Below are 67,557 nucleotides of genomic sequence, written 5' to 3' on the forward strand. Positions count from 1 at the left end.
AGAAGATATTTTTTTAACTTATCTAAGTGAGAAAAGCTTCTGCAACATTTGGGTTCATTTGTTTCTCATTGAAATTTCACAATCTCCCAAGTGATTGAGCCTATAGCATTTGTGCATACTCTTACATCTGATATGATTTTAATATATTTAGTTTTATTAGCCTATTAAGAGGCAATACATTGGTTGTCATCTTGTTGTAACAATGTTTATATATTTGAAGATAATCAAAGGTTTGGTTATACCTTGCAAGTCCAAATGTTCAGATTTAACTCACACCACCAGGAGGCTCAACCGATCAGGACTTGTTGGCACCCGTAAGTACAATTATATAAGATCTAGTTGGTAATGACAAATCCAACCATTGTAAAGCTTTATTGGTACTTATATGTCTAGTTGAATTAATGAAATTCTTAAGAAGTTGCTTAAGAAGAGGTTATTGGCCTAATTGAATTAATGACATTGTGATGTTATAGTACAATTGCTCATTAGTGCCTTCTTATAGTTTTTTTTTTTCTAATTTCTAAGTTGGTAAATGCATATTCCCAATGAAATACGTAGCTATAATTTTTTAATTTTTAAAACTCTATTGACATTTGTGCTCTATAACATATGTCTTTAGCTGAAATTTTTTAGTGCTCTTGTGCAATGTTGCATAAAAATATCTATAGACATTCTTTATCTTTACACAAAACCCTAATTATTGGACTTACACTTTTTAAAAGTAATGCCCCTTATACTCTTTATTTCATGATTTATAACTGAATGTTACACTATTTGTTGTTCATAAACACGATGTCTAACATAAAATGAGAAACTTCATTTGTAAGATCATAAATAGAAACCCTTTGCTTATCCATTCTATTATGCCTAGATTCATTGTTTAAACCACTGGTTGTGTACTAATTTCTTTCATCATCCAATTCAAACTCATGGAACCCAAAATCCTAATTGTCTGTTTTTTAACCAATTTACTTATTGACTCATTTTATCTCTCTTGAGTAACAACATCATTATTTACCCATTTAATAGCATCACCCCATTCGTTCACAATCTTCTCAATAAGAATGTCATTCATCCTTAGGCAATTTATTATTTTACCCGATAAGAGAGTTTTTATTTCTTGCTTCTATCTCCATAGTCCTTCTCACATTATCAATCATATTCTCAACACCTTTATCAATGGTCTTACCTTATGCAATACATCCAAACTCTTCATCCAAATCATCATCTATAATCCTTAATATTATCTTATAACTTAACTCAATGCCATTACTATTAATATCATCATTCCCAAACACTTCATTATCTTTACCGTTGATTTTAAATCCATTGTGTGCCCTATTGGTCATCCTCTCTCACATTTTTACCAATATGCCTCTTTGATTATAAAATGGGTTTGACACATTATGCTCCATATACATGTTAAGTGACCCACTATTAGATACATTACTCAAAAATATTCTCAACTTCCCTCAATGCATCAAGTACCCAAATTATATACTTTTTCATATATTATATTGACTTTTTTTTTAAATATCCATCTTTTAACATGATTAACAGTGTTCAATACAATATTTTATTTGCATCTATTTTATCAATGAGTTTTACTCTCCCTCTAACATATACCAAGTTTAGACAATTCTTAAATTTTTCACCTATAGATCATTTAAATTCCATATCTACATCCACATCTACAAACATGTTATGGGTCCCTATATTTAAGAAAAAAAAATACATTTAGTCAAATAACTAAATAAATTAAATTTAAATAATTTATAACATAATTTACTTAAAAATATTAAACATTAAAAGTACAAAAAAAAACATTGCATGATTTTTCTAAAACAATTAAAAATGTAATGTAATGTAAAAAAAATAACATGGTATAATACATCGGGTATTAGTAATTAGTAAAACCAGTTGAAAACATTTAAACAATAGCAACATTTTATCAAAATAATTATTGTGTATCTCGACAAAGATAAAGTGGTAAATGGTTTGAATATATTACCCGTGAGAATAACATAATAGATTCGTTGCTCATTTCTACCAAAGGTTCAATAACACTTGTGCTCAAAGAAAAGATTGATATCTCCCCTTCTAACTAATAGTGAGGTATGAAGGTGATCGAAATCTTGAAAAAAATCTCTATCTATTCCAGTCAAAGAAGAAAAATATGATATTTATGATTATTCCACAATGGTCAAGGTCAAAGAATATAACCGAAATCTTAAAAGTGTCTTTTTTCTTTTGATTTTTGGGGCTTAGTTAAGTGTATCAAATGCCTAACAGATAGAAATTTATATGGGATCTATCCATTAATGGGCTTTGTTTACATGGCATGTTAAATCATCATTTATAAAATTTTTAATCATTCTTTAATGAAACCATCAATGTCTCTAACACCATGCATTTTTGCCTAAAAATGGTTTTTTCTAATATAGTTTAGAAGGAAAATGACCATTTTAATTCCTTAGGGTTTAAAGTGGTTTTTTCGGAAATTTCAAGTATTATTAGAGCAAAAAATCTAGACTCCATTATAGCGGCATCTATAATTATTTATGTAAACAATGATTCAAAACTTGATTTTTGATAATATAACTTTTATAAAATGATAATAAAATAGTAAAGAATTTATATGTTAACAAATCAAGTGTTTTAAACTTAAATTATCTCATATATTATATATAAATTTACCCTTTTAGACAAAGAATAAAAAGTGAATAATTTATTAATCGGTAAAAAATCACATAACCAAAACCAAAATAATTGGTTTGATTTCGTCAATTAGGTAGAATTGACCCTTTGACATCCATAGTCCTTTACTTGATTAGTTGCTATAGCATTTACTTGAATAGCATACATAGTAACATTAAGGGGGGAATTATTAATATGGATAGTTATAAAATATAGTGTAAATCGACATTGCTCCAACTAGGAATTTTGTGGCATTAAAACATTTCTATTTCAAAAAGTATGATTCTTTGGCTTAAATTTCTTAATGATATGGATGTGAAATTCAAATTTTAAACCTTCATATAATGGCATGGCCCAATTGCCTACATAACATACCAAGAATTAATAAAGTTTAAATTAAATGTGAATATACTTTTTCTTGCAATCTTTATGTATGCAGTAAAATTTTGTTTATGAAAATGAATGTGTAATTAGACTTTTCGAAGCACCTGTTACCGCACATAAGTTGTTTTATATGTACCCCAGTAATATTGTAAGTATCGCAATAGCCTCCTTTGTTATAAATTGGTAAAGATAAGTATCATTGTTATTTGTCTCAAATTTCATCATGTAAGAAAAGGAAAAATATTCGTTTGATTTGGTTATTCCAATCAATAATTCAGACAAAGTTACATTGTCATGAAGGTGGAGAGAAATCCAAAAAGATGATGAAAAAGAACTCAAAAAGCTAGTAGTTGATTTGGAAAAGTACATTAAACTGATTAAACATTTGTTAGTGTGTGCAAAGTATTATTATATATTATTTGTTTAAGGATTGAAAATTATGTGTACGCACCAAATTAAATTATATTTGCAATTGAGTTCCTTGTATCATTTGCATTTAACAATTAGCATATATGTGGAAAGTGTAAACATCTTGTTTTGATGAACTTAACTTAAATTCTCATTTTGTGTTTAATGTATTTAACAATTTTTATTGCATATAACAAAGTTCTCAAATCATGTGCAAAATGATTTAAATCACACAAAACTATATTTCAATGAGGAAAAAATGATCTTCAAACTCACATGATTACAACAAAATATATAAAAGCCCTCATGGTAAAAGAGTTAAAAAATGGTTTAATTGAGATAGCATTATACCTTCATGGTGTAATAGGGATTTATTTATTTTTGTAATTCCTATTTCTAATATAAATGATTATTTAATGAAAAAGCTAGTGTAGGGTGGCTGTGGTTATTTAACTATGCATAAGTGATCTAGGCATGTCAAATGCTTTTATAGTTTTTTTTTATTAGTCTAAGAAATGGCTTATATTATTCCAAACAATAAAGTTTCAAGATTTTTTTTAATATTTTTGAGATAAATGATTAATATTTATCATGTCCAATCTAGTTACTGGTATATTCCACATCCACTCATATGGTAAATGCAAAGATACATTTATTTAGATAGTCTTAACCACCATTTATCTATACTTAAAATGCTCATACAATAAGGTATAATCCAATGTATTTATGCGACTAAGAAATATTTTCTAGCAATTACCACATAATAGATCTTATTAACAACATCACTTTTCTAAAAAAAGTTTAAGCATAATATTTAATTTTCACATTCAAGTAAGCATCTCTTGATTTGTAATTAAAAAAAATGATAATAGTACATAATATTGATACTTGACTAGTGTTACGCTTCATGCCTTAAGATTTGAAGCTTATTCCTCCTTTTAACAAGGGCTTAAACCTCAAACAAAATGTGTAAGGCTTAAAGCTTTGAGGCCAAATTTGTACGCCTTGTCTCAAAGCATATGCCTTACATCTCAATGATTACCATTTTAAAACAATATGTGTACTTTTTAATTTTGTTTTGTTTAACAAAGTTAAGGACTAGATCCAAGAATCCATGAACTCTACTTTAACCATAATGAATGTTATTGGAATATACTATCATTCTCATATAAGGCAACTACGTTGAGTATTTGTTCAAAAATTGACTTCCTTAAATGGCATCCACCAAGTCTTATGAGAGGGTGACAAACATATTTTAATTCATCATTACAACCAAATAAATGATCTTTTAAATTGGTTAAGCATCATTCATCAAGTTCGATCTTAATTGCATTTTGAATATTTGTTTTTATAATAATAATAATTACACAGTAGTCATGTAGCTTACTATATTGCACGATATGCCCTTGACATGGAAACATCCAGACTAAGTTTATTCGTTGTCTTATTTTGCATTGTGCATGTTTTCAAATTATGATCATTACAGAACTTATTTTTATGAATACTTTTTTGTTAACCACTTTAAAGTGAATTTATCACTTTTATACTCACGTGCACAATCATATTTTGTTACCAAAAGGTTTAATCTAAAAAGTTTCCTTGCCTTGCATTTCACACTGAGTTGCCTTGTGTCTCACTGTGCAACACACTTGTTTCTAATTAATATTATCATAAAACTTGTTTTTATATATAGTTATTTGCTAATCACTAAGAAGTGGCTTTGTTTTTTATAAATGCATGCCCAATTATGTTTGTTGTCAAAAGAGTTAATGTAAAAAGTTTTCTTACCTTGCATCTACGATGCATGTATATACCAATTACAATTTTTTTATTTGCACTTAGTTGTCACTTTAGTACATTCGTTCTTAATGTATTTAAAATAAAAATTTATTAAGGATTGCATAATTGAGCAATGCCTCTTTAAAATGTGATGGGTTTGTACAAATAGGTGGATTTGGATTAAGTTGCAAATAAATTCAATAACCAAAGTCATTGAAGTACAAAAGTTCAAATGATAAACAATTGAAAACATATACCCTTAGCATTTGGTGTGGTTATGTGAATCATTGTTATTTAAAAATATAGTAAATTTTTCTTACCACTTCTTCGATAATAATGTAAAATAATGGTGAGGCAATAAACAATAGAAAATATATACCCTTAGCATTTTGTGTGGTTTTGTGAACAATTTTTTTTTTACGAAAACAACGTTTGTCTTACCACTTCTTCAACAACAATGTAAAATAATGGTAAGACAACCACTTTTCAAGGACTAATAGTTTCTTCCTAAGTAAATTGCAGTGAGACAGAGAATAGTATTTTACTATGGCTTACAACCGCTTTTCTAGGTGATTGATAGTTTTTCTTAAGTGAGATGTTGGAAAAATAATTCTAGTAAGAGAAGCCAAACATCAATAAGGGTTTAGGAGCACAAGTTCCTCTTTGGTTAGGTTTTACGAACAAAGGGAAAAAAAGACAACAAATGATTTATGTTGCCAAATTTGATCATTTTGAAAATATATTATCTCGCCCACTTATTTCTCTAATGGGATTTTTTTGTAAAATTGCATCCTCTATTAGTATACTTAATGGAGAGGGGATCTTTGTTGAAATCTAAAAGTTTAGGAGGTGCTTGTCACAAATGAAAGTTTAGGAGATAGATGTCACCACCACCAAAATATAATGAGCAATTTATATTCTACCCTAAAGATTAATTAGTGTTTTAGGCCTAGTATGCAGTTTGGCTCATGATCACCCCGACATTTAACCCTTTAAATGCCACCTAATTCCCTTAGGTTGTTTTTGGTTTGAAGGAAAATCTTCAAACCTTAAAATGGCTTAGCTCATATGTGTTATTTACAAAATTGCCACCGTTATTCTTATATGAATTCTATTATTTTGTATATATTCTTTTTGTCCTTTTGGCGACGTTTGGTTGTGATGAAGCACAATCTACTCACCTCCTCGTGTTTGATGATGTGGCTTGGACTGGGTTCCAACCCGACAATGCTAAGCTGCAATGTCGAGTTTCGAGTTGTGGATGCAAGTTGAGAGGAGTTATAAGGGAAGAAGAGTTAGAGTGTCTGGATAGGTTTTACCCAATAATACACTCCGATGCTTTAGTCAATAAGTAGGTCTAAGTGAGAATATATGAAAGAGTGTAAGATCTTATGTTCACATACCTTTTGAAGAGACCCTGGGGTCTTTTTATAGCTATTTGGGGTTCGGGCGTCATCAAGCAACGTCTTTGAGTCTACTGTGGAGCTGTTTCTACAGTTTGGGGGGTGCTGGGCTATTTGTTGCTATACTCGCGTGGCGGTTACAGGTTGCCCGCGGGTCTTGTGGTGTACGGTTTAGCGAGCTATTCCTACAATTGCAGTTAACGATGTTTGTGTGGGCGCTTTGTGCGAAACGATTTCGAGGTGAGCTGTTGTTGTCGGTGGGCTGAGCTCGCTTCAGCTTGACCAAAATGTTTACTTTCCAAGTTTTCTCTACATATGAATCGCTACCCCAAACCCTTATGATTTTTTTTTAACTGGTTTATTTTCCAAAATTTCCTTTCATATCAATTGTTCAAGGTTTAAGTTGCAACTTTAAATTCTTTTTTTGCTATCTTCATAAAGTTTGTATTATTTTTCAATAGAAACCAGCCTCGCTAGTAATTGTGTAGGCAGTTTAGACATTTTCATGTCTCTTTTTAGAGAGTTATAATAAAGGGGGTCTACCTGCAATTGTGTCACAAAGTTTAGGGGAGGTGATTGCAATTACCAAACTTCAAGGGAGGTTTTAGTAACAATCCAAAACTTCAAGGGGGGTTTTAGGAACTTACCCAAATATTAGTTGTGAAAGAGTAACTTGGATGGTGATTGGTATGATGGTGTTACATGTGTTTTGGAGCCTTTTTTCCACTACGTAGACGCCACATAGACATTTTCACCAAAATCTTATTTGGTTGGTTTATCAAGTACAACTATTTTGTACCGATTTTTTCATGGTTAATATGAAAGTGACCTTTAGAGAAAAGACTATTTCATTTGGACATATTCCTACTTAAGGTATGTTTATGCGGTTGTTGTCTATAATTCAAAACAACAAACAATTTAACATTGTAATTTGTCCTAAAGTATTTTTTACATTTTTCAATGTATGAATCCTCCACAACACTACAATATCAAACATCCTCTTTATATAGTTATTTGGATGGTGCAAAAATAATGTACCATAACTTCCAAAATAAATTACAAGTAAAAAAGAGTATCCACCATGCTTTTATCAATGATTCTTTACAACATGAATGCTTTTGTTTTCACTTATTTAAGAGTTTCCATGCAAATAAAAATGGAAACACCTTATTGATCCATGTTTTTTGCTTTGAGAAGCAAAATAAGTTAGTTTTTTTTTTTTTTTTTTCAATGAGTAATTCTTGTTTCTAAAACCATCAAAATGATACATTTTAAAACAAAAGTGGATTTTTAAGTTGTAAGCCCAATGATGAGGACAACAATGGTTCAACTCCAAAGATCTAAATGAAGATGGTGATTTGTAGAGGTTGGAGAGAGAGAGAGAGAGATGGGTGGAAAGAGAAAGAAAACCTAGGTCCATTCTTCTCCATAATGGGTTAAAATGAGTATTATGTAAATGGGGTCCCGTATGGGTATGGGGCCATATTTATAGTTTTGAACCTCCTCCTACAATATTCTTATACTTTTCTCCTTACCCATTTTTGTCTTTTCGTTTAATTAATGCATGTACTCTTTATTACCATTATAAAATATTCTTGAATATAATAATTTTAGAAAGGCCCAACTCTTGAATTGTCTATAAATAATTAGTAGATAATTGACCTAACTCAGATTTGTGCTAGGTTGGCCAGGCTAAAATACTTATATAAATTTCACCATCTTATAGATATACAAATATCATAGTTAAAAATGAAAATTGTTTAAAATAGTTGTAAGAGCAACATTATTCTTATAAGGTATAGTCTTGGCTAGTTTCACACAAGATGTTGAAATGGGAGAGTGGAAAACTTAAAAAGATTTGATCATAAGTGAAGTCATTTAAAAGAACCTAAGTTTAGCTTAAACTGGTAACAAAATGAGAGAAAGTAAACTAAGATGGTTTGATTGCTTGCAAAAAAAGTCCATTTACAATACCTTTAAGGAAAATGTTGTATTCGATATCATTGCTCCTTCTATCTAAAACATTTTAGGTTGATCAATACAAATTGGCATGCAACTATTATTTGAGTTTGTTTCTAATTGAATTAGGCATACCTTAAAAATAAGTGTGTGGGACTAATCAATGACATCTATAGTTGAAATGCCAAATTGACATTGCTTGGTTTTTTTTTTTTTAAAGTCGGGGGGATGGGTGAAGTTTGATCATTTTAGCTGAATTGACTCTCAAATGCAATGTGACAATACTTACCTTACCATTTTGTTATCATCAATCCAAAACATTTCAGTAACATTGGTACCAAAAACAACCAAACTGATTTGCAATGAGTTGTAATATTTACAAGAGCTAGGGACAAACCAAAAATGACATTAGTTGAAATAGAAAGAAATGATTTTAGACACTCACAATTTAAAAGCTAACATGACACTGAGTTGGCACCAATTTATTTGATGTGGTGTAAAAGCACAATGGTGCAAATGAGTTGAGTCCAAATATTAGTTTAATTTTATTGGGAGTTCTACATATTAAACCCAAGGCAAAACGAAGTAAAACCCAAATTACAAAATAAACCAAAATTTCATACATTGCATTGGTGTAAATAAAATTGGAGTGTAAACCAATAGAATCTAGAGAATTAATGCAACCTAATACAAATAAAAATCAAATGTAAATATATTTATTTTCCTGCAAAATCTATGATGCATGAACTACACCATAAAGCCATAATGTGAACCAGCCATAAGACAAAATATCACAATTGACATCAATGCTATTATAAAGATGATACTTACCTTGATTTTGGTGTAAGTTATAAAAGTTAAATGCCATTACATAATGCCAACTTGTATGTTTAACAAGTTTTTATTAAAATTTTGATGGTAAATATACCTTAAGACATGTGAAACAATTAAAAGTAAGTAGATTGTGTGACTTTTCTGATGTGATTCCTTAAAACCTTGATTTACTTGTGCCAAGTTATAGTTGATTCTTAGACTCCATTTGGAAGGAGCACAAATACAAATATATACAATATAAATACATAGAAAATAATACAAAATATAAGATTTTGCACTCTATATATTTGTATTTGTACCTTTCCAAACTAGCCTTAATAACCTTAGATTAAGACTGTGGAGTAAATTTTATTTGAGTGAAGGGCAATTACGTCTTACGATTTAAATGACTGTTACAGGGGAATACTAGAATTCGACCAAGAAACAAATACATGTATATAAATAAATTAATTAATAAATTAAAAATCTGAAATCAACGAGAGAAAGAGAGAGATGAGAGAACATGTAAACTGATGCACGGTTAAGGCTGACAAGAATTTAGTATCATCCATCGCACGGCGTCGAAACTCGCAAGGAAAGAGACAGGTTACAGTTATCTCTCAGTCATCTCTCTCAATTCTCCACTCTGAATTCTCGCTCAGCCCTCCTTCCCTCTCGATTTCCATCTGTGTTCATTGGGATTGGCTTCCCTCTTTAATTATGGTACATTCCGGCACACGCCTCCTCCTTCGCCCTAGAAATTTTCAATCCTATTATTCTTCTCGTTCAATGTTGTTGTCTGCAAATTCGATTCCAATGCCCTAGACATTCGAGACGGTTCCCTACGCTTCCATGGAGGAGGAGAAAGTCAGTGGCGGGAACTCGTCGAGGGTTTCTTCTTCTTTCCCGCCGGCGGCCGGCGGGGCCTCTTCGTCTTCACATGCTTCGAAGAATGGACGCTGGTTTACCGTAGAGCTTAGACCCGGGGAGACTACTATAGTGTCTTGGAAGAAACTCATCAAGGAAGCTAACAAGGCTAATCAACCTCCTCTCGCTTCCGAGGCTCCTTCCGGTGCCCACCCCGCCCTCGAGTCTCGTATTGCTCCGGTAAGGGTTCTATTTTGATAGTTCTCATTATTTTGGTTTATGACAGCAATGAAAAGTTGAAGCAAGTTCATTTTTTGAAGCTCTGTGTTGGAATTGTCGTCTATTTTATTTTGACTGAGCTGTGTCTGTAATTGCAATATAGCAACTTTCGTGGTCCAGTGGAACAAATTTGGTACTTTTGTTGGTGCTCTTTAGTGGCTTGCCGACTGTGGTTGATTGGACTGTTAGTTTTAGAGAGTTTTTCTTTGGTTTTTACCGGAATGGACGTATTCCTGGTGAAAATCACCGGTGCTATATGGAGTACAAAATTATTTTCATACATGAAGCTAAATCTTAGTTTTTTTTTTTTTTTTTTTTTTGTTTTTGTTTGTGTAATTGATTATTTGGTTGATCTACTAGAATCACATGAAGTCAAACTACCCCTCGTTTTTTCTAGTTCTCTTATTTTCCTATTCCTACCAAAAAAGGGTCCTAGAAGGGCTAGGAGTAAACAAAAAGTGACATGGGTAATAGCATTTAACAAATAGATATGACATTAAGCAAAATGGAATGGTCAAATAAGATTCATGTAACCAACTCCATATAATTGGGATAAGGATTGGATGACGATGATGATTTAATATTTTATAGTTAAATAAAGAAATAAAGAGGAAGCATCTTCCCTTGTTTTCTTCCCCTTGCGAGCACAACTACAATACCTTCAACAATTCTTGGATTTCATGTAAATGGTGTTGAGATTTATCCTCTACATTCCCTTACCTATAAATGTTGAGCTTGTAAATATAAATCAAATATTTTAACCAATACCAACACTTTAAACCTTGTTTATCTTGTTATGCTTATTAATTTTAAAGTACTCCTTTGCCAGTTTTCATCCAAATAGACATCATTTGTATGTGTCTTTATCTGCGAGAGCATGATTATGTGGCATATTTTGTATATGGAGTAGTGCATTGTGCTATTACTGTGAAGGTAGTTGGAACTCTGATTTGCTTCTGTTTTTTTTTTTTTTTTTTGTTATATAAGTCCCGCTCTTTTATTATGAAAGTATTCCTCATTTGCCATTACTTGCATGATAACATGTGTGGGTTGATGGTGACTGGTGAGGCTTTTGTCTGTGTGGATTTTGAAAGTTGCAGATAGTGATGCGATGAAAATGGAGCTGAAAGATAGGAGGATCACTTCTAATCTGGTGATCTAAGGAGTTAGGGTTTCTGCTTAGCTGAGAATTGAGTGAGGAGAACCTGATTCTCCTCAGAGTGGGTAGTACTGGTGGTGGGTGCTCTGACACCCCCTGAGGGTTTTTGAATATTCTAATCTGTTATTCTGATGGGTTAAGTTGTCTGTATTTCTGTATTGGGATCTGATCCCCTTTTGTTCCTGCTCTGGAAGTTCTGGATTGTCTTTACTTGCACACTTTTAGAAAGTCACGAGGAAAGTGAGTTTGGGAATATCTTTTGTCAGTGGTGTTTTGGTTAGTTATGCCACCTAAACTCAAGTCATTATGAGAGAGACACACGAGAAATGTGGCACTAGACTAAGTGTCTTTCCCAGGTCCACCATGTTCCTCATCATGGATTCAGTCACATGGTACTGCCCGTGTTATTGTTTTGCATACTAAGATGCATACAGAATGCTGAGAGTGGTATATCACAGTGCTTCAATGGCCAAGGCGTCTGTTCCACACACCCATTCGTGCTTGCCAATGGTGTTGTGCATGTTTATGCTCTTACAACATCACATAGTGTATCGACTTCAATATAATTTGTATCACATTTGCAAGGCCATTCTTGAACTTGTTATTTACAAGTGAACTTACTTTAGTATGGATGTATATTGGACCCTTTTTGCACCACCCCTGGGATGTTCTTTTAGTGAATGACTAAGTTGTGCTTTATCTTTTGTAGGGTCAACCTGTGGAAAGTGAATTGAAGGATGCACCTCCTGCAAATCGTTTTAGTGCTGTTATAGAGAAAATTGAGCGCCTTTATATGGTAGAGATGATACTTGGTTCTTCTTTATTATTTTGAGTTTCATTGATTCAATAATTCCAGATTCTGGATAAGATATTCTTAGTTGGTTTCTCATAAGAGTATATTGATAGGGGTGATCGTGGACTGGTGTGTGTGTGTGTGTGTGGGTGTGTGTGTGTGTTTGTGTGTATATATATATATATATATATCTGGACACAAAACCTAGCTCAAGCCCGGAAATTTGCTGGTTCAAGCCCCTAGTCTAAGACCTTGCTGTTTTCTGAATTATGGCATTTGGAATTTGACTATTTATTCTTTTCAGGGTAAGCATAGTAGTGATGAGGAAGAACTGGATGGTGTTCCTGATGATGATCAATATGACACAGAAGATTCTTTTATTGATGATACTGAGCTGGTTGGTATCATTTTTTTTTTCTTGTAGTTTAATTGTTATAACTGGATACAAAAAATAACATTTGTAACATTGAGTGTATTTGATTTTTTTTCCTTTTATTTTCAAAGTTAGTATCATCATGGTTAATTGTGCATGAATTCATGGAAAATGTTTATTTTATAATATGAATTACTGTGCCTAGTTTTCCTGTCAATTAATTTTCTGTTTTCCTGCCCATGGCCCAGTAGAATTGGCTATAAGGCATACCTTTTTGAGGGAGATGTGCATTCCAATTCATGCACTTGTTGCATGTTAGACTATCATGTAGTAGCTGTTTGCCATCTATTTACTCATTTTCTTCATGTTTTCTGCATAAAATTAACTGTTTAGTTGAATTGCATGGACCTCATTGATATCATTAAAATGCTATTATTAATGTCCCTTTGTCTCTTCTGCAGGATGAGTATTTTCAAGTTGACAAGTCAGCAACGAAACACATTGGTTTCTTTGTTAATAGGGGGAAGTTGGAACGCATGTGAGTTTCTTTTGTCCCTTCCTATTAACAAGCTTTCTTTAGTTGACAGTACTTTGTCATGTTCTAGACTGTCTACTATTTTCTCTCACCTTGGTTTTGATGAAGGAGATTGCAGAGACCTCCTCTGTAGGAAAGAAGATTCAGCACTTATATGTTCTCCATTATTGGAGGGATATTCAAATCTGGTTCTCCCATTCCTAGTTTCAACGATAAAACCATATTAAGAAGGGCATTTCTTAGGAAGAGGAGTTGAATGAATGACAGGCAAATAAATAAATGAATAAAGGAAGGCAAGGCAAAAAATGAATGAATTACTTTGCAAAAAAAGTATAACCAAAAGATTGGTTAGCCAATGATGGGTTTCATTAATGGAATGGGAAAGAGTAACAATAAAAAAGAACAGGGAAGTGCATGACATGGGAGCTATCATGCATGAAATAGATGCCCTTTTGTTGCTTCATATTTTTTTTCTTTCATTCTTTTTCTAATAAGGTTTCAAAAGAAAACCCTAGCTATGCATTCTAGTTGTATGTTTGATCAAATTTGCTTTCAAAAGAAATAGATGCCCCATGGAAGCTATCCCATCTGTTGTTGGAAATCAGGGAGCTGGCCTCTTATTTACACTGCAGTTTTAGATGGATACCTAGAGAATTAAATCAAGTGGCTGATAATCTAGCTAAATCTGGGCTGGGGAAGGATTTTTTGTATAGCTCCAATATGCTGCCTTCCTAGAGGGCCGTCTCTTTGCTTTTGTTGTGCTTAAAAGGCTTGTACATCCTCTCATGTACATCCCCCCTTTTTTGAATACTTAATGATTTCAGTTATCTGCTCTCTCTCAGTCTCAAAAAAAATTGCTTTTTAAGGTTCAATGACTCAAACATTTGACTAGACATCTATGGGGGCCTGTCTCTGAACTGGTTAGAGATCGAAAGGATTTTTTGAGGTGGGGAAATTACTAGTAGTATTATAGGTTTGGACTGTTTGGTGGATATGCTATTTGCATTCACAAATCAAACAAGAAGACTGATTGAATTGGAATCTGTTAGGGGGCTTGGGTTCTTGTTGGGTGGCGGATTTGGGTTCTTGGGGCTTGAAAGGGAGTCAGTTTTGTTTGTTTGATGATCAGGGTTTCGTTGTTTGTTTGTATCGCTTTTGTTTCCTATTGTAAGGGGTTTAGTTTTTGAGGGGTCGGCCTGTTTGGGGTGTTTTGGCCTGGCCAGGTTTTGTTTTACTTTAGTTGGGTTTTCATTGGGAATTTCTTTTCCCTCGGGTGATTGCATACAAGCTAGGTTTAAAGAAAAAAAATTCTTTATCTTAAAAAAAATGCTATAATCTTGCTTGTATGTAGCAAGTATTACCATCATCTTGTATTCAGTTTGTAACAAGCCTTTTGTATTACTGTTCCTCTTCTTGAGAAGGCTTGATGATTGCACATGTTTTCCTCTCTCTTCTATCAATACCCTTTTTAGTTTCCTATAACAAAAAGAACTTGACAACTTGGAAGAAGTCAATGGGGATGGCAATCTTTTTAGAGATCCGAAGGGAAAACTCTCAAACTTTCACCCATCTATTTGGTACTAGAAGCAGATTGAAGTGAAAGTGAGGTGTTGCTTCATGTTTCCTAACTTGTAGATATTATTTCTTAGATCTTTTTGGTTGTTGAATGGGACTTCTATCGTCAGTTGAGTTAGTTGATCTTGGATCCAGTGAACAAGGTATTCAACTTGGAAGCCCATAATCCATAATATTTGCTAATGACTTTTGGCCTATTAGAGTGGTCTCTGATTTATTCAATGACTCTCTATGAGTCTCCCTTCATTTATTTGGTCAGCAATAGGGTGGATTCGAGCCAAGATGAGCCAAATATTTGGCTATTCGATCTCGGCTTGCCAAAAAAACATGAGGCTCGAGTTTGATCTTGAGCTTGAATTTGGCTTGACTCAAAAGCTCATATATTCGAGCTTAGTTTGGCTTAGCTCAGGCTCGTTTGCAAGCTAAGCTTCCTATAAAAAAATTATTTATTCTTTTACATATAAAAAGTATTTATTATTTAGATGTAAAAAGATAAAAATATTAGGCTTGTGAGCCTCACAAACCAAGATTCATTGGGCTCAATCTCAGCATAAAGCTAGGTTTAGACCGGACTGACTCAAGCTTTTCACGAGCTGAGCTTGAGTAGCTCATGAAAAGCTTGATTTGTGTCCACACCTAATCAGTAACCATGAACATCTTATATTAAAGGATGATAAAATAAAAACTTCTCTTGTATCTTGAAAAAAGATAGAAAGAAGTTGTACAAACAGCTCAAAGGCTGACAGAGAACATTAAATTTCTATTAGACCTTAATTTACAGAAATAGCCAGACCTGGTGTACCCCATAGAAGGTGATCCCTAGTTACTTCATTTCTTGCAAGGACATCCACTATTATTTTAGCTGATTGGGGTGTCCATCTGAATGAGCAGTTCTGGTTGGATGCCAGCAAAATAGCTTCTCTAACCAGCTTATTGGAGTACCCAAGGCCCTTCAACCTTCTATTGTTCTTGGCTAATGTATTTTAGATAAATAGTGTACAAATAGATTGAACAAAAAGAGCGAAACCTGAAGTACAACATACTTCCCCTAAACTATACTCCTACCATTGTGCACTTTTTAACAGCACTTGCCTTGTTGGATGAAGTATGATATATTGGCATATTGGCTTACAATTTGCTTGATTTGAAAAATAACAAAAAAGTGTTTGTTAAGTGCTGGTATTTTTATTAAGCTGAATTTTCTATTGTTTTAACTTTTTTTTACTTCATTTTAAACTATCCTAAAATGTTATCATCTGTCCATATGTGATGCATTTTCTGTTAGTGACAATCATTGGTGATCTTTTTCTATTAATGATTGACTCGAAACTATGATAATCAAATAAGTTGTATCGAATGCTTGAGTTTCGTGTGTCAAGTTTTCTTTTGTTTTATGGCTTCTAGAAATGAACCTGTTGCTTCACCTGACTACCAACCAAAGAAACGCAGAAGGAAGGATCCTGCAAAATCTCGTGGTGAGAAGGACGGTGAGCATGTATCAAACAGAAATGCAAAAGATAGTGAGCATCTACCAAGTAAGCATGCTAAAGTGGGTAATGTGAGGATGAAAGCTGCTGCACGGACAGCACCATTGGTAGGGACCAAATCTTCTGGTTCTTCTCAAAGTTTAGCCACTATTAGTGAGTACTATAAAGATGAGAAAGTTCAGAATCAATTGAATTCTCTAGGACCTTCCAAGAAGAAGTCTACTGATTCTAATACTAAATTGGAGAATCCTAATTCATCGAAGACTTCTAATAGGGATGCTTCTATGTTTCCAATAGAAGCAAAGAATATTGAAAAACAGAAGAGTGGAATCATGCAACCTAGAGAGGTTGGTAATAAATTGAAAGTGCCAAGTGTGCCCTCTGATGCTGTCCATCAGATATATCGGGATAAAGGTGCTTTCACTCAAATTGAACCTCAACCCGGCAGACAATTGAATGATACGACTGAGATAGAGCTCTCCACCAAAGTTAGGCAGAAGGAGAAGAATAGCAGTAACCAACTGCCTGACCTTAATTCCTCTGGGATCAAGTACCCAGTGCAGACTGCTGTAAGTAATCATCAATTAAATATCTATGGTGCTTGATTTTCTGTTTTTTCCATTTGCATAGTTGTTTGCTTAATTGAAAATTAGCAAGGCACACTGATAACTGCTTTTTTGTTGCCCATGTTTGAATTATTTGTGTCGGCTTGTGCAAACTGCCACATGTATTTACTTAACACTCGTTGATTGATTGGGGAACAACTTCTTTTCTTTTTTGTTTTTAGTGAATAAATTTTTATTAATCAAAATGAAATCAGTATTGAGATTGGAATCTCTAATTTTCACAATCTTTCTGAATAAAAGCATCTCATTGTACAATTTCAGCACATCTTTTTTTTCATATTTTGATCAAAACAGTGTTTATTAATTTTCTAATAAAACTGAAAATTGTATCAACAGAAAGAGAGGGAAAGTCTTGTGTATCTGCTACCTGTGTATGTCCTCTTGTGCACTCTTTGTTCCTTTTTATCCAGATAGGTAATAGTGATTTAGCTAATTGAATATAATTATAGAAAATTAAGTTAGATGGTCTTTGCAAAAGGACCCAGTCAACTATATCTAAGATCTAGTATCATGAGGATGTATATCAAATATAAAGACAGAAAATTCAATATTTTGGTAAAGTAAAATTTTATCAGAAGCAAAACATATACATGTACGATTGTTCAGAAAACACTTTATTACCAAAAGCAAAGGTGTCCTGGAACTATACATTTCCTGCAATAAGATCTAACACCAACCAGAAGTTGTTGCCTGACAGCTCCTTCATCATTATCAAGTTCTGAAGGAACTAAGATCCAGTTCAATAAAAATGATCCTATGTCTGCACAAAGATGATTTGCATCCCATGATTTTCCTTAAAAAATTCTTCTATTACTTTCTTTCCGTATCTCCAACTGACAGCAAATGGAATAGCAAAACCTTCGCCTTTTACAGTGCTGTCCAAGGGCTGATTCTCAAGGTTCCCATCACACTCGATCAGAAGCGTTTCGGTTTTACCCCAAGGGTGGACGACGGGTGAGGGTGAACTGGTGAAAAAAGGCGATAAGTTTTAAAAACCGACCCCCCTCTCTCTTAAAGGAAAAAGGAAGGAAGAGATTTGGGAGTGGATGATTACTATGTTTGTTCGTCTGGTGATTTGTGCGAGTTAAAGTGCTTTGAGATTGAGGCATCTTCGGAAAAGATTGACTCCCAAGCACTCTTAGTGGCTACTGAAATGGCACTTCACAAGGAAGGGCTACAGACATGATTAGATCTGTATCTTCTGAGAAAGGTTCTCATAGTGTCTTAGACGAGGTAAAGGAAGGAGGTGAAAACGCTTCAGCTGTGCGGCTTCCATTAGTTAAAGAGGTGGTAGATCAACATTTTAAGCTTAGTAGTAAGAGGGACGTGGAAGATCGTTTGGAGAGAACTGAGTTGGGAGAAAACGTTGAGGAGGAAGGTGATAAAGAAAGAACTCTGACTTCAATGTTTTAAAGAGTAGCCTCCATCCCAATGAGACTGATAGCGGGGAGCTGGGTGTGGAGTTGGAGTGAATGTTAGTGCTGATGCTGGAGTTGAGAATGAGCTATGAAGATGAGATGGGAAGAGGAAATTTCAGGCAATAGTGAAGTGACTGGAAACCAGGTCGAGTGCTACACCGAGGATGTTCAGCATTATGAGGAGGTGAAGATTGGAAGGTTGGGCATCAACTTGGGTAGAAGGAGCAAACCTGAAGAGGAGGGGGAACAGGTCAATGAGATAATCAGCAAGAAACCTTATAGTTCAAGAAATCATAATGTTGTGCATGTGACAAAGATTTTCTCTAGGCTAAAACTCGGCCTGGCAGGAGCAGGACCTACAAAAAAATACAAATGGGTTTACAGGAGGAAAAGAATGAGAGACAATGGGACACATGGTATTAATCATAGGGGGTCATCGGGGCAGTTTCAGTCATCAACCACCCTGTTGCTGAAGGAGTAACAGGAAAATGAATCGAGTGGTGGTGATTCTGAGTCTGTGGCGAGACAAAGGCTGAAAATAATAACAGTAATGATAGGGAATCAGGTGGGGTGACCCCTAAAAAAAACAGTGGATAGAGAGGTTACAATTGGGAAAAGCTTGGGTCTGTTTTTTTTGGGGTGGTGAGGAGTTTGGTAGAATGGCTTTCGAGGATTTTGAAAGGAGAAGAAAGGAAGAGATGTTGAACAAAAACACCCGTCCGAAAGGAGACAAGGTATGGGATGTGGACGTTTCAATCCAGGATGACATGTTCACAGAGGAAGACTGAAGTCATGGCTGTGGCAAGGTGGGGTCTATGTTTTCTGTTTAGTTGATGGGCTGATGGTCTACGTTTTATTGGGGATTGGTTTGAGGTCTTTTCCTTGATCTTAGCTTGGACTTGATTGGGTGTTCCTTTTTGTTGGCAAGTTGCGTGGGTATTGGGCTCTCAAAGGATCTTTGAGATTGCTTTTCTTCTCTTGGTGATATCTTATCACCTCTCTGATGTATTTCTTTTATTTTTTAATAAAATTTTATCTTTATTCTTAAAAAAATGTATAATTTCATTAAATAATGATGTGTAAATAGGGAGAAAACCCTATACAGTGAGAAACTGCACATGTATGTATCATTCACAAAAGTCAAAGGTATAATAGATACAAAAGTCTGTGCTGAGTTGGCAGAATTTGACCAAGAAGTGATCTTAGCAAGGATCATGGAGAAAATTATGTGGAGTAGCTGTGTAGGAAAGATCAATAAACATCAGTGCTTTACAATTGAAGTATATCAGGAGAATAGAACAGACATCAAATGCTAGACTCACCTAAGAAGATGCTTCAAACCAAAATATACAATACAGCCCTCTGCTTAAATAAAAGGGGTTTAAACCTAGAACTGAGATAGTTTGGTTGTAATTTGATTTTAACCCTAGGATTTCATAAGGTTTTAAAACCCTCTTTGGGCCACATGCCTTCATCTTTTTAAATAGGACAGAGTAGTTTTTGTTTTTATTTTTAATTTCCTTAGGACTAATGCACACGTTGTACAGTCATGATACAGTGAACCTTGAGAATAAAGACTAATATGAATTAGTTTCTATCATGTATTTGTGGATAAATGTTAGTAAGATGCACTGGAAACAACTAGTTTGAGTGGGGTTAGATTTCTGTTCCTCATAAAAATTCCTTTTCGTAAATTAATGATAACAGTGATAATTGATTCTTCTGTGAGCTAACTTTTTGTTAATTGAAATTTTACCTAATTGTGATCAGAAGATTCCATCCATGCATGCAAGGGAAGGTTCTAGTGTTAGGCCAAAAGGTACAATGCTTGAAAGGGCCATTAGGGAGCTGGAGAAGATTGTTGCAGTGTGTAAGTTTGGCAATTATTGCGAATCTAAGTCATTTGGTTATTGTTCTCTTCCTCTAAGCAAATTAATGACTCTTATTAAATCATCATTTTTGGTACAGCAAGACCACCGATCATGGAAGTTCAGGATGGTGATGTTTCATCGCAGGCAATCAAAAGGAGATTGCCTCGAGAAGTAAAACAGAAACTTGCTAAAGTTGCCAGACTAGCGGTAATGAAAGATAGCTCTTCGACTTACTATTTGTATCTAAGGATTTTGTTTATTCATTAATGTTTCTTTACTTGTTACAACTCATGGATGTTTATTTGGAATATCCAAGAAAACTCTTTAACCATTTCTTTTGGGAATTGTAGCAGTCAAGCCAAGGAAAAATTTCAGATGAGTTAATAAATCGTCTTATGAGTATTCTCGGCCACTTGGTGCAGCTTAAAACATTGAAGGTATTTCTTATTTAAAAAGATAATCTAGCTTGCATCTCACGGATACCTATTTCAGCCCCCACCCCCCCACCCCCCACCCCCCCAAGCCTACAAGTATGCCAACACTTGCGAGAAGGCTTTGATGATCACGTCAAACAGTTGTGCTTGCTAACATGTAACTTGCTAGTTATATTTTAACTTCATGCCTCGAATATGTTGAATTGTTTATATGCAGAACTTCCCTTACATTATCAGTCTGAGATCTGATTTACCCTTTCTTTCTTTTCTGTTTTTGGATTGGGCAATGATTAACTTTATTTTCCCCAGTTACAAGGAGAAAGAAGATACTTACATAATATGTTTTTGTCACAGAGAAACTTGAAAGAGATGGTTGAATTGGGTTTGTCGGCGAAACAAGAGAAAGATGACCGCTTCCAACAAATAAAAAAAGAGGTCGTTGAAATGATAAAAATGCAAGCTTCCTCTTTAAAGTCTAAGGTAGGTATGAGTGAATTGTATTACATATGATTCCAACATGCTCTCTTGATGGATCAAAATTTGAAGGAATGTTTGTTGCCATTTATCCATACTGAGGTATATCATACGATTGTACTTCAAGTTCTTGTTTTATCAATACATGGATGGGTTTGAAACTCATTTTGAAGGATTTGCTTGTTAAATTTGAAGGACAATCCTGTAATGTAGCCAGTAATCTTTGACAAACATGTTAGCGTTAACTATCAAAAAAAGGCAAACTTGTTGGTGGAAGGGGACTCCAAAACTCTAATTTGGTGGTTGCTGAATGACTGCTTTGGACCTTGGTCTTTAGACATGCTATAAGAGAGATAATATTGCTGGCAAGAGAGGTGGGCACAAGATTTGAATGGGTACCAAGATCAGCCAATAGTATGACTGATACTCTAGCAAGGCAAGGTGTAGGAAGAAAGCAAATATTTTAGGGAATAATTACCCAAGGAGGGATCTTGTAAGTTGTAACTGAAGAAAATGACACAGAGGTAGGTAGTGATTGCTTACCCAAAACAAGGGGTGCTCTGTCACTTGTATATTTTGTATAGAATTTTCATTCAATTAATAAAACTGTGTCTTCAAAAAAACTCTCTATGTTACTGATAAAAAATGCAGCCAGCAATATTTTATTTGTTCATTTTTCTGGTGATGCTTGTATTACATCTTTTATATGTCATCTTTTGAGTTTTTGCCTCTTGAACTTATGTGATGCCCGATGTGTTTATTCAGGTACCTGAGCAACGGGATGGAGCATCTGATGATTTTCAGGAAGTACTTGACTCAGAAGAAAAAGGGGTCAAAGGAAAATATAGCATGGATGATGCTATGGAAGACAAGATTTGTGATCTCTATGACCTATACGTTGAGGTACTAAATTGTGTCCATGATGAAGGGTCTTGCTTTTGTTTTTATAATTTGTTTCCTTTTCTTTTCTTACCTTTCAGGTTGATTGTTCTAGGGAATGGATGAAGACAAGGGACCACAAATCCGAAAGCTGTATGTAGAGGTATTTTATACTTATTTCTTGATTCTTACTTGGCTGTTCCAGGCTGGATTCAAACTGCACCATGCACTTCTCAGCTGGCTTCTTTTGATGCATCTATTTTTCATTCAGAAACTTGTAACTTTTCCATATGCTCTAGAAATCAAGTTATCACAATTTGTTTTTACCCTTCCCATATTGGTTAACTTTTCCTTTTATCCCTCTATTTTCTGTTTTTGACTAATTGGTTAACTATTCCATCCCTTATTGAAGAGCAGTCACAGTTAGTTCATTTTGCTCAGTCTGACCATTTAGTCAAGTATTGGTGTCACATCTTTTGAATTAATTGATGCAAGTGTTGATTACTGTAGCCTTCTTGTACTTCTGTGACTGCTGGAACTGACATTATTGATTATTACTGCACGATCCTGATTCAGCTTGCAGAACTATGGCCAAATGGATCCATGGACAATCATGGGATCAAAACTGCTGTCTGCAGATCAAAGGAGCGAAAGAGGGCAATGCTTAGCAAACATAAGGTATTGCTCCTCTCACTCTCTCCCCCCTACCTACCCCGCCCCCCCCGCTCGCCCCCTCTTTTTTTCCATATTTACTCCTAAAACATTTCATTTGACAGAAGGGGTATTTTTTGATTGGTAGTAAACAATTTTATTGCTTTATTTTAAAAATGAAGATTTAATTACACATTTATGTTCCTTGCACCCCTTTTAGATAGTCAGCCTCAGCTAAACCCCAACCCATCATATATTTTCTTCATGTGGTATGGCATCCCAATACAAACCCCAATGTTTTTTAACTGGCCCAGAAACAGAATTGCTTTTCTGTCTGGTTAGTGTGTCAGCAGTTTAGTTGTCCAAGTTGAACAAGTCAACCCGTGACATCATAAATTAAATAAAAATATAAAAATACAGAAAATATGTAGAAAAAAATAGGCATGCCTCTAATATTATATATTCATCATATTAAACAAAAATAAATATGATAAATGAGAATTATTGATGAAAAATACAAAAAAGAAAAGAAAAAGCGAACAACTTATCTGATCCTTAACCTGTTGACTGGGTTAATTTTTTTTTGTTACCTAGTGGTTTAGGGGTGACATGGACCCAGAAACCTGTCTGGGTGATGGGCCTATCGGTTTTATTGGAGGTTAAGCCGCTGGGAACATTGAAACCCAAGATTTTTCCAGGCCATCAGCAGCGTGGTTTGCTGTACTTGGATCCACCTAAATTGGAGAGGAAGGAATATAAGCATCATATATCTATGGCAGCACTTAAATGGCTTGACTAGGGGTGACAATTGACCGGTTTTGGATTGGATTCAATCCCAATGCGATCCAAACTTTATCAAATCGGATTTGGACGGTCCATTATAATTATTGGAGGGTTGGGCCAATCCAAAAGTCTGAATTGGACCTAAACCAATTTCCAATAATCCAATCGTGAGGCCAAACCCTTGTCCAATTTGGAATCGATCAAAACTGAAGCCGGCATAAAATCACTCTTATGATAGTACTTTTACGAAAGCACTTTTACAAAAGCACTTTTACGAAAGAACATTTACAAAAATACTTTTACAAAAGCACTTCTACAAAAGTACTTTTATGAAAGCACATTTACAGAAGCAGTTTTATAAAAAAACACTTTCACGAAAGCACTTTCATAAAAGTGCTTTTGTAGAAGTGCTTTTGTACTTTTACGAAAGCACTTTTACAAAAGCACTTTTACGAAAGAACATTTACAAAAATACTTTTACAAAAGCACTTCTACAAAAGTACTTTTATGAAAGCACATTTACAGAAGCAGTTTTATAAAAAAACACTTTCACGAAAGCACTTTCATAAAAGTGCTTTTACAAAAGTACTTTTATAGTACTTTTACATGAAAGCACTTTTACAAAAGAACTTTTATGGAAGTACTTTTATAAAATCACTTTTACGGAAGTACTTTTATAAAAGCACGTTTACGAAAGCACTTTTATGGAAGTACTTTTATCAAATCACTTTACGAAAGCACTTTACAAAAGTACTTTTATGAAAGCATTTTAACAAAAGCACTTCTACGAAAGTACTTTTATAAAAGTACTTTTATAAAAGTACTTTTTCAATGCCAAAAGGGTATATTTTTGTAATTTTTTTATATGTTCTCTTTTTTTTTATATATAATTTTTGATATTTCATTCGGTTTGGATTGGATCTAATCCAATCCATTTATATTTTAATGGATTGGATTGGATTTGGTTTGTATTGGATTTAGACTGGATTGGGCTCAGTGATTTAAAAGGCGTGCCTAGGTGCACAGGCGATGCGCATTTTGGGGTATGCGCCTCACCCAGGTCCTAGGCGCACCCCTTTCAAAAGGTGTGCGCCTGATGCGCCTAAGCATGTGCCTGATGCGCCTTGCGCCTCAGCCCAGGCGTGTGTCTTTTTAAGCTCCAAGAACCCCCTATTTGCTGATGTTGTTCATTCATTAATTGCAATAAAATATCTTCTTAAAAGGCAATGAAAGTTATGGGAAATAAGAATTTTAGACCCTAGCATAGACTTGTTTGGGCTTGCCTCGAGGAGCGTGGTACAAAGGTGACTCATAGAATCAAGAATGCAATATGTTTTACATCACATTAGTTACTTGAAGCAATGCAATTAGGGAAAAAAAGAGATTGTGGGTTTTACATGCTTGAAAATGCTTTATATGTTTGCTTTTATTTTTAAATTTTAATTTGAATACACTTTACATGTTATGTTTATGTATTTTAATATTAGATAATAGGTTTTTTTAAATAATTTATTAGCAAATTTAAGTTTATATTTTTATTAACATTATGTTTAGTATTTTTTTGAATTCTTTGCATTTTTTATTTTTTTTCCTTTTTTTTTTGAATTCTGACTTTTTTTTAGCTTTTTTTTTTTGTAATTTTGCGCCTTTCTTAAAAAGGTGCACGCCTCGCCTTGCGCCTCAGGCGCAAATTGCCCCTTGTGCTTTTTTTGCGCCTTGTGCTTTTAAAACACTGATTGGGCCCAGTCCATTTGTAAGTGGACTTACATTAGACTGGATTGGGTTGGACCAAATCCAGTCCAATTGACACCTCTAGGCTTGACAACCTTTGATACTAGAGGATGGCTAGGGTGCAACTTGGTTTGTGCTGAGTTGAGCATTTGTTAAATTTGGAGTGGGCCTGGGCAAGCTCAACATGGTTGAAAATCTTCAAATCAGCAACCTGATTTGCATCCCTAAAGGTGGCATCTGAAAGATAACTAAAAAACATAACCTGGAGGTTACCTTTTTGATCAATAACTCATGTCAAATATAAATAATTAATTATCTTGTAGAAGACTAACAAAAAATCTGTAAGTTAAATATTAGAATTAATAAAATAAAAAAACCTGGTGTATATGCGTTTTTTAGTTATTCAATTATATAATATTGCAGACTCTTTGATGATGTAACACTTCCATATATCCACGATAATAACTTAAGAAGAGCATAATGCAAATTTCTTTTTCAAAACTAAAACTTAAAAGTCTTGAAGACAATAAAAAAATTAAAAATCACAAGTATTTCTTGTAAGTGGAAGAGGAAAGAGACAAGAGAAATGAATGATTTGGAGAGTCAAAAAGTGAGTGGACAGCAGCTCCTCTTATTATTTATATAGGGCAACCATAACAAGAGCGGAAAAGACAGAACTACCCCCAAAGATAAAAGAACATAAAAACAGTATAAAGACAGTACATAAAGAGTAATACACACTACAACACTTTCCCTCAAGTTGTGTTATATACATCAATCATTCCCAATTTGTTACAAAGTCCAACATGATGAGGAGCAAGAACTCCTTTTGTGAGGATATTGGCTAACTGATTTGTGGAAGTAATGTAGGAAGTACAAATGTCACCCATTTCCAACTTCTCTATGATGAAGTGCTTGTCTACTTCAATTTGCTTTGTTCTGTTATGAACAATATGGTTGTCAGCAATACTAATACAGCCTTATTGTCATAATATAGGGCAATAGGGTCAGCCACAGGAATTCCTAATTCCAGAAACATGTTCTTCATATTGATAAAAAAACATGTTCTTCACCTATAGTAGTCTTAGTTACTCAATGTGCCATTGGTTACATAGGGTTGGCAGATTCTTTAACCAAACAAGGGGTACATAGGATTCAGCTTTTATGGGCTCAGTTGTAAGCTTTATGATATAGTTTATAGGTGGCACCTCACACCTCTTTGTGGGGTTAGTAATATGTATCCTTTGTGTTCTTATTAATAAAATCACTATTATCCATAAAAAAAAGGCTGTTTACATCATCTGAACACAGTACAGGTTTGAAAGAATATTCAACCTTGGTATTACTACCAAGGACAAAGAATTAAAAAGGAGGGAAGAAGAGAGGTTGTGATCAGACCAATTCTCTTCTGCTAATCCACCACGTGTGAAGAAATAAAAAAGGAATAGTGTGTAGTAGCATAAAGGAAGTTCTTCCACTTGGATCTAGTGCTCTGATGCCATCGAGTAAGTGGAAAGGGAAAGGTACAAGATAAATGAATGATTTGGAGAGTTAAAAAGTGAGTGGATGGCAGCCCCTCTTATTATTTATAGTAGGGCAACCATAACAAGAGGGGAAAAGACAGTCACAGAACTACTCCCCAAAGATAAAAGCATGGTTTAAAATGTTGCGACATTTCGGTAATGTTGCTCGACATATGTCAGTGTTAAGACCTACTGACATGAACTCTTCACTTGGAAAAATACAAAATGTCGGTTGATATTTCAGCCACTTCAGTAAATATTGCCTATATTGTTCAAAAAAAAAAAAACAAAAAACAGTATAATATTTTGAAATCTTTCATGCAAATGTTGACAGCTCAGCACATATTTGAATTAAAGATAATCAAATTTCATCTCAAATAAAAAAGAAAAAAGAGAGATTAAATGGGGGACAAAGAATAAGTTTTCAATGAAGCTGGAAGAACTACAACTTCAGTTTCGAATAGGCACAAGAGTGGCTTCTACCCTTGGCCTTGTGCTGAAATACCTTGTTGGAACAAGAAGCAGGACACTGGACATCTAAAACTCTAAAAAATTGCTCTCATCTCACTCTCAAGTCTCAGTCTGATTCAGGTATGCAAGACAATTCCTGTTTCTCTCTCACAGTGAATGACCATGAAAAATAAGGGGAAAAAAGAAAAAAATGAAGATGAGGAGTTGAGGACTCAAGGTCGAGGAGAATGCTTATCTTCATCTTCCTCTTCTATTTCTTCATCTTCATCTTCAGATTCCTGAAATTCCTGCACAGTCATCACAATTCTCACAGCATCTTTGCGTCTTTGGAGTCTTCAAAATTTCAGGTTGAGGGTTCGATTGACCAATGAACCCTTAAGCCTAAATGTTTAAGTTTATGTTATTAAAGACATGCTACAGTACATGATGGTCTATTTAAGTCTATAGACCTTTTACAATAGCAAGTCTTTAAATGGAATCTTTAAAACATACCTACAAGTATGTTACAGTGCAATAGGGTCTATTGTAATATATAGACCTATTAATAGAAAGAATCTTTAATATATTCTTATAGTCTTATTACAAGTACATGAAGGTCTATGGTAATATTGTAGATCCTCATTATAAAAGCCAGTGGAAATGAATTTATAATAAGAAAATTAATGTTTAAGATAAAATATAAAATATTCATAAAAAACAAAAGATCAAACTGACTACTTATTAAAATAAAATAAAATATTTTAATATAATAAAAATATTAAATGGTTTATATAATTTATAGGATTTAATAAAAATATTATTTTATAAATAGTTTATATGGTGATATTGTAGACCCTCATTATAAAAGCAAGAAAAAATAAATAAATAATAAGAAAGTTAATATTTGAGACAAAATATTCATAAAAACCAACAATAGTGAGATATTTTTATAACAATAAAAATATTACTTAAACTATTTACTTATTGGAATAAAATGAAATGCATAAATAAAATAAATTTCTTAATAATAAAAGTATTAAATGATTTATATTGTTTTAGTGATTTAGTTCTAATTATTTATTAGAAGAAAAAGATATGCATCATGGAAGATAATAGTCTAGAAAGGTGTATAAATGCTTCTTTTATCATTTTACAGAATATCATTGCATATTTTCACATATTTCATAATATTTCCATAATGTCTATAATTTTTACAATATTTCCATCTGACATTTCCGACATATGGGTGAGCAATGTTTCCATTGACATCAACATTTTAAACCTTGGATAAAAGAACATAAAAACAGTATAAAGAGCAACACATTACAACAGTATTAACTAAACTACATGAGAAAATTTTTTGAGACAATGTAGGGGATACGTGAGATGGTGTCAAGTTAATAACAATATATACACAGGTATTTAATCTTCTTGAAATAGATGTGATAGTTATTATCTTATTAATTTTATGAATAAGTATGATTTGCAAAAGGTTTGTGCATATTTTGATTTTGAGAACTAAAAATATGGTTGAACATACATGGCAAGGTAAACGGACCACCTAAGGATGAATACATGTTTTATTTTCTTTTCAGAAGTAGGAATAAAAAAGTACAGTTTATGTTTAATATTATTTAATATATGTTTAGTATATTAACAATATGCATTTGTGTACACATTATTTACTTATACATTAGTGTATATATTACAGAAATATATTAACTACTGTTGGTACCTGATTTTCGAAAACCTGTATAGTTCTAGTACTATACATTTATGAAGAATTCATGTATTTTTTCTGTACTTTGGAAACTATGCTTTTAAATAAGATTTTATTAAAAAATTCAAATTAGGTGTATTACATACTTACTAACTATATTGTAAATATGTATTTTTTTTACTGTAAATGTATGGAGTAGATGCATTTGTGTTTCTTTTACCTTATCCAGTTATTGTGGCATTAATATAAATATTGCTTGTGTATCCATCCATATGTATCTTAACATTGGGTTACTGTTACACCCATTGATACTTTTATACAATCCCTTGATTGCTAGATTTAGTGCGTTGATCTTTGCAAAGTTTTATTTTGTTTATGCATTTACACTCTTGTGTTGGCAAGGCTGCAAATATGGTTTTATATATACAACTTATTTGAGTCATAAGCATGGCCTTTGGTGTAGTTGTCTGATCTTTATCCAGTTTTTGTTGTTTCACTTTTATCAAAAACTGATAGCATATGTATAAATTCATGAATACATGTCAGGGTGTTCCTCTGAATGTACAATTGTTTGTGTCTAGTTTTTTAGATATACTCATAAAATGTTCTAGAAGTCTTCAAAATTTTGTTTTTCTTCATAACTTATATTGCATATAATGGAATTTGTGAATATTTCTTTATATATCTTACTAACTAACTAGTTGGTAACAAAAGAAACATTATTAGCTTTGAATTAAAGAATGATACCCTATCTGAACAAGTGGTGTCTAGGGAACAACCATTTTGGGATTCATTGTATGTATGATGTAATCGGGGTGGATAGGCTCTAATGGGAAGCAAAGAGGTGTAAAGCATGATGCATATGTAGTTTATTCTTCTGGTTTATAAAATTTCATAGTTACTAATAAAAAAGATATACAAGTGTACATGTGTCTAAACACCCTTTTGTTTGGGGTAACATCCACCACTCATTTCATTTATGTTGTTTACATATTCCCTCCTTGGGGAATTATTCCCCAATACAACTGAGTTCTATTTACCCCTTGCCTTGCCAACTCACCAGCCAATATCACCAGCCATACTATTGGCTGATGCTTTTTTGATGAGTATGCTATTGGCTGATGTTGATATCCTGTTGTACATGACATTAAGCTCTCCCCTCCATGATCCAATAGGATTTCTTCCAACTTATCTATTTACATGTCTATGAATGGAAGGTCAAAGCTTATAACATGTGAAACCCTTTCTACCACACTTATTCCTTGTTGTACTACCACCACTTCTGCCCTTATCGACTCTCCTTGACTAATGAGGCCTCAAAAATAATGCTTCAATTTTTTCATTGTTGTTCCTAAAAAGAACACCCATTCTAGAGTTGCTTGGATTTCCAAAGTTTTGCCTTCATCCATCAAAATCCAACTTAGTTATGTTATGAGAGGGATGTCCCCAAAAGATGGTTGGCAATATTCTTGCCAATGAAGAGTTTGCCACATAATCCCAATTACTAATAATGTTTTCAATGGAGAAACAATTACAAGCATCTAGAATCTTGTCCTAATGTGCCACCTTTATGGATAATTTCAATAATTGCCTCATTGAGTAGTTTCTTCTCTTTGAAGATTCTAGTGTTCCTTTCCTCCCAAATACTCCAAAGGGCACTTATTGTAGTGTATCTCCACACCATTTTACCTCTTTCTCTTCAATGGGGAAAAGGAGTATGAAGTTGACCCGGCTGGTTGAACCATTTGAGTTGTCACCCGGTCAAAGATTATGGGTCTCGTTTTAGTAAAACCCGGAGGACAGTCAAAAACCATATGACTTGGATAGTTGAACCGTTGACCTGTTTGATCCGGTGACGAGGTCACGAGTTGCACACTAAATGTGTATGCAAACTTCGGGAGGCCATAACTTTGCACTCTAATGTTTGATTAGGGTGAAATTTTTTTTCTTATTTTGTGTAACTTTTCGAGATCTATGCTTCCCAAGGCACCTATAGCACCTTGCCATGCTATTTCTGGCAACCCCCCCCCCTTTTGGCCTCAAAATGTAATTTTTAATATTTTTTACAAATAAAAAAAATAAAAAAATTGAATATATGTGTGTGTGTGTGTGAATTTATGTATTGCTAACATGGCACAGTTTGACCCATTCAACTCGGATGGTCATGTAGTGACCTATGTCTTGGAGGCAAATACAGTTCGGCCTCTAAGTCGGTTTTTAAATCATTGGTGGAAGGCAAGAGGTGTGCCTTTAGGCAAGGCGCCCTTAAAACACCTTGAGGTATATGTTGAATGCGTTTATCATAGTTTTGAAAACCGGACTGGATTGGATGGTAGGATCAAAAAACCCGGTATCTGGTTCTGTTTCACCCTAAGACCGCTTTTTGGCCAAAAAACCATTGATTTGGTCAGCAACCTACTGACATGAGTGGTCGAATTGTCGACCCGGACAACGTTTTTTGGCTTTTCTTATTTTTTAAAGTTAGAACGGGTCGTCTTTTTGAATTGGACAGCTGGACCGTTCGACCTGGGAACTGGTCCCTAGAACGGTTCCATGTCCAGTCTAGTTTTAAAAACCTTGGCATTGGTGCCTCTGAGGCATAGCCCCAAATTTCTTTTGCATGAGATGTATGCCTCTGGTACACCTCATGCACGCCTCATATAGAAAGAATGAAAAGGGGAAAAAGATAAACAAAATATCTTTTAGTTGCAAATTGCACCCGCAATAAACCTGAAATTAAACCAAAAGAAAAAGAAAAAGGAGGAAGAATATGAGATTCAGAAAGAGGCTTAGAAAGAGGTAGAAGAGAAATGGAAGAAAATTGGAAGAGAGCTGATCATATATCTATCAAAAAAATATATATAAAAAGAGAGAGCTGATCTCTCTCTCTCTCTCTCTGTCCCTCAATTGAATTATATATGCTAAATATTAAAAGGTAGAAAATTACATGAGTGTCCTTAGTAAGGTGGCTGACTTAAAGAACATACGAAATAACAAGTATTAAAGCCCGTAAAGAAGGCCCACTACAACTGAAATAAACTAATGAATAAAGAAAGAAAACTAAGGTCCACTCAGCCCAATCTCCCTACCCCCCCCTCCTCCCCTCAAGTTGAGCATAGATGTCAATCATGCCCAACTTGTTTACATAGTGTTGTAGCATCACCTTAGGAATTCACTTGGTCAATATATCTGCTAGCTGCTCTTTTGAAACAATGAAAGGAATATACTTCCCTTGAAACCACTCTCTCTCGAATAAAGTGTCCATCTACCTCAATGTGCTTAGTTTTGTCATGCTGAACCGGGTTATGTGCAATGTTATTGGCAGCTTGGTTATCCCAATACAACATTAGAGGCCCATCATAAGTAATATCCATCTCCTTTAGGAGAGATCTAAGCCATAACAACTCCGAAACTGCATGGGCCATAGCCTTGTACTTTGCCTTAGCTGATGATTGGGCTACCATAGACCACTTCTTACTACAAGAAACAACATTTCCAGCTACCATCGCATGGGAACCCAATGTGGATCTGGTCGTCTACACTACCTGCCCAATTGACATCTGTATAGCCTCTAACTTCATATGTCCATACTTGGCAAAGATCCTTTCTAGGAGTTCCCTTAAGATAACATAGCACCCTTTCTGCAGCAACTATATGTGTCTCTGGGATCATGCATAAATTGGCTAATCACAGTCACAACATATGAAATGCTTGGTTATGTCTTACAAAGGTATAGGAGCTTCCCCAACAATCTTTGAAACACTCCTCTATCGGTCAAGAGCTCACTATCATTAGCCGAGAGCTTATGATTCACATCAATAGGAGTGGAGGCTGGTTTGGCACCAAGCTTCCCAATCTTAGTGAGAAGATCCAACACATTCTTCCACTAGGAGATGAAGATGCCTTCTTTGGATCTAGCAACTTCAATTCCTAAGAAATATTGAAACTCCCCCAAGTCTTTGATCTAAAACTTAGAATTAAGGAACCTCTTGAGATCATCAACTTCCTGTGTATTACTAGCAGTAACAACGATGTCATTGACATAAACAATGACTCAATGAGGAAGGTGACCTCTCCTCTTAACAAAGAGGGTATAATCTGATTGAGTCTGGGTGTAAGTGTGTAACCAAACTGAACAAAGGCAGCCCTAAACCTGTCAAACCAAGCATGTGGAGATTGTTTTAGTCCATAAAATGACTTGTATAGCTGGCATACCTTGCCTTGCATCTCCTTACCATACATACCAGGGGAAAGGGATATATACACTAATGTGCAGTGACACAAATATAACTAATTACAGGAGGCTGGTTTGTTTGTAGTGAAAGGTTGGTTTGTAGTGATCATGGAAAGATTCAGTGATAATAGAAAACATATGTTGTGTGTACCAGTGTAGAAAGAGGACAAGGTGGAGATTGTTTGCAGGCTTTTTAGAGGAGGTTATGTTGAATATGGAAGAAACAAAAAGACCAAAACAATGCATTGGAAACAGAGGATGGTGATAAGCATAATCACAAGGAGAACATGAAGGAAGGGAAAACAGAAAAAGGAGTTCCACAAGCCATAGTATGCAGTGATGCCAGAAGTTGAAGGATGTCTTTTGATATCGATAAAGGAGCCTGGGAGAAGATTGTGGTCTTAACTTCAGGCAGAAAAATCACAGACTAGGGAAGAATAGCGGAGACGGTTGCAGAGAGTTTCAATATAAAAGATCCTGTGAACATTAAACCTTTTGATGATTTGAAGGCTGTTTTAGGTGGAATTGGTAAAGAAGTTGTGTTTAACACTGCTGAATCGTTGGAATCTCTCGATGGTAGGGTAAAGGTGGAGAACTGATATTCGTCTTGTAATCAAATTCTTATCTCTGAAGAACATCTTAATCTTTGGAGGGAGAAGTTCTTTGAAAAATTGGTTCAAACTATGGGTGGTGTTCTGGTTGCTTATAATCTACAAGTCCTTCATGTTGTGAGAGCCAAAATCAAGGGCCTGAAACCAGAAGTTCCCAGATGCTTGAACCTTTTCACTGATGGTCTGGGTTCTACTAGAAGTTGAAACATCTCTGTGGTGGAAATTTTCTAAGGTTGAAGACGATGATTGCTTCGAAGGATGGATCACACGTGGAAACCAAGGGTCGAAATCTGGTGGACAATCTCAAAAGGAAACCGAACGTGCACCACATGGGTCAGACAGAAAGAGGCATTGGATAATAAAGACTGCCTTTTATTTGATCAATAACAGAAACTTTTATTAAGATGAATAGAAAAGAGAAAGTTACAACCCGGGGGGGGTAAAATCACTTAACCCTCCCTAAAATTAGAAAACAAATTACAGCAATGCCCAAAAGAGATTAGCTCTTCCCACCCCTTGTTTGGCCAAAGAATCTTCCATAGAATTAGCTCTCCTCTTGGACCACTGAAACTGAATTTCCATGTTCTGAGTTAGCTGGTTAATTTTCTTTTTCTCATTTAAGAACTTCCACAGACTTAAGCCTTCCTTCTGCAGCCAACTAACAGCCAGCCTAGAGTCGCCTTCCACCAGTTTTTTAATATTCAGCTTCTGGTCTCTTTTAATGCCTTCCAAAACTGCTAAAATTTCAGCTCTCAGAGAATCCCCCCAACCTATAGGACCTGAAAACATTGCAATAATTTGACCTTCTTCATCTCTGAACACTCCACCTATACCTGAAGGGCCTGGGTTTCCTTCGCTGCTGCCATCAAAGTTCAACTTAATGAACCCCATAGTTGGAGTAGTCCAAGCTGGAATAGGGGAAGTATTCAAGGGAGCAGACCGGGCCACTTTTTTCCAATTTCCAATGATATCTCCTGCTGAGTAACCTTCAAAGAGCTTCATAATCTTGACCCAATGTACCACCCTCACAGAGATTAATTCAATGATGGCTTTCTTGTTTCTTTCTTTTTCATGGAAGTTCTTAGATTTCTTTCCTCCCACACCGTCCAACATACAGCTGCTCTTACACATCTCCACTGAAGTAGAGTTAAACAAGCTTTGCACATTTGGAGGGGAGGGCCACCTACAACAAAAAAGAGAGAAAAATCAACACTAGATTTCTTATACAAAAGGATAGGAAACTAATAAGTGAAAGCAGCTCTCACCATTCTCCTTACATAGGATGCATCAATGCAGGGATAAACACCAATTAGGCCTTTTCTTTTGAAGCAAGTCACAAGTGTTACACTTTTCTAGGATAGCTTCCCAACAAAAAGCACCTACTCCGGGAGGAATTGGTCTACCCCAAACTTCCAAGACTGGGAAAGGATAACCAAGGGCCGGAGGGGATTGGGTTAATTCTTTGAAATTGGAGAACAAGAGAAGATACCCGAGGGAGAAGGAACTCAAATCCTACTATCCAGTCTAGAGGGGTCAAGAACTACCTCATCCAGGATCTTAAGCAAATTTGCAATGGAGTTTGATTCAAAATCTCTAAGATCCCTTCTAAAGCCCAGATTCCAACAAGACCAGAATTAGAAGAGGTTAGGAAGGTGGCTACTAGCTTATTTTTAAACCTTGAGAGAGAAAACAAGGAAGGGAACTGCTCTTTCAGAAGAGTGTTTCCCACCCAAATATGTTCCTAAAATTTCATAGTATTACCAGAGCAAAGGTCATACCCAATGAGAGGAAGGAAGGAAGGTAGGATAGCATGGATAGATTTCCAAGGAGAGGCACTTGTAACCCTAGATGAGACTCCCGTGTCCCATCCATTTGCCTCTTGCCCATGAACACTTACGATTACTTGAGCCCACAATTTATCCCTTTCCTTTGTCAGTCTCCATAACCATTTTCGTTCTTTTTTTGTAAGTTTCCCAAACCAAGTCCACCATCACTTTTAGCTTTAGTAACCATATCCCACCTAACTCTATGGTCCCTTTTCTCCTCCCATGGTTCCCATAGGAAATCCATCATTAGTTTTTCCAAAACCCTACACACTCCCTTAGGAATTCTAAACACAGACAAAAAGTAAGTGGGAAGGTTAGTCAAGGTTGACTTGATTAGAGTTATCCTACCACCCAAAGAGAGGTAGATTTTCTTCCAAGATGCTAACCTTTTTGTGAATCTATCAATCACTGGATTCTAAAAACTCCTTTTACTAGGATTATCCCCTAGTGGAAGCCCCAAATATTTCAATGGCCATTGAGCAATCTGAAAATCTAAAATTTGAGCCCTATCTTCCACCTCTCCGGCATTCATGTTAATGTCAATCACACAACTCTTATTAAAGTCACTTGTTCAAATACATGAATCACCTTTTTTAAATTCCTAACCTACCTAATTTCCTCCCCATCGCAAAACAGGATTGTATCATCCGCAAATTATAAATGAGTGACTGGAACCCTGTCCCTCCCAATTCTCCAACCCCTAACCAAGATTCTAGAATCTGCCCTCTCAATAAGCCTCCCTAAAACTTTAGCAATTAGGGTAAAAAGGAAGGGGGAAAGGGGGTCCCCTTGCCTAATACCTCTAGAAGCTGGGAAGTGGTCTACCACCTTGCCATTCACTAGTATGGAGTAGTGGCAAGTACTGCTACACCCTTTTACCCAATTACACCACCTTTGCCCAAAACCAAAGGACTCTAGGACTTCCAACAAGAGAGACCAATCAACCAAATCATAAGCCTTTTCTAGATCTAATTTGCACACCAGCCCTTTCTTCCCTCTTCTTTTTAAATCTTCCACACTCTCATTTGCTATTAAGATTTGATCCACAATTTGTCTGTTCTTCACAAAGGCACCTTGATTGGGGGAAGTGATTGTGGGAAGCACCTCTCTAATTCTTAGAGATAAAAACTTAGCAATGATCTTATAGAGACTATTAACGAAACTGATGGGTCTGAACTCTTTAAGGTGACTAGCTCCCTCCTTTTTTGGGATTAAGGCAATAAACGTAGAGTTCAGACCTAAATTAATCACCCCTCTTTCAAAGAATTTTGAGAACCCACTTTGGATATCTTCCTTAATTATTTCCCAACAGTCTTGATAAAAAGCCGTCGTGAAACCATCAGGACTTGGGGCCTTAGCTCTATCCATAGAAAAGGTGGCTTCCTTGATTTGTTCTAGCTCAAACTTTCTTGCCAACCACTCAATCAATTCTTCAGGGAGCCTAGGCCAATCCAAACCATCAATCCGTAATCCATCATTTAGGGGCCTTCTGAAAAGGGATTTGAAATGTTCCACAAAAGCCCTTGCAATCTCATTCTATTGGGTTAACAAGCACCAGTTTGGAAATGGAGTTCCTCTTCTTTCTACTATTGGCTATAGCATGGAAAACTTTTGTTTTTCTGTCTCCCTCCTTCACCCATTTGTGTCTAGATTTTTGCTTCCAACTAATTTCTTCCTTAAAAAGTGTGTCAAGATTTTTTCTCAACACTTTGTCCCTTTCCCCAACACAACCTAGTTCTTCCTTTGCATATAATTCCTCAATTTGGTTAATCAACTGCTGCTTCCTTTCTTCTGTCCTCCCAAAAGAATATTCCATTCCTTGATTTTGACCTTTAGCTCTTTTAATTTCCAATGAAATTTCATTCCTACCCGATTTACCCTCAGGTTGCTTTCATTCCACCACTCCTTCACTTTCTCCTTAAAGCCTAGGTGATGCAGCCACATATTCTCAAATCTGAAAGGGGAGGGTCCACTGTTTCCAGCCTCAAACTTAGCAGAATTGGCCAATGGGCAGAAGTAATTGTGGGTAAAGCCCTTGACACCAGGTCTCCCCAATGTTCTTCCCAATCTGCATTAATAAGAATCTGTCTAATTTGGAACAAATTGGTTCAGCTTGGAGGTTAGACCAGGTGAAACTATTATGTAAGAGGTCCAATTCCTTGAGTTTAGAAGCATTGATAAACTCATTAAACTTCCTCATACTGGTAGTATTCCTTTGTTGCACCTTATTGCACTCCTCACTAAACCTAATCACATTGAAATGCCCTCCTAGACACCAAAGCCCTTCCCACAACCCTCTAATATCTCCCAGTTCTTCCCACAATTAATTCCTTCGTCTATAGCTATTAGGGCCATAAACATTAGTTAAGACCCATTGGAAACCATCTTCCACTTGCTTGAATTTGATAGAAACTGAGGATCTTCCAATTAATTCTTCGACTCCCTTCACAACTTCATCCTTCCACAAAGTGAGTAACCCTCTAGATGAGCCCTACAAAGGGCTCATTACCCAACTAAGGCCATTTGCTCTCCATATGCTTGATGCTTCTAGCCCACCTCTTGTCAAAGGTCATGAGTTTAGATTCTTGGATTAGAAAAATGTCTGGGTTTTCTTTCCTTAGGACCTCCTTTATTAAAACTCTCTTTCTTACATTCCCCAAGCCTCTCACATTCCAACTCACAATTTTCATTACTCCAACTTAATCTACCCCCACCCTAATCTTCCTCCCTAAAATTAGAAGATTGTGAGTTGGAATGTGGGGGTAGATTAAGTTAATGAAGATTGTGAGTTGGAAAGCCTCTCACATTCCAACTCACAATCTTCTTCCCCTACCCTTCCTCTCACTAAATTCTTTGTCCCCCTCCACATTCAATTTCAACCTCTCGACTTAACTTCCTTTTTCTCATCTTCCCTTCCTCTTTTTTATTCCTCAAATAAGCTTTCAACTAATTCGGATTTTTTAACTTTCAACCTAGCTTTTCTACAAATTCAGCTAGAGAATCATCTTTTCCTTCTCCCTCTTCAATCTTTCCTCTTTTGTCCTCTTTAGGCCTCTCACTTATCCTCTCCTGCTCCATCTCTTCTCTGGCTACTTTAGACCCACTATCCTTACTCTCAATCACCTTGTCTTTCTCTAATTCCACCCTAGTCAGATTATTAAGTTCCACATCCTCTCCCACCTCTCATCCTCTTGTATCTCCCCTGCACCTCCAACTCCGTCAATTCCTGAATCATGGGCAATCGACAAGTAGGCATGTCTGGAATCTGGAAGTAAATCAACAGGGGTAGAGCCAGAGTTAGTATCTAAGCCCTAAAACACAAACATACCTGGGTCTGAGAAAGGAGAACATTCAACATCCAGATGGGTTTCACAATTCGACAACAGAGTAGGGTTTTGCAGGGCACAACCTAGACTTGATTCACCCTTGTGAAAACTTCCGAGGCTCTGTCATTTATCCCCTTCTGAAATAACCATATTTGAAGACTGATGATCAGCTGCTGTCTTCTCACTAGTCCCCTGCCCATTGTTCATTTTCTAGCTTGGTTTTTTTCTACCCAAGGTTTGGTTTCCCCCCTTAGCATCCAAGGAGTGCTCGGCATCCTTTAACGTCCTACAATCAGCGGAGGATTTCATCACAGAGGGAACATCTTCAGCGTCCTCAGAAAAGAGAATGACTGTACTAAAACTGTCTTCTAACTCCCTTTTATGATCAGCATTCTCCCCTAGGTTGTGGTTCTCTGCTTCTAACTCTATCTCAAAGTCATCCTCCAGAGAATTGCAGCTTACCCACCCGTCATTCTTGGCACAACTTTAGGCTTAATGCCAGCTATCCTTAGATTGACTGCTTTCAGATCTAAGGTCTTGAAAGAGAGGAGAACACCACCCATCGCCAGCACTATTTTTTCTAGGAGAGTTTTTTGCCAAAAGTGAAAGGGTAAGCCCAAAAGCTTCAATTTGAAACTCCCATCAACAGAGGTTACTGTGTTGGCCAAAGGGCACCAGTTTTCGATCATCACTGTTCCTTCCTTTGTTTCCACTTTCCACCGTGGTGAAGTCAACCGCTTCATCCCCCACATCTATAACTGCTTTCCTTTCGTTGAAGGGTATTAGAATGATAGTCTGATGGAGCCCGAGTTTCACCATCACCTCTCTATAACCCTTTCCAATCATTAACCTCTTTCTTTGTAGAAAGGATTAATCTCTTCTCCCAAATTCCTTTCTCGCCGACCAGTGAAATTTTTGGTACTAGTACTGTGAAAGCCACCGTTGGACGATCTTGGCTTTCAACAGTTTCTTCTAGGCCCAACCTTTCCAGTCTCTTCCTTCTTTCCATCATTTCCTCCTTGTTCAGTCCACCGTCTGCTCTATCTTCTTGTGCCTTCACCACCCCAGACTCCCTATTGACGAGTTTCCGGTGGAGCACTTTGGCCATGACAGTCCAACTCTGCAACTTGTTGCCTTCAGGAATGATGACTTTTGTTTTTTCCTTCTTTCGAATCTTTCCTTCAACGTTACAAACCAACCTTTGGAGTTTTTTCTTCTCTCTGCAAAATATTCCGTTCGTATATGTCTTCAAGTGCTGTTCCATGTTTTGCACCAGCTTACATGGACTGCTCCATCCAAAAAGCTTTGAAACCAAGGTACATCTTCACCCACCAGTAGTATAGTTCCTCTCTTTCCTTCTCTTACCTTTATCGTGAACTCTTTCTGGTAAACAATCTCTTCCAACAATAGCTCCTTCCTTTCTACTGTCAAGACATTTCTCCACTTTCTAGCTAGTGAAAAGCCCTCAGACTCCATCTTCCTCATTAATCCTTTGCAGTTGTCTTCGTCTTTTTCGGCACTCCTGCAATTTAAAATTACATGAAATTGGTGAGCGAGGTTCAGGCAAAAAAACACATGTGGAGGATGAGTTGGACTGAACTAAGTGGGTCCACAAGATACTTCTAAGATAAGTCAGAGATGGACTGAACTAGATTGAGAGGCTGAGTTGCTCTTAGGATTTGGTTGGGTTAGCGGAAGCCAGCCAGGTTATATCTTAGACAATCACATGACTCAAGCGGTGAGGCTTTCAAATGGCTCAACAGGTGGAGACTTATCTGTTCTTCCATTAAAAGAGATGTTCCCTGTTGTTTCAGAGCATGTGGGTCTATGGGAACAGCTTCAAGGGTTCGAAGGAGTTAATAAGGAGTGTGGAGCACAACGATCATTGTCTACCTCAGATCAGAGTAGTCGGACGAAGCTTTTGCGAGCTCAATAGGAACCTTGATTGAAGTTAACGATCTCAACTTCACTACGAAGAAAGGCTTGAAAGGTTTTCAGATTAGGAAAAAGAAAGTTGATAAGAGAAAGGTCTTAGGGCTTAACAAACCAAACTTCAAAAGAAGAGGAAAAGCAGGAAGTAGTGTTCTGAATGAGGCTATAGAAAGAAAGGGAGAAAGGTGGATCTGGGTGATCACAAGGTTTGACAAAAGCGGCAAGAAGAGGATCATTGGTGAATTAGGCATGTACCTAGACCATTTGGTGTTTTTGGACACTATTCCTAGCTTAGTAGTTGTCTCGTGAGATCTGCACTTCCTCCAAGCCCAATGTTGTAGTCTCGGAGATGCTAGAGGTTATATGTGAACTAGAAAGGCAAGATTTGTTGACCAATGAAGAGAGTACCTTTGTCGATTCAGGGAGATCGGGAAGGGGGGAGAAGGGAGATGGGAAAGGAAGTAATAGTGTTGGAATTGAGTTGGAATATGAGGATGACATTGAAGGAAAGGAAGTGTCAGATGATGATAAATCCACTAGAGGTCAGGCTAAAGGTTGTTTTGAGGATGGTTTGCATTTTGAAGAAGTAAAGATGGGGAGGTTGAGTGTGTGGATTTGGGTCGAAAGAGCAAACATGAAGAGAAGGAGAAGGAACAGAAGAACGAGATAAAATGCAAGAAATTGCATAACTTGCGAAATCATAATGTCGTGCATGTGACAAAGGTCTTTTCAAGGCTAAAACTTGGCCTGGTAGGGGCCGGACCTACAAAAGGATTCAAATGGGTGTACAGGAGGAAAAAACAAGAGGCAATAAGACAACGGGCACAGAACACAGGGTCAACGATGCAAGATTAGTCATTTGTTCCCCTTCCAATAAGGGAACAAGTAAATATTGTGAGTGGGATGGAAGCTGGCTTTGGTGCAACCGGGTTGCAAGGAAATAATGAGGGTGTTGACGGAGGTTCAGGTGGGGTGTCTCTCCAGAAATTAGTTGATTGATAGGTCTTGGTTGGGAAAAGCCTGGGTTTGTGTTTCTAGGGTGGTGAGGAGTTTGCTAGAAGGGCATTTGAGGAGTTGGAAAGAAGAGAAAAAGTGGAGAAATTGAAGAACAAAATTCTTCAGGAAGGAAGCAAGGAATGGAATGAAGATGACTCTCACTAGGAGGATATTCTTACGGATGAAGATTGAAGTTCTGGTGGTTTGTAGAGAGGGGCTTTTATTTTGGTTTAATTGTTGAGCGGGGTGGTCTTTGTATTCATGGAAATTCATCATTGGGCCTTTTCCTTGTTCTTTGCTTGGAATTAATTGGGTAAATCTTTGCTTGTAAGCTATGAGGTTTTTCAATTTTATGGGCTCTCTAAGGGTGTTCTTTGCTGGTGATATCTTATCACCTTATTGTTGTACCCCTTTCCTTTTTATTTTTAATAATTTTTTTCTTGATTCTTCAAAAAAATATATAACTAATGTTATATTTCGATGCCCATATATCAGATGTAAGAGAAATTTTAGAATCTAAATTTGAAAGAGTTAAAATTAAATCTTGTATATATACTTGAAAAATTTTAAAGCATCATTTCTAGTTGCATTCCCAGAAACTTTCCTAAATTGAGGATTAACAGCTTGTTGCAAAAATTTTCCTAACCTAGGGTCTTCAGAAAAAATAAAGGGTCGTTCAGCATGTATAATGTATTTGGCTAATTCTTGCCTCATTTTCTCTTGGGAATATTTTAAATTACCAAATACCTCACTAGAAATCTGCATTTGGTACGAGTCGTCATCTCCTTATTTCAGGTGAGATGCCATGTGTTTGGACAAATGGCTAGTGCCACGACTGTTGTGGTAGCTGAAATCATGCCTGCATTTTTTGCAAGCTACTCTTTGCTTTCCAGTGATTTCCTCTCAAACATAGTCCAGACATTGCTAGTCCTCTTACCAGAGCGGGACTTGGCAGTACGAGTAGTAGCACCAATTGGGGAAGCCATAACTGGAGCAACATTAGTGTTGCTAACACCAACATTTTCACTTTTCCGTGTTGCCATATTGAGATTGTGCCTCATCAAGAAAAGGATTTTGGGAAGAGCCGGCCATTGTAATGTAAATTAAAATTTAGAAAAAAAATAAATTTAATCTACTACTTGGTCCAACCGCAAATAACCTTGATTTCAACCGATGAAGCCTTAGAGAAGCCTCTTGGGTTCCCAAATTGTAGTATTTGATTTGCAGATTTGAGACACTTGAAGGCTGAAGCATACTCCTCCTCGTCGAAATTTGGAAATTGGAATAAACAAATAAAATTGAGAAAATTAAAAGAATTAAGAATATGAGAGTATGTAGGTTGTAGAGTGCAGTAGAGTATGAGAGTATGTAAGAGAGTATGGGAGTTGTTGTGGTGAGAATGAGAGAGGGTAGGGGTATTTATAGGAATTGGGGGGATTAATTTGACCAAAATATCCTCCAAAACTATGGCCGTTGGGAGGGGTATTTTGGTCACTTTTAGGGGTTATATGTTATTTGACTTAAATACCCCCTAAACTATTTGCTATATAGTTTTAAGGGGGCATTTAAGTCATTTTTGCCCCCCCCATGATCCAAAATTCATAAATATCCCCTAGTGGCAGTTTATTGCTGTTGGAGGGGTATTTTAGTTTGAAATACCCCCCAAACCAAGCAAATATAGCCGTTGGGATCCCCCAACAAGGCAACAACTATATTCTTGCGGGCTGCACGCATGTCGCACCATGCCCATGGGCTGTGGTGTGCAGTTTATGTCCCCTTTGAAGCCTAGGCCTGGCACAACCCGGATTCCCATGCCGTACTAGGCACGGCCTTGTGTTGGGCCATGCCGGCCTGGCCCACATTACAACTCTAGGAAGAGGAATGGATTTGGGTGGTTGCCAAATATGATAGCCTTGGAAGGAAGAGCGTGTGTTTGTAGGACGAGCTAGTTCAAGCTGGTTTTTAAGAGCATCGGTGTTTTGATATCTGCAAGGTTAAGTTTGATTCAAGGGAGAAGAGAGATGGGAAGTCAGTGTAGGAGAGGACATCACTTCAAACAGGTAAGTTGATTTGTTTTGGTTGTTTAGTGGTTGAGGTTTATTTGGAATCAACTTAGGAGGGGAGGTTGGTTTTGTTTAATCGGGGTTTTGATTGGTTAGAGGGAGAAAGGGAAGGAAAGGAGACATGCTTGGGGGAACAAGAGGAGGAAATTCTGAAGGGGGATGGAAGTGCAAAGGAAGGAAGGTTAGGAGGGGAGGACTTTGAAGGTGGTGAGAACAAGAGTTTGGAAGAGAACTGCCTAGTAGAGGCTGTGGCGGGCAAGGAGAGAGTGGGTTGCCAAAAGTTTGTGAAGATAATTTAAAATTGGATGTTCCATTTGGAAGGTTGGTTTTGTTTAATTGGGGGTTTTGATTGGTTAGAGGGAGAAAGGGAAGAAGGTTTTGCTTGGGGGAACAAGAGGAGGAAATTCTAAAGGGGGATGGAAGTGCAAAGGAAGGAAGGTTAGGAGGGGAGGACTTTGAAGGTGGTGAGAACAAGAGTTTGGAAGAGAACTGCCTAGTAGAGGCTGTGGCGGGCAAGGAGAGAGTGGGTTGCCAAAAGTTTGTGAAGATAATTTAAAATTGGATGTTCCAGTTGGAAGGTTGGTTTTGTTTAATTGGGGGTTTTGATTGGTTAGAGGGAGAAAGGGAAGAAAAGGAGGCATGCTTGGGGGAACAAGAGGAGGAAATTGTAAAGGGGGATGGAAGTGCGAAGGAAGGTTAGGAGGGGAGGACTTTGAAGGTGGTGAAAACAAGAGTTTGGAAGAGAACTACCTAGTAGAGGCTGTGGCGGGCAAGGAGAGAGTGGGTTGCCAAAAGTTTGTGAAGATAATTTAAAATTGGATGTTCCAGTTGGAAGGTTGGTTTTGTTTAATCGGGGGTTTTGATTGGTTAGAGGGAGAAAGGGAAGGAAAGAAGGCATGCTTGGGGAAACAAGAGGAGGAAATTGTAAAGGGGGATGGAAGTGCGAAGGAAGGAAGGTTAGGAGGGGAGGACTTTGAAGGTGGTGAAAATAAGAGTTTGGAAGAGAACTGTAATAGAGGCTGTGGTGGGCAAGGATAGAGTGGGTTGCCAAAAGTTTGTGAAGATAATTTAAAGTTGGATGTTCCAGTTGGGAGGTTGGAGTTGATATGGGTTGAAGAAGGAATTTTATGAGCAAGGAAGGGGACGATGATTCTTCAGAGGTGTTGAAGAAAGTCAGAAATTCAGGTAAGTTCCATATTGTTCATGTTTCTAAAGTTTTTTCGAGATTAAAAGACGGCTTCATTGGTGCTGGCCCTACAAATAAATTTAAGAAAGTATATAAGAAGAGAGGAACAAAGGTCAAAGGTTTGAACTTCGAAGAAGGAGGCTGTTGAGGGCTGGGGAGTCAAGTTCCAAGTTTCAAAGGGGGAGGAGATGCAGCGGTTGCTTCTGTTGTCTTCTGCTGAGGAAGAATTGAGGCATGGTCAGGAACCGAGAAAAAGGACAAAGGTGGTAGATATTTTGTCAAGAATCTAAATGTCGCTCAGTCAGGCAGTGTGGAGAAGGGAGGAAGTGGAGATTGAAAGTTTGGCTAAAAGAAATGTTAGGGTTGGCAAGAGCTTAGTTTTTTTTTTGGGGGGGGGGGGGAGGTGATGGGAGGAGAAGAGTTTGTTAGAAGGGTTTTTGAAGCATTTGAAAGGAGCAAGAGGGAAGAGAGTTTGAAGAAGAATATAGTAGGGGGAGGTGGAGAGGAGTGGGATGAGGAAGGAAACAGTTAAATGAAGTGTTAGAAGGAGATGACTAAGTTGCTTTTGGCTAGGGAGGTCTCTCTTGTTCTTTCTGTGTTTAGTGTCTTTTAATCGCCCGTTTTTCACCTCACTCCTCTATGTCTCTCTGCTATCTGTCATAATGACTCTGAGGTGGCGTAACCACCTGACAGCCTGAAGATCCTCTCAACAAGATATTATCCACTATTCCACATGAGGGAGAGAAACTCTAAGGGAGTCTTGGCATCCGAGAGGTGAAACTTCCAAACACATCAAGAACGTCATCTGCTAAAATCTCACCACCATCTCACAGTTCCTCAGACTTTCAAAGCTTCTCAGACCACCACCATAACCTGGCCTAGACATCTAAAAAGATAAAAAGAAACTGTGCCTAGGCGTCGCCTAGGCGATACAAATTTTATAATATAAAAATCTTACTTTTGGCTAGTTTCCTAGTTTTATATACCATTCAGCATGTATGTTAATTGAAAAAATATCAATTCTCTTTATTAAGAACATTAAAATTCCTCCAAAAATGTGGCAAATCATCACATCTAAAAGATAAAAATATTTTATACATTGATTTCATTATTTTCAAAAATAATATTACTATAATAAGTATTTAATAGAGAAAGTTCATATTAATTAGCAACTAAAGATGGTTATCAACTTTATATGATAAATATTCAAGATGGAAAATAAAATAGAAAAAAAAACAAGGATGGAGTTTCTGTTTTATTTAATTAGAGAGAGAGAGAGAGAGAGAGAGAGAGAGAGAGAATAGAAAAAAATAACTTTATTATTCTATTCTTTCTTTCCTCTTTCTTTTCTTTCTTTTGTTTCTTTTTTTCTTTGTTTCTTTCCTTTTCTCTTCTCAAAACCGATCTTTTAAATTTCAATAGTAAAACATTAAAACAAAGTATAATTGATATATATATATATATATATATATATATAGCATATAATAAACTGTATTAACACATACATTAATAAGATACAGCAATATAAATGATATTATAAAAGGTGCCCGCCTTGTCATTTTTGTTGCCTAGGCAGGTGCCTAGTCGCCTAGAAGGGCACCTAGTTGCTAAAAGTCAAGGCGTTTGGGCGAGGCGCCCAACCAAGGGTGCCTAGTCGCCTAGGCGACGCCTTGACAACTATGCTATTGAGTTATCTGAATGAAGAGTCCATCTGAATGGGCAATTCAGATTGGATGCAAAAACAATGATTTGTCTGATAATCTGTTGCAGCCTCCAAGGACCCTCATCTTTGTTCTCCAGTCATCCCAGGACCAGCTTCCAGTCTCCTTCAATCGTTAGATCTGACCATCCTTGTGATTGGGCTACTTTTAATCCTTGTAGAAGTGCAGAAATCTCAGACTTTAAAGAGCTTCCTACAGCAATTGGTCCTTTAAAACTCATTATAATATTCCCAAGATGGTCTCTTACCATACCTATGCCTGATGATCACGGATTGCTAAGACTGTACTCATCAAAGTTGAATTTCAGCTTCCCTGCCTCTGGTGCTACCGTGGATTTTCAATACAGTTCTTTCTCAAGGAGAGCCTGGCCACTGTATCCAAGCCTCATAGTACATCAATTGTTAGACCTTTAAACTCCTTGGTAGGAGAACGCAATGAGCTGTCTTCACCATTGAATTTTCTAAAATTCTGTGCACATCTTTTGTTTTTTCTCCAAAACTATAGCATTCCCCCTGCTCTTGTGCAATACCATAAAATCTCCCCCTTAAGGTATGCAGTAGTTGAATATGATTGCTGAATTGCTCCATTATATTTATCTGCACTGGACCATCTTGATCCAAAAAGGGTGAAAAAAATGATTCCACACCATAGATGAGTGGGACAATAAAGAAAAGATGTTCAACACTTCCCCCACACCATAGTAGAGAATATAACATGAGGGGAAAGGTACCGTGATATTCTTTTTCTAATAAGAGTGTCACACATGTTGATGATTTTGAGAGCAGCTTACCATACAAATGCTTTAATTTTTGGTGGTGTGGGTCTATTCCAAATCTCAAGAAAAAGGGAGAAAGATCAGAAGGGGGATTGTTGAGAGCTCTGAAGAAAGATTTACGTGTGAAATGTCCCACAGGATCTGGTGACCTAATTCTATTATCATGACCTTCTAATTGGAGGAAAAGTTGGTTTAAGATGATTTGAACTAGATGTTTATGCTCCTTATTTCAGAAAAAGTTAAGTTTACTTGGAATGCATTCTCAAAGGTTTTGAAACCATCTTTCCTTGAAATATATTCTGGGAAGACCAATGTTTTTGATAGATGTTTATTTGGAAATGAGAATTATTGGAAGATTTTTCAAGCATCTTATCAGTGCAAAAAAAAAAAGTGCCTTTGTAGTAATTTCTTGAGACAGGTTAGATGTCAATCTAGAAATTTGTCTAGGTCTTGGGCTAACTGTTTTAACCATTGGTTAAGAGTTTTTTTTTTTTTTTTTTTGATAAGCAACATAAGTTCATTAATTAAAGATAAATCAGAATGAGTACAAAGGCTGGAAAAGTCCAGACTTCCATAATGATTTCCGATACAGCTCAATTACAAATTAGCCCAGAACAATTGTTCCCTATGAACCCCTTGCTTTGCCAAGCAATCCACTGGCCCATTTCCTGTTCTCCTAATCCAATAAAAAATAACTCCCATTTCCTTAGCTAAAGACTGGATTTCCCTTACAGCATGCCTATAAACCCCATCTTCTGGAATATTGCTGCTTAACCAAGGTATGACCACCTTAGGGTCCCCCTCTCACCTCCAAATGTTGGATTCCCAGCTTCTTGGCTATCTATAAGCCTTGTAGCAGTGCCATTTTTCTGCTTTGATAGAATCACCAACACCAATATGTCCTGAATATAAAAAAAAAAATCCCAAAAAATAGATCCTGAATATAAAGCTTTGGTTGCTCCTGTTGCATCTCTAAATCACATCCAATGGTTAAGATCATTTGAAGTTGTCTTGTGCTACTAAAATTAAATAAAAGTAAAGAAAATTTTCTAGGTCTTGTGCTAAAAATAAATTAAAGAAAATATTATAAACATGGCTAAACCATGTTACTATCCAGTTCAGTTGCTTGAGCTGATTTTTGAATAAACTTAGTACTAGTCTGGCTCCCAAGCTAAACTGATACATCAAATGATTGGTCCTGAGCCAACCACAACTGATCAAATCATCATGTTTTGACCTGTTCAATGTTATAGGCCAAAAGATTGACCCGAATTTTATTCTGAAGGTTGGCTTTTGACCTTTGAACAATTTCGTTACTGAGGTGATTTCCAAGCTAACCTGACCAACCAGAATCCTTGGTCCTAACTTTTAGAATCAATGCACTGGTTGGCTAATCCTGATTTTGAAATTACAACCTTTTTAGTATCAAGTCAATGGAATTTGGAGCTTGGCCTATTGCAAAATTTGATTAGCAGCAAGTAATGGATGGATGGACATGGGGCAATTTTCCTATGAAGGAGATGGTTCTCACTTCTGCTGTGCTCTATGCATCCAGAATTGGTTAAGCATTCTTTTTCTGCACTGTCAAGATTCTATGAAGCTGTTGGAAAGATGTTTAGGAATTTTCAGGTTAAAGAATGTTTTCCAATTTCAGTCAAAGATATATTTTGAGGCTGATCAGGAAGGGGTACATGGGACTTGATAGTATTAGTAGTTTCTTGGACCACATTAGTGAAAGCAATGCACATAATTTTGAGCATAAAAGTAGCTCTAAGTGCCATCGCTGTTGATACACAAGAACTTTAGGGGTGTTCACTATAATTCCTTTTTTTTTTTATTTTGAAAGTTTGAGGGTGGGCCTTGGCACAACGGCTGGGTTGCTCCATTGTGGCCTGGGTGACCAGGGTTCAAATCTTGGAAAGATTCTCTGTATGTGCAGGGGTAAGGCTGCATACATCTGCCCCTCCCCAGACCCCACATTGGTGGGAGGCTCGTGGACTGGGCTGCTCTTTATTTTTGATGTTGAAAGTTTGTTTGAGAATAATCACATTGTAGGGTGCCTTGGTGTACATGGGGTGCTGATGTAATCTTTTTGACATATACATAGCATTAATATAATCTTTTTTCAGAAAAAAAATAAATGCATAGTTTAACCTCATTAATATGTGCCTACTGCCTACCAAATACGATGAACATTTGTTATCATCATTACCTCATCAGCATTGTTTTTGTTGTTGTTGTGTGTGGAAGACAACCCAAAAGATAAATTCATGTTTTTATGCTTGTACCTAGAAGTATGCTAGAATCATACAATATGGTTGACCAAAGTTCACTAATAATAGATGACTGAGTGAACTTGATCACAATCCATAAGAATTATGACCAACCGAACTTACTTTGCATGAGACATTATTGGTTTATCACTGAGACTTGGTTTTCTTTGGTAATGAACTTTATCTGCAGAGGTTAATATTTAATAATTTTTCATGCTCAGAATCAGAAGATCAGGAGGAAAAAGTTGTCCACTGCTCCAAGGGCAGAAGAGGGCGTTCGTGGTGAAGCTATTACAACTGCTCACCCACGGTTGATACAAGAGAGACTGGTTACTGATATGAATTGCCATGTCTTAACTCCACCCAACAGGATGACTTCAAACATGGCAGTAGCAAGTCAACACATTTCAACATCTGTCAGAATGCCCAACTCATCTACAAATGGTTTTAATCTTGACCGCATGCCAAAACAAGAAAAAGTAAAGGGAAGTACAGGTACCTTCTTGAATGAGGTCCAGAGAACAGATGGCTCATTGGTGAAGAAAAAGCTTAAGAGGAAGCCTGAATCGGTCTTGGGCGAAATTCATTTCCATTCAGACAAGTTATCTTTACAACAAGAAAAGGAAAAGCACAAGTACCCCAAGCTGACTGGAAGTCTCCCACATAAACCAAGCATTCAATCAACTGGTCTTCCAAGCTCTGAACAACCTAACTGATATGAGTCAAGGCTGAAGAGCAGAAAGAAGCGTGGTTTCTCTTTTCATTTGCCCTGCTTAAACTGCATCCTTTGATACCCTCTGGTAGGTTGCCAGTCAACTCTAGGTAGTAATAATCCGGTGCCTTTATTTGTTCTCCAAGTAGAAACGGCAGAAAAGTGTAATGGTTTGGTGCAGTTTCAACATGAAGGGCACTTGAACACTAAAGAGGAAGGGCTTTGCTTTTTTTTTTTTGGGCAACCCCCAATGGTGTTGCGTTCGTCATCATAGCGAGGATGCGATCCCTCCTTTTGGTTCTTGCAACGAGTTGTAATAGTTCCAAAATAGCATGTGGTGTGATACCCCTTGCATGTCTTCTGTATATATCTGATTTAAGGGATTTCTAATTCAGCAGCCTCTTGTTACTGTTTTCCTGGAGGTTTCTATTAATTTTTATAGCTTGATACTGTTCTGTATATACCCATCAGACTATCACAGTTCACTAAAGATATTGCAAGAGCAGGTCAGGGGAATGAATCTACTACCTAGAATAATAGAAGGCAAGAGGTATTGATTTTCATCATCGGGCAAGGATCAAAGTATCGGTATCGGATATTGTATTAAATAATTTGGATATGAATACGGATATGTATATGCTTAGGAAATGCATGGATATTGACGAAAAATATAGAAACGTTTGGATACACTAGGGAAATGCATAGAAATTCTATAAATATATTAAAAATATTATGGTTAATGTTAAAATAATTATAAATAATATATAAATGCATAGGAGGTTTATATTTTAATGGTATATATGAAGAAATACATTACAATTAATATAGCGAGATGCATGGATATTATGCAATTTTATTGATAGTGCATCAATCAAGAATCTAAGTCAATATTTTTATTTTTTTAACATTAACAAAAAAATCAATTCTCAAATAAATATGTTATTATAAAAAATTAATATGTTAATTTCATTTTTTTGAAAATAAATATGTTATTTTAAAATGTAAAGTATTAATTAATAACTTATCATAAACATATAATCTTAACTTAAAATATATCAAATCTATTGAACATTTTGAAGATATATATCATATGAAAATTCATAAGTTTTAATTACTAAAATAATTATTCCATTATTAATATCTTTATTTTATAAAATTTCTAAAATGCGAAATTATTTTATTTTTATATAAATGTGGATTAGTGGAATTGAACAATTCAATTTATGTTATATTCTCAAATATTTTGTTAATAATATTTTTATTTTTTAAATAGTAAAGACATTATTATTTAATAATTTATAAAAATTTGAATATACATATAATGTGCAAATTCATAAATTTTAAGTATTAAAATAATTATTCTATTAATAATAATTTTATTTGTATAAATTTCTTGAAATTAAAATTTAATTTTTGGTATATATGTAGATTTGATAAATTATTTATTCCATTGTTCATAAAATAATAATTTAAAAAATTATTCTTTCTAATTTATTGTTGGAGTTGTTGAATATTAGTATATATTGTTTATTTGGGTTGTATGTAGACTACTAGACTTTAATGTTGATAAAAGATAATATATTTCTTTTATTATTAAAAGTTGTAAGTGTCTTGGTGGTCGAAGATGCATATTCTCTTGGCCATGTGGTGAGATGTGGTTCAAATCACACCATCCTCAATTTTTTGAAGTGGGACATAGTTTATACTTGTCAGACGAAGGCATGGATGCGCGATACACTGGCATATGCGCCAATGTAGTAGCGTATTGGATCGATATGTATAATTATGTATCCACCAACAATTTTTAATTTAACATGGTTGTTGACAATAAGTTTGGGCCTTGGAGCCACTTTAAAATAATAGGCTACACACTTCATAATTTGAGTAGTGGCCTTTCTAGGACCCCAGTTAAATGACGGTTTGGTGGGTTTTTATGGGATGAACGTGTTAATCTAACAATTAATTGGCAAACCAGGGCCCATAGAGCATCCTTGTTTTTAGTGGCTGTTGACTAGGGGTGAGCAAATGGATAGGTTCTACCCAAAACCGAATGGAACCAACCTCAAATTGGCTTTGAATCGACCTTACCCAATTTGTTATAAGATAGTGTCTGGTTCCAAATTCTTGGAACCGACTCCCACCCAAGTCAGTTCCAAGGTTTAGAGGTTTATCCTACCCGAACCGACTCGACAAATTGGCCTTAGAACTAAACTTGCCTTGAAATAAACCCCAAAATATTTTTAAAGATATAAAAATTTGAGCCCAAGCACTCATGGTTACAAAAGCCATGGTCTCACTTGACCATCAAGTTACTCAAGTGATGTGATCATTTGTTTTCATTTTAATATTTGTATGTGTATAATAAACAATGTAAAAGGTAATAGTTACAAAATTTAAATTATAATGGCAAATTTTCAATCATATATTAATATATTAGGATGATCTACATATTAAATTACTCAATTTAATCAATAAATATAATATAAGTTTTAAACCATATATTATCACTATTGAAAATCAAGTTTTTGAAGGACATGTTTCACTTTTTTTTTCTTGTAGGGGGAGAGTAAAGAAATAACAAGTTTCATGAGGTTAGTCCTAGAACCAACCTCGAAATCACCAAGGCCAGAACTAACCTTCACAGGGTAGGTTCTGGTTCCAAAAACCTGGAACCGACCCCTACAGGGTAAGTTCTAGGTTCTGCCATGGAACCGAACCGAACCGACCCATGCTCACCCCTACTATTGACAATCTGTTTGGACTTTTGCAATCTTTTATGTAGATTTTTGTTGAAAGAGATACCAGATTTTCCAAGGTTCTTCTGGTGATTTGATGATTTTAACACCATGGCAATTAACATAAAGGGGGTGTTCGTATTTAAGATTTTGAGAGGGGTGAAAGTTGGTCAATGGGATTGCCAAGAAACCCATGTTCTTTTTTCTGATTTATGTGGGGACCAAGGAAAGTTTAGTTTCATGGGTATAGTGATACCCATCTCCTAGGTGGGTAAATTAACTTTCCCACCTTAGGAAAGTTGTCAACACTTGAATGGGAAAAAAATGCCCCTTTTGATAATGGAATTTTTATGGCTAAAATTGTCATTATTTTACTTACCTGAAAAACAAAAGAACATGGGTAAATGTAGCTACCCGGGTAAATGTTTCCCAAGAAACACTTATCCGAATAAGTGCATTTACCTAAGTAAGTAACTTATCGAAAAGAGAACGGGGCCAAAAAAGATAATTCAAAGAATAGTAGAAAGAGATAGGGAGACATAGGTCTTCATGATGAAACCTCCCTAGTTGGGATCATTACTTCCCTATCGAGAATTCCATTTACAAGAATTAGAAAGATAATAAAGGTAACATAATTCATAAACGACCAAACCCATATTGCCCCAAAACCTAAATTTTTCATTATTTTTTTAGAAGACACCATTTGATGTTTTATTCATGTAAAAATTTATGGCCATGATGCTTTCTTTGCTTTTGTGTGATTCATGTTATAGAAAATCTCATAAGCAATAAGGATGTTTTCACTTATAGATCTACCTTTCGGGAAAGCACTTTAATTGTGAGAGATATAGCTCAACTTAGGTTTAAGTGCTAGAATTTTTGTAATGATTTTATATGTATTGTTTCATAAATTAATGGGCCTAAAGCTACTAGCTTTCCCTAGGTGCTTGGTCTTGGGGATAAAGGCAATGAAAGTTGAATTGAATTGAACTCATTTAGCAAAGACCACTCTTAAGAAACTTTTCACAACTTTAAAAACATCCTCTCCAATGGTATCTCAAAGCTTTTGTTAAAAGAAATTTGGGTAACTATTAAAGTATGGGGCTTTTTTAGGTTTTGTTAAGAAGATGGTAATTTTGACCTCTTCATTAGAGACCTCCCTCTCAAGGTTGTAATTGTCCTCACCACCTTGTTTCTTACTTCTCTTCTAATAGTGGTGTTGTGAAAGAATTTGATATTTTGGTATAGGGTTAAAGTATTGGTAATCATATAGAACAGCTTGGATGTAAATATGGATATGGATACACTTTGAAAAGACATGGATACCAACAAAATTTATAGAAACAATTGGGTACATTTGGGAAACACATATAAATCTCATAAATGCATTATTAACACTAAATTTAAGGTCGAGTTAGACAAAATAATGCATTATTCGCAGAGGACATATCTATTTTAGTGGTGTTGAGGGGAATATATTTCTTGTATTTGGGGTAGTAGGATAGCTTAGTATTTCCTTTATTATATTAATGGTACTCCTGTCCATAGATTATGATAAACAGGGGTATTTTTCTAAACACCTTTAATTTATACTAATATAAGTAAGTGGCTAACTAGTTTAGAGGATTAATGATTTCTAAACTATTCTTTAATTAATTTTAACCTAGTTCTCTTCTCTCAGTCTTCTCCTTTCTCTTTCTCTTCCTCTTTGTTCTCTTCTTTCTCCTTTTTCTTTTATTTTATTTATAGTTTCTTCATCATTATTGATTGACAGTGATTACCATGTTTTCATAGTATCAGATCAAGTGAAGTTATTAGGGTTTCTTTTCATTTTTTTCCTCCGTAATCGGTTGATTTTTTTCTCTTCTAAGTGTGTTGCAACTATTATTGGTGGTTAGAGTCAAACCCAGATAAATTCCTAGGTGATTTGTGATGGTCTATACCATCACAACTGCTACGAAAAGTGACTGGTGATGTGTGTAACCCTCTAGTGGACTCAAACCAAGAGGGAATCCTAAGGCAACTTTTATGATACCTATAAACTTTATGTTAACCATTATTAAGGGGAAACTATGCTATTTGGGCTAAATCTGTGGAAGTTTCTCCCATAGCCAACGGAAAACTTAAGTATCTTATTGATAAGAAGCCAGGGACTGAAAACTCAAAGTACTCGGAGTGGATTCAAGAAGATGCACAAATTAAGACATGGTTGTGGAATTTCATGAAGACCAAAATTAGTAGCATACTTATTTTTCTAGTATGTTTAAACAGATTTGAGATCAAGAGAAGAGGATGTATTCAGGTAGCAATAATATCACTCGAATGTATCAATTGTTTCAATCATTTTTTAGTTTATAGTAGGGAGATAAGTCCATTGAAAACTATTATTTTGATATGTGAATCTTTGTGAAGAATTAAATATTTACCAGCCTATCACTAGTAATATTACAGTTATGGATAAGTAGAGGAAAGAGTTATATGTTGCTAAATTTCTCCTAGGCATCAAACCTGAATATGAATCAGTAAGAGTCTAAATTATCGGGAGTCCAAAACTACCTAATTTAGAGGATGTGTCCTCTAGACTTCAAAGGGCTCGAATATTTGAATCTACTCCTTTATCTGATCATGCTGCTTTGTTACTTCTGGAAGGGGCTGTCGAGGTGTACATGGTGGAGGACGTGGTAGTGGTGGACATGGCCCATCTGGACCATATGGTGGGAGAGGTGATATTGGAGGTAGAGGTGGTTGTGGTCGTGGTCGTGGAAGGAACACAACTTTTAGATTTTGCACTCATTGTGGGTTAGAAGGTCACACCATTGGGTACTATAGAGACTTGTATGGAGTTCGATTTTGTTCACACTGCCATTGAGAGGGCCATACAATCGAATATTTTCATTTACTGAAAAAAACAAGGAGTTAAGCAAATGAAACCACCTATCATGATGGAATGACTAATATATCTTTACAGATTGTTGCTACAAATAATTAGCTAGGGGAATCTATGACCATCTCAAAGTAAGAGTATAATAGATTGATTGCAACTACATCTTTATCCATTTTTACTCTTGCTCAGACATTAGGTACTGACTCCACTTGCCTTCTTTCGACATCTCCAACGATCATTGACTCGAGCTACCGATCACATGACAGGTACTCCATCCGCTTTTACCCAGTTTCATTCTTTACCTTCTTCTACACAACATGTTACCCTTGCCAATGGATGTACATCCCATTTTTTGGAATTGGAAGTATCAATCCAACTCCAAAACTTCATTTATAATCTGTATTTTATGTTCCTCAATTTCCTTTTAATCTCATGTCTATGAGTAAACTAACCAAGGCACTAAATTGCTTTGACACTGTTTTTCCCTTCCTATTGTATGTTTCAAGACCATTTTTCCCTTCCTATTGAATCAAATAGCATCTTATATCTTATCTTAAAACCATTTTGGCCACTAATTTCCGAGTTGACAGTTCGATCGTCCGATTTGAACGGATGGCCTTGACACTAGTGTGCTGCCAAACATGTTGATAATGGCATATTCTTTGTGTATTACCCCTTAAATTGTACAATTATGAGACTTGTGTTAGTTTAGAATGTTTTCAACCATTGGATAGACTTGGGGAATTTATCTTAACAAGGCTGACACTGGTGTGCCACCAAACAGTTGAAGCGGCTTGTCTCAACTACTAGGATTAGACCCCAAGCACAAGCAATGGGTGTTTCGAAGAAACATTAAACTCGAACAGATTTCTATTTGTTCCCTGGACCTTGGAGATAAATGGGTAAAACTGAAAAATTACACATAACCCTAGACTTGCCATGCTGATTAGCTCAGGGGTTCACTGTTCTGAGCAATGAATTCAACCTAACTTCTTTCAGAGGTGGGGCCGAACCCTTATAGAGTTGTGTGAAACCTTATGGGGTCCCACACCATACAATATCATGCCCAAAGTGGGCAGGCAACGCCTAGGGACGTGAGGCATTAAAGACATTGGGCCAAAGGCCCGTTATTAATGAGATGAATTAAACTGTCACATGATAACTTCATGTGATTTGGTTTGAAACTGGGCATGGTTTTGGGTATGGAGCACCTTTCCTCTTAAGAGGATCATGCTTATCTATTAAAAGAGTCTAAATCCAAATCATATTTGGATAATCTCTTAATAAGACTAGGAGAGTGCTCCATATAAAGGGGTTAAGAGGAAGAGGGAAAATAGAACTTGTTCTTATCACTCTCTTTCTCTCTCTTCTTCTCTCTTCTCTCCCAGAAACCTTATCATGACCTTGTCATTATAGGATCTGATTTTTATTAGGTTTCTCATTGTGTTTTTGTACAAAAAAATGTTGAGGAAATCAGGTTCACAAATCCTAACCGATCCAAGGTAGTTGGATAGCAGTTTTGCAGAAAATAGTGTTGCTAAATCGGCTTCTCATTCACTATGCCATATTCAGTTGGAGGCCAGCTTTTGGGACTAATTTTGGGCATGAACTACCACCACTCTGGGAGCTGCGAGTTGTGGACTCTGTATCTGGTACAATTAGTTTTAATTTTAGTTTCAAATCTGGTCCGGTTCAATGCAAGATCGATTCATAAACTTCTGATTTCAAAATCTCTGGGAAATCGGTTCCCGGGTGGGGTTAGAAAATTTTTGAAATTTGGCCAACCATTAAACCCGATTCGGCCATCCATAATTTGGATTCTAACCCTTCCCATATCTGACATCAAAGTTCTTATGTTAGGACACCTCAACAAAATAGTGTTGTAGAATGTATGAACCACCATTTATTAGAAGTGACTCGAGCACTTCTCAGTCAGATGAATGTTCCCAAAACTTATTGGAGTGATGTAGTGCTTACTATTTTTTATCTTATTAATCGGATGCCCTCATTAGTTTTACATAATCTGGTTACTCATTTTGTTTTATTCTCTTCATTGCCACTTTATTAGTGCATATGCTATTTTTCATGAATAAACTCCGTATTTTCCTTCCAGTGATTGTTCTCATTCTTCTATATGTGATATTCTTCTTCCTGTTTGTATTTTGTAATTCTTCTCAACAGGTTTCTCTGTCTATACATCCCAAGCCACCTATTCAACATGTTTACAAGAAGGAGCCATTGGCTCAAGCTTCAACATTACCTGCTTTGTCGTCTACAGGTCTTGGTGGCCCCCCTGTCACATCCTTTACGATATAGAGTCCTTCCATTACTGAGCCACCTTCAGATTTATATGTTCCCATTGCTTTCTAGAAGGCTAAACATTCATGTAATTCACACGCTATTATCCATTTTGTTTCTTATAAGTTCTTCTCCCCCTTAGCCCATGCATTTGTTACTTCTCTTTCTACTGTTCCTTTACCTAAGTCCTTGCAAGAAGCCTTATTTGATCCTGGGTGGAGGACAACTATGGTAGAAGAAATGCTAGCACTACATCAAAATGGTACTTGGGACTCAGTTCCCCTTCCTTTTAGTAGGAGGCTTGTTAGATGTCGGTAGGTGTATGCAGTGGAATTCCAAACTAATGGTACAGTTGAAATGATTAAAGTTTGACTAGTTGCAAAGGGATTTACTCAAACATATGGTGTTGATTTTGATGAAATCTTCTCTCTAGTTGCTAAGATTACTTTAGTATGTGTTGTCATTTCTTTAGTTGCTATTAACCATTGGCCTCTCTTTCATCTAGATGTTAAAAATGCTTTCCTACATGGTGATTTGGTGGAAGAAGTTTACATGGAGCAACCACCTTGGTTTGTTGCTTAGGGGGAGTATTGGGGAATGGTGTGTGGGTTGAAAAAAGCCTTATATGACCTTAAATAATCACCTTGTGCTTGGTTTGGTAAATTCATTGAGGCAATTATTGAATTTAGTCTCCTCTGGTGTCAGTCTAATTATTCTATGTTTAGGAAGTGATTCACAAGATATTAGTAAGATGAAATTGTTTTTATAGGAGAATTCCATACCATAGACTTAGGTAAATTGCATTATTTTATTGGAATAGAAGTCATTAGATCTACCACAGAAATTTCATTGTCATAACACAAGTATACATTGGATTTACTTGAGGAGATAGGTATGTTGGGGTGTAAACCAATGGATCCAATCACTAAACTTGCACCAGATCAGGGGGAGCTAGTTGAAGATCCTGGAGAATATAGGAGACTGGTTGGGAAGTTGAATTATTTGACTATTACTCATTCAGACATCTATTTTACTATTGGGGTGGTAAGTCAGTTCATGAGTTATCCTTGTGTTCCTCACCTTGAAGCAGTGTTTAGAATCATAAGATATCTCAAGGGTTCACCTGGTATGAGTTCTCCCTAGTCACTTGACCATATCAGGAGATAAAAAAATAAGGTATTTGTACTTTCCTAGGTGGAATCTTAATCTCTTGGAAAAGCAAGAAATTGAATGTTGTTGTGAAGTCAAGTGTTGAAGTTGAGTATAGGACTATGACTCAAGCAACTAGGGAGTTGATGTGGCTTAAAAGTCTTCTTCATGAAATTGGGATACCTGTTAAACTGCCCATTCATTTACATTGTGATAATCAAGTAGCAATCCATATCGCCTCAAACCCTATTTTTCATGGGAGGATAAATCATATAGAGGTGGATTTCCATTTTGTTAGAGAGAAGGTTCAAATTGGTGATATCAACAACCCTTTTGTGAAAACTGGAGACTAGCTAACTGATTTGTGGACTAAATCTTTACACTGACCTCGTATTGATTTTATTACTAGCAAGCTAAACATATACACTCCATATTGAGGGGGAGTATTGAGGGGAATGTATTTATTGTATTTGGGGCAGTAGGGTAGCTTAGTATTTTCTTTCTTTTATTAAGGGTACTATCTAGAATTTATCATAAACAAGGGTATTTTTGTAAACACCTTTTATTTACACTAATATAAGTAGGGGTTGACTAGTTTAGAGGATTAGTGACTTCTAAACTATTCTCTAATCAGTTTTGACCTATTTCTATTCTCTTAGTCTTCTCCTTTCTCTTTCCCTTCATTCTCTTCTTTCTCCTTTTTTTCTTTTCTTTTCAAATGGTATATATGAAAAATATATTAAAATTAATATAATGGGATGCATAGATATCATACAATTTTATTGATTATGCCATCAATAAAGAGTCCAAGACACATTATATATATATATATATATATATTTTACAAATTAATATATGCACAAAGCCATTATTATGTTATTTTCTACTTAAGTCCAATGCATAAAACATAAACAACTATTATATTTTAATTATTATATCAATTATTTTTTATTTTACTATTTTTACATTTTAATGTTAACAAAAAATTCAACTAAATATTAAATTCTCAAATGTTTGATAAACAATATTTTATATTTTTAAATAATAAATATGTTATTGTAAAATGTAAGTTTAAATATCAATTAATAATTTATAAAAATATATAATCTTAACATAAAATATATCAAATCTATTAAAATTTCAAAGTGTCATATCTTGTGCAAATTCATAATTTTTAATTACTAAAATAATTATTTCATTATTAGTATTTTTATTTCTATCAAAATTTTTAAATAAAAAAAAAATCTTTCTTGATGTAAATGTAGATTACTAGATTTGATAGTTTCAATTTAATATTAAATTCTCAAATATTTGTAAACAATATTTTTATTTTTGTAAATAATAAATATGTTATTATTTAGTGTGAATTATAATATTCATAACAATTCATAAAAATATGTAAACATTTCTAAGATGCAGATCATGTGCAAATTCATAAATTTTAATTACTAAAATATTTATTTTATTATTAGTTTTTATTTCTATAAATTTCTTGAGATTAAAAATCTTACAACAAATTAATCGGTATCATAAAAGAGGTGACCGATTAGATGGTATTCATAAAAATTCACGGGGCATGCTTTGATTGGTCGAAGCTCTTCTAGTACCATGTCTTTTTTGGTGTGATACTTTTTCCCATTTATAAAATACCGACTATGAAGCTTATTCTCTATACTAAATAAAATAAAATTTATTATGTTTCATTTTTTAACACAATAATGGAAGATAGTCTATGGTTTGAAGTTTTATTTAATGCTTGGGAAATAGGGAAGCTAGGTTCAAGTCACCCCATTTGTATTTTTTTGGTAGAGGGATCAAAGGTGAACCGGTAGCCTTGTATGTATGGCACCATATTGTTTCGTATTGGCCAATGTAGTATGATGATACTACACTAACATGCTACGAATGGTAGCTAATGTACTCATTCATAGCATGCCTCGTGCAACTCTCACTCGATATTGGTACAATATGGACCATATTGATACTTTGAACCTTGGTTTTGGTCCCTCCCATTTTAGCAAAATTTTCAAAATTTTGAGCCCACTTAATCTCCTCCTTTTTTAATTCTATATCTATCCTTTCTTCAATATTTAACACTTTGTCCCTAGAAAATTAGCCAAAAGGCTTATGAAGCTCCTTACCCAACTGCTTTTCTAGACTACAATTAAATGTGCACCTGCATTGCATGTGACAATTTTAGGTAACATAATAATTTCAGTATTAGTATGAAAATTGATAAAAGAGATGGGTAATTAAAGCACATTTCAAAGTTTCGATATTATGTATTGTATCGATATATTTGCAAACAAATACATATTGTGATATATTTGGAATACGCATGGATACAATGGAAAGAAATGAGTTTACATGACACATTGGAGAAACTCTCACAAATCCCACAAATACATCAATAATAATAATAATAATAATAATAATAATAATAATAATAATAATAATAATAATAATAATAATAATAATAATAATAATAATAATAACAATAATAATAATAATAACAATAATAATAATAACAACTTCCATATTTTTTTTGGTAAACAACTTCCATAATTTATATAAAGAGATACATTACAATCAACAAATAGCAAGAGTCTAAAACATATTCATATCATACAATAATTTTACTAATAATATATCAAATAATTTTTAAACTACCAATCCCCTAAAAATTCACTACGAGGTATATGAAGTTGTTGGATCATTGATAGATCCACTTATAGTTCTTCCTTACCATGAAAATCATTTAGAATAAAATAAACTAGCGGAATTGTTACATTAAAAAAGACAATGTTTTCTTTATAAGAAACTTGCAATTATAAGTATTCAAGTCTTGAAACTCATATAAATACTTAAAAAGAAATCATCATGTGCTCGGTTTTTAAATATTGTTTCAACAAAGCATCTCATATAAAAGAACGCGGTCATACAATGATAGTTTTGAGTTCTACTTTATAGTTGTCCTTTGTTTCACATTGAGAACTCCTAGTTGACCCGGATGATAGGACCGTTTGGCATGGGAACCATCCAGGCAATCGGTTCCATTTTACCCCAAACCTGATCCCTGGTTAAAAACTGTTGAATCGATCAACGACCCATTGACTCGGGTGGTCGAACCAACGACCTGTTCAATGATTTTGACCATTTTTATTTTTAATTGTTATCTTTTATTTTTTAATTTTGTTGTCAGAATGAGTTGTCCATTCAAACCGGATGGTCGAATCGTCAACCTAGAAACCGGTGGCCATAACAGTTTAGTTTCCAGTTCATTTTTTTCTAGATGTCAATAATTAGACAAAATAACTTTGTAGTCATAGTCATGCGAAGGGTGGCCATTGCGAGGGATTCCAAAACCTTGAAAGATAAATCCAAAGTGACCTTAAACACAAAAAAGTGGCAGTAAATCCACTAAATTGAAAAAAAAACAGGGAAAAAATCAAAAAATCGAGTCCAAACTTCTGCTTTGAGATGAAGCTAAACACATATGCAATCAAAGAAAGAGACAAAGCATATCGCCTTGTAAGAAAAATGAAGAAAAAATCCTTGCACAAGAAAACCCAAAGAAAAAAACAAAAGAAAAGAAATAAAATTGTGGTAAACCCTAGACCGTTTTGGAGGATCTTGAAGAACAAGACCCAAAAAAAAAGTAGAAAATAAAAAAAAGGAACATACGTCCATCAAATTGCACACGCTCAAATAAAGCCCACAACGGAAGAAACCTTTGAATAGTGAAAATTCAAAAGCATAAAAAACCATGGTTTTTGAATTGTCATTGACTCGGATGGTCAGACGGTTGGACCGTTCGGCCTAGGAACTGTCCAAGTAACTGGTTCCATTTTACCCCAATCCAGGTCCTTAGCCAAAAATCGTTGAATCGGTCAACAACCCATTGACCTGGGAAATTGAACCATCAACCCATTGACTCGTTCAATGGTTTTTTGTCTTTTTTTATTTTTTGTTGTCACAATAGGCCATTCGTTCGACTTGGACGATCGAACCATCGACTCAGAAATCAGTGGCCAAAACAATTTTAAGATAAGATATAAGGTGCTATTTGATTCAATAAATAATTATAATTTACCTAAAAAGTTATATTTAATGCTGATTTTAATAATTATTTTTTGATCAATTTGTTGATTTCTTAAAAGTTAACTGATTAAACATAAAAAAAGTCAACATACACAAAGTAGCATGTGGCAAAAGGGGAGAGCACCCCTTTCCTTTTAATATATATCCCAGGGGAGGGGGTATGAGCCTTTTTGCACCTCTAGTGGTTGGGACATCCTATAGAGATTGTCAAAAAAAAGGAAAAATCACCATTTTTATCTATGCCTTCAATTTACTTGATCGTTGGTATAGGTCATCTCATTTTCGTCGCATTCCACTTATCCATACCTTCAAATTTGTTTACTATTTTTAGTTCCTTTTATGCTGAATTTCATAATCAATTTAGCACTTCTATTAAAGTTTTTTGGTCTTATAATGCAAAAGAATATTTTTCTGAGCCTTTCAGTCATTCTTTGATTGTCATGGGATTATATGTAAATCATTCATCTTCATTCACACCCCAACAAAACAGTGTGGTTGAATGAGAGATCAAACACTTAATTGATACTATTTTTCCCTTCCTATTGTATGTTTCAGGACCATTTTTCCCTTCCTATTGAATCAAATAGCATCTTATATCTTATCTTAAAACCATTTTGGCCATTGATTTCCGAGTTGACAGTTCGATCATTCGATTTGAACGGACGGCCTTGACACTAGTGTGATGCCATACATGTTGATAATGGCATATTCTTTGTGTATTATCCCTTAAATTGGACAATTATGAAACTTGTGTTAGTTTAGAATGTTTTCAACCATTGGATAGATTTGGGGAGTTTATCTTAACAAGGCTGACACTGGTGTGCCACCAAACAGTTGAAGCGGCTTGTCTCAACTACTAGGATTAGACCCCAAGCACAAGCAATGGGTGTTTCAAAGAAACATTAAACTCGAACCAATTTCTAGTTGTTCCCTGGACCTTGGAGATAAATGGGTAAAACTGAAAAATTACACATAACCCTAGACTTGCCATGCTGATTAGCTCAGGGAGAAATAAGGTGAGACTAGCTGATGGATCTTATTCCACCACAGCCGGTCAATGAACCAACTCCCTTTCTCTTGGTCTTACCCTCTCTAATGTGTTGCATGTTCCTAAATTACCTATCAATTTACTTTCCATTAGCAGTACTATTCATTCCTTGAATTGTTTAGTGACCATCTTTTTTTCTTCTATGTATTTCAAGATTTAAACTTAGGGAAGACGATTGGAAGAGGAAGCATGATAGATGGCCTCTACGTGTTGGAGAATAAAGTTGGTCTTGTGGCTACAAAGTCTTTCTTGTAGTGAGAGTCATGCCTATTTGTGGCATAATCGTCTTGGTTACTTTTCGTTTGAGTCTTTAAAACTTATGTTTCCTGAGTTGTTTAAGTATTTGTTAGTTAATAAATTATAGTGTCATATATGCCAATTGAGCAGACATTGTAGAAATTTATTTCCTTTAAGAAATAAAAGATCTAATTTTTTTTTTCATATTGTCTATTCTGATGTTTGGGGCCCTATTTCTCTATCTACTGAAACTGAATATAAATATTTCATTACTTTGATCGATGACTACTCTAGATATACCTGGGTGTATCCTATGCAATCTAGAGATGAAGTGCCAAAGATTGTGAAAAACTTCCAATGAATGGTTTTCACTCAATTTCAAACTGAAATTCACATTTTACTGTCGGACAATGCAAAAGAGTACTTTTATAATGATCTCACGGAGTTCTTTGTTTCATGTGGATCTCTTCATTGAAGCTTTTGTGCCAGGACACCTCAACAAAATGGTGTTTCTGAAAGGAAAAATCGTCATCTACTTGAAGTAGCTCGTGGTTTATTACTTCATATGAATGTTTTAAAACATTTTTGGATGAATGTTGTTATCTGTGCTGCATATATCATCAACTGTATGCCATCTCGATTATTAGAGTATAAGGCCCACATCAACTCTTGTTTCCTACAGCTCCATTGTCCTCCATTCTAATGCATGTCTTTGGGTGTTGTTGCTATTTTTATGACTTGTCTCCTACTCGTGGTAAAGTCGATCCCCATGCCACTCTTTGTGTTTTTCTTGGTTATCTGTTAATTCAAAAGGGTTACCACTGCTATGATCCTACTTCACGCAAGTACTATGTCTCCATGGATGTATCAATTTTTGAGAGTTAACCCTTCTTCTCAGTTTCTCCTCAAGGGGAGAGCAGGGTTGAGGAGAAACACACTAAAGTTTAACTAGCTCCTCTTCCCGACCCTTCTCCATTTCAGGTATTTTTTTGCCGCCATAAGAGCTAGTAGAGTTCAAGAGCCGTGGAACCTGAAACTATGCAACCAATATCATTGGACTCTCCAGAGGTAGATCCTCTTCATCAGCCAGGTACACTTGTTCCCATTGATATGCCTAGATCTCTTAGCTTTGATCCTCCTGTTGTTAATGATCTTGATGTTCTTATTGCTAAGAGAAAGGGTGTTAGGTCTTGTACTATAATCATCTTATCTCTCACTTTGTGTCCTATAATCATATTTTACCTTCATATCGTGCATTTCTTTCCTCTATTGACAATGTCTTTGTTCCTAAGAATGTAGCAGAAACTTTTTCCAAGCCTAAACAGATAGGTGCAATGAAGGAAGAAATTAATGCCTTATAAAAAATTGGCACCTAGGAGTTAGTGGATCTTCTTGAAGGGAAGGAACTAGTGGGTTGCAAATGGGTATTCATAGTAAGGCATAGATATGATGATTCAGTAGAAAGATACAAAACTAGATTGGTGGCATAAGGATTTACACAAGTGTATGGAGTAGACTATGCAAAGACCTTTGCTCCAGTAGCCAAGATGAATTCAATCAGAATCCTCCTCTCACTCGCAGCTAACCTTGATTGGGAGCTTCATCAGTTGGATATCAAAAATGCTTTCTTGAATGGTGATTTAGAGGAAGAGGCTTACATGACTCGACCTCTAAGTTTCTGTGCCAAAGGTAGTGAGTATAAGGTGTGCAAGTTAAAAAAATCTTTATTTGGGCAGAAGCCATCACCTCGGGCCTGGTTTACTAGGTTTCATTTAGTAGTGCAGTAGATGGGATTTAAACAATGCCAGTTAGATCATATTTTATTTGTGAAAAAAAAAAGGTGAAGGGAAAATTGCATATTTAATTGTCTATGTTAATGACATAGTAATCACAAGAGACTGGAAGACTGAAAATAAAGAAGCTGAAGAAATTCCTAGCCACTCAATTTGAGGTGAAAGATCTAGGCCCCTTACGTTATTTTCTTGGAATTGAAGTTGTCTACTCAAAAATGGGCATCTTTATTTCCTAAAGAAAATATGTACTAGATCTATTAGAGGATACATGCAAGTTGGGAGTGAAACCAATTGATTCACCCATTGAACCCAACCATCATCAGTTAGGAGACAGTCAGGGGGAGTGTTTGAAAGATGTAAAGAAGTTCTAAAGACTTGTAGGGAGACTCTTATATTTGTCTATGAACAGACTTGATATTGCCTATGTAGTGGGTGTTCTTAGTCAGTTCATGCATAATCATAAGACAATTCACTTTGAAGCTGCAAAAAGAATCCTTAAATTACTTAAGAAATTCTCGGGAGCTGGTTTGCTTTTCTAGAAACATGGGCATTTGAAAGTGGAGGTGTATACATATGCTGATTAAGC

At 35.6% G+C, this 67,557-nt stretch overlaps 1 protein-coding gene across 7 annotated transcripts; it reads left to right on the forward strand.

Annotated features, from left to right (window-relative positions):
- The first annotated feature begins 9,924 nt into the window (after window positions 1–9,924).
- LOC148873886 (ubinuclein-1-like) lies at window positions 9,925–51,187 on the forward strand. Of its 7 annotated transcripts, none has more exons than XR_016104992.1 (13): window positions 9,925–10,550; window positions 12,458–12,544; window positions 12,846–12,938; window positions 13,376–13,452; window positions 16,429–17,080; window positions 20,326–20,425; window positions 20,524–20,633; window positions 20,777–20,863; window positions 21,215–21,340; window positions 22,100–22,237; window positions 22,315–22,376; window positions 22,790–22,891; window positions 50,236–51,187. XR_016104992.1 is itself a non-coding variant. In XM_088964562.1 (13 exons), exons 1-13 carry the CDS (start codon window positions 10,296–10,298, stop codon window positions 50,728–50,730), a joined length of 2,370 nt encoding a protein of 789 aa, XP_088820688.1. In that variant the 5' UTR covers window positions 9,925–10,295; the 3' UTR covers window positions 50,731–51,187. The 7 variants fall into 7 exon arrangements, 4 of the variants coding, with proteins under 4 accessions (XP_088820688.1, XP_088820690.1, XP_088820689.1 ...); XR_016104994.1 differs by having other exon boundaries at window positions 20,780–20,863; XR_016104993.1 differs by having other exon boundaries at window positions 20,329–20,425.
- Window positions 51,188–67,557: the final 16,370 nt, after the last annotated feature.

The sequence above is a fragment of the Nelumbo lutea genome, chromosome 1 (genome assembly GCF_056320005.1).
Source record: "Nelumbo lutea isolate HS-2025 chromosome 1, American lotus-T2T, whole genome shotgun sequence".
Lineage (NCBI taxonomy): Eukaryota > Viridiplantae > Streptophyta > Magnoliopsida > Proteales > Nelumbonaceae > Nelumbo > Nelumbo lutea.

Bases quoted from the DNA above. Each gene is read 5' to 3' on its own strand.
- LOC148873886 (XM_088964562.1), top strand. From the start codon at position 10,296: ATGGAGGAGGAGAAAGTCAGTGGCGGGAACTCGTCGAGGGTTTCTTCT. The intron at 20,426-20,523 runs GTAAGTTTGGCA...TTTTTGGTACAG, and splicing joins GGAGAAGATTGTTGCAGTGT to CAAGACCACCGATCATGGAA. The intron at 22,892-50,235 runs GTATTGCTCCTC...TTTCATGCTCAG, and splicing joins CAATGCTTAGCAAACATAAG to AATCAGAAGATCAGGAGGAA.